The following is a 72089-nucleotide window of genomic DNA, read 5'->3' as shown; positions in this document are numbered from 1 at the left end:
AGATTTTATCTTAAAATACAAGAACTTTTCGTGGTTCTTGTCAATTTTTGTTGGTTTTCATCCAATGAACTTATTTCAGTCAGCGAGATCTTTCTTCTTGAAAGCAAAAAGATTTTATCTTCAAATACAAGAACTTTTCGTGGTTTTGTTGATTTTCAGCAAATGAACATATTTCAGCGAGCTGGAAGTTTTTTCTTTAATAGCGTAAGATTTTATCCAAAAAAAACAAGAACTTTTCGTGGTTCTTGTCAATTTTTGTTGGTTTTGATCTTATGAACTTATTTCATTCAGGTCGATCTTTCTTCTTCAAAGCAACAAGATTTTATCTTCAAATACAAGAACTTTTCGTGATTTTGTTGATTTTCAGCAAATGAACATATTTCAGCGAGCGAGAAGTTTTTTCTTTAATAGCGTCAGATTTTATCTCAAAATACAAAAACTTTTCGTGGTTCTTGTCAATTTTTGTTGATTTTCATCAAATGAACTTATTTCAGTCAGCTGGATCTTTCTTCTTTAAAGCAAAAAGATTTTATCCTCAAATACAAGAAATTTTCGTGGTTTTGTTGATTTTCTGCAAATGAACATATTTCAGCGAGGGAGAAGTTTTTTCTTTAATCACGTCAGATTTTATCTTAAAATACAAGAACTTTTCGTGGTTCTTGTCAATTTTTGTTGGCTTTCATCCAATGAACTTATTTCAGTCAGCCAGATCTTTCTTCTTGAAAGCAAAAAGATTTTATCTTCAAAAAGAAGAACTTTTCGTGGTTTTGTTGATTTTCAGCAAATGAACATGTTTCAGCGAGCGAGAAGTTTTTTCTTTATTAGCGTCAGATTTTATCTTAAAATACAAGAACTTTTCGTGGTTCTTGTCAATTTTTGTTGGTTTTCATCCAATGAACTTATTTCAGTCAGCGAGATCTTTCTTCTTGAAAGCAAAAAGATTTTATCTTCAAATACAAGAACTTTTCGTGGTTTTCTTGATTTTCAGCAAATGAACATATTTCAGCAAGCTGGAAGTTTTTTCTTTAATAGCGTAAGATTTTATCTTAAAATACAAGAACTTTTCGTGGTTCTTGTCAATTTTTGTTGGTTTTCATCTGATGAACTTATTTCATTCAGCTGGATCTTTCTTCTTCAAAGCAACAAGATTTTATCTTCAAATACAAGAACTTTTCGTGATTTTGTTGATTTTCAGCAAATGAACATATTTCAGCGAGCGAGAAGTTTTTTCTTTAATAGCGTCAGATTTTATCTTAAAATACAAAAACGTTTCGTGGTTCTTGTCAATTTTTGTTGATTTTCATCAAATGAACTTATTTCAGTCAGCTAGATCTTTCTTCTTTAAAGCAAAAAGATTTTATCTTCAAATACAAGAACTTTTCGTGGTTTTGTTGATTTTCAGCAAATGAACATATTTCAGCGAGGGAGAAGTTTTTTCTTTAATAGCGTCAGATTTTAGCTTAAAATACAAAAACGTTTCGTGGTTCTTGTCAATTTTTGTTGATTTTCATCAAATGAACTTATTTCAGTCAGCTAGATCTTTCTTCTTTAAAGCAAAAAGATTTTATCTTCAAATACAAGAACTTTTCGTGGTTTTGTTGATTTTCAGCAAATGAACATATTTCAGCGAGGGAGAAGTTTTTTCTTTAATAGCGTCAGATTTTATCTTAAAATACAAGAACTTTTCGTGGTTCTTGTCAATTTTTGTTGGTTTTCATCCAATCAACTTATTTGAGTCAGCTAGATCTTTCTTCTTCAAAGCAAAAAGATTTTATCTTCAAATACAAGAACTTTTCGTGGTTTTGTTGATTTTCAGCAAATGAACATATTTCAGCGAGGGAGAAGTTTTTTCTTCAATAGCGTAAGATTTTATCTTAAAATACAAGAACTTTTCGTGGTTCTTGTCAATTTTTGTTGGTTTTCATTTTATGAACTTATTTCAGTCAGCTAGATCTTTCTTCTTCAAAGCAAAAAGATTTTATCTTCAAATACAAGAACTTTTCGTGGTTTTGTTGATTTTCAGCAAATGAACATATTTCAGCGAGGGAGAAGTTTTTTCTTCAATAGCGTCAGATTTTATCTTAAAATACAAGAACTTTTCGTGGTTCTTGTCAATTTTTGTTGGTTTTCATCCAATGAACTTATTTCAGTCAGCTCGATCTTTCTTCTTCAAAGCAAAAATATTTTATCTTCAAATACAAGAACTTTTCGTGGTTTTGTTGATTTTCAGCAAATGAACATATTTCAGCGAGCGAGAAGTTTTTTCTTTAATAGCGTCAGATTTTATCTTAAAATACAAGAACTTTTCGTGGTTCTTGTCAATTTTTGTTGGTTTTCATCTTATGAACTTATTTCAGTCAGCTAGATCTTTCTTCTTCAAAGCAAAAAGATTTTATCTTCAAATACAAGAACTTTTCGTGGTTTTGTTGATTTTCAGCAAATGAACATATTTCAGCGAGCGAGAAGTTTTTTCTTTAAAAGCGTAAGATTTTAGCTTAAAATACAAGAACTTTTCGTGGTTCTTGTCAATTTTTGTTATTTTTCATCCAATGAACTTATTTCAGTCAGCAAGATCTTTCTTCTTGAAAGCAAAAAGATTTTATCTTCAAATGCAAGAACTTTTCGTGGTTTTGTTGATTTTCAGCAAATGAACATATTTCAGCGAGCGAGAAGTTTTTTCTTTATTAGCGTCAGATTTTATCTTAAAATACAAGAACTTTTCGTGGTTCTTGTCAATTTTTGTTGGTTTTCATCCAATGAACTTATTTCAGTCAGCGAGATCTTTCTTCTTGAAAGCAAAAAGATTTTATCTTCAAATACAAGAACTTTTCGTGGTTTTGTTGATTTTCAGCAAATGAACATATTTCAGCGAGCTGGAAGTTTTTTCTTTAATAGCGTAAGATTTTATCCAAAAAAAACAAGAACTTTTCGTGGTTCTTGTCAATTTTTGTTGGTTTTCATCTGATGAACTTATTTCATTCAGGGAGATCTTTCTTCTTCAAAGCAAAAAGATTTTATCTTCAAATACAAGAACTTTTCGTGATTTTGTTGATTTTCAGCAAATGAACATATTTCAGCGAGCGAGAAGTTTTTTCTTAAAAAGCGTCAGATTTAATCTTAAAATACAAAAACTTTTCGTGGTTCTTGTCAATTTTTGTTGATTTTCATCAAATGAACTTATTTCAGTCAGCTGGATCTTTCTTCTTTAAAGCAAAAAGATTTTATCCTCAAATACAAGAAATTTTCGTGGTTTTGTTGATTTTCAGCAAATGAACATATTTCAGCGAGGGAGAAGTTTTTTCTTTAATCACGTCAGATTTTATCTTAAAATACAAGAACTTTTCGTGGTTCTTGTCAATGATTGTTGGCTTTCATCCAATGAACTTATTTCAGTCAGCCAGATCTTTCTTCTTGAAAGCAAAAAGATTTTATCTTCAAATACAAGAACTTTTCGTGGTTTTGTTGATTTTCAGCAAATGAACATATTTCAGCGAGCGAGAAGTTTTTTCTTTATTAGCGTCAGATTTTATCTTAAAATACAAGAACTTTTCGTGGTTCTTGTCAATTTTTGTTGGTTTTCATCCAATGAACTTATTTCAGTCAGCGAGATCTTTCTTCTTGAAAGCAAAAAGATTTTATCTTCAAATACAAGAACTTTTCGTGGTTTTGTTGATTTTCAGCAAATGAACATATTTCAGCGAGCGAGAAGTTTTTTCTTTAATCGCGTCAGATTTTATCTTAAAATACAAGAACTTTTCGTGGTTCTTGTCAATTTTTGTTGGTTTTCATTTTATGAACTTATTTCAGTCAGCTAGATCTTTCTTCTTCAAAGCAAAAAGATTTTATCTTCAAATACAAGAACTTTTCGTGGTTTTGTTGATTTTCAGCAAATGAACATATTTCAGCGAGGGAGAAGTTTTTTCTTCAATAGCGTCAGATTTTATCTTAAAATACAAGAACTTTTCGTGGTTCTTGTCAATTTTTGTTGGTTTTCATCCAATGAACTTATTTCAGTCAGCTCGATCTTTCTTCTTCAAAGCAAAAATATTTTATCTTCAAATACAAGAACTTTTCGTGGTTTTGTTGATTTTCAGCAAATGAACATATTTCAGCGAGCGAGAAGTTTTTTCTTTAATAGCGTCAGATTTTATCTTAAAATACAAGAACTTTTCGTGGTTCTTGTCAATTTTTGTTGGTTTTCATCTTATGAACTTATTTCAGTCAGCTAGATCTTTCTTCTTCAAAGCAAAAAGATTTTATCTTCAAATACAAGAACTTTTCGTGGTTTTGTTGATTTTCAGCAAATGAACATATTTCAGCGAGCGAGAAGTTTTTTCTTTAAAAGCGTAAGATTTTAGCTTAAAATACAAGAACTTTTCGTGGTTCTTGTCAATTTTTGTTATTTTTCATCCAATGAACTTATTTCAGTCAGCAAGATCTTTCTTCTTGAAAGCAAAAAGATTTTATCTTCAAATGCAAGAACTTTTCGTGGTTTTGTTGATTTTCAGCAAATGAACATATTTCAGCGAGCGAGAAGTTTTTTCTTTATTAGCGTCAGATTTTATCTTAAAATACAAGAACTTTTCGTGGTTCTTGTCAATTTTTGTTGGTTTTCATCCAATGAACTTATTTCAGTCAGCGAGATCTTTCTTCTTGAAAGCAAAAAAATTTCATCTTCAAATACAAGAACTTTTCGTGGTTTTGTTGATTTTCAGCAAATGAACATATTTCAGCGAGCTGGAAGTTTTTTCTTTAATAGCGTAAGATTTTATCCAAAAAAAACAAGAACTTTTCGTGGTTCTTGTCAATTTTTGTTGGTTTTCATCTGATGAACTTATTTCATTCAGGTAGATCTTTCTTCTTCAAAGCAAAAAGATTTTATCTTCAAATACAAGAACTTTTCGTGATTTTGTTGATTTTCAGCAAATGAACATATTTCAGCGAGCGAGAAATTTTTTCTTAAAAAGCGTCAGATTTAATCTTAAAATACAAAAACTTTTCGTGGTTCTTGTCAATTTTTGTTGATTTTCATCAAATGAACTTATTTCAGTCAGCTGGATCTTTCTTCTTTAAAGCAAAAAGATTTTATCCTCAAATACAAGAAATTTTCGTGGTTTTGTTGATTTTCAGCAAATGAACATATTTCAGCGAGGGAGAAGTTTTTTCTTTAATCACGTCAGATTTTATCTTAAAATACAAGAACTTTTCGTGGTTCTTGTCAATGATTGTTGGCTTTCATCCAATGAACTTATTTCAGTCAGCCAGATCTTTCTTCTTGAAAGCAAAAAGATTTTATCTTCAAATACAAGAACTTTTCGTGGTTTTGTTGATTTTCAGCAAATGAACATATTTCAGCGAGCGAGAAGTTTTTTCTTTATTAGCGTCAGATTTTATCTTAAAATACAAGAACTTTTCGTGGTTCTTGTCAATTTTTGTTGGTTTTCATCCAATGGACTTATTTCAGTCAGCGAGATCTTTCTTCTTGAAAGCAAAAAGATTTTATCTTCAAATACAAGAACTTTTCGTGGTTTTGTTGATTTTCAGCAAATGAACATATTTCAGCGAGCGAGAAGTTTTTTCTTTAATCGCGTCAGATTTTATCTTAAAATACAAGAACTTTTCGTGGTTCTTGTCAATTTTTGTTTGTTTTCATCCAATGAACTTATTTCAGTCAGCTTGATCTTTCTTCTTGAAAGCAAAAAGATTTTATCTTCAAATACAAGAACTTTTCGTGGTTTTGTTGATTTTCAGCAAATGAACATATTTCAGCGAGGGAGAAGTTTTTTCTTTAATCGCGTCAGATTTTAGCTTAAAATACAAGAACTTTTCGTGGTTCTTGTCAATTTTTGTTATTTTTCATCCAATGAACTTATTTCAGTCAGCAAGATCTTTCTTCTTGAAAGCAAAAAGATTTTATCTTCAAATGCAAGAACATTTCGTGGTTTTGTTGATTTTCAGCAAATGAACATATTTCAGCGAGCGAGAAGTTTTTTCTTTATTAGCGTCAGATTTTATCTTAAAATACAAGAACTTTTCGTGGTTCTTGTCAATTTTTGTTGGTTTTCATCCAATGAACTTATTTCAGTCAGCGAGATCTTTCTTCTTGAAAGCAAAAAGATTTTATCTTCAAATACAAGAACTTTTCGTGGTTTTGTTGATTTTCAGCAAATGAACATATTTCAGCGAGCTGGAAGTTTTTTCTTGAATAGCGTAAGATTTTATCCAAAAAAAACAAGAACTTTTCGTGGTTCTTGTCAATTTTTGTTGGTTTTGATCTTATGAACTTATTTCATTCAGGTCGATCTTTCTTCTTCAAAGCAAAAAGATTTTATCTTCAAATACAAGAACTTTTCGTGATTTTGTTGATTTTCAGCAAATGAACATATTTCAGCGAGCGAGAAGTTTTTTCTTTAATAGCGTCAGATTTTATCTCAAAATACAAAAACTTTTCGTGGTTCTTGTCAATTTTTGTTGATTTTCATCAAATGAACTTATTTCAGTCAGCTGGATCTTTCTTCTTTAAAGCAAAAAGATTTTATCCTCAAATACAAGAAATTTTCATGGTTTTGTTGATTTTCTGCAAATGAACATATTTCAGCGAGGGAGAAGTTTTTTCTTTAATCACGTCAGATTTTATCTTAAAATACAAGAACTTTTCGTGGTTCTTGTCAATTTTTGTTGGCTTTCATCCAATGAACTTATTTCAGTCAGCCAGATCTTTCTTCTTGAAAGCAAAAAGATTTTATCTTCAAAAAGAAGAACTTTTCGTGGTTTTGTTGATTTTCAGCAAATGAACATGTTTCAGCGAGCGAGAAGTTTTTTCTTTATTAGCGTCAGATTTTATCTTAAAATACAAGAACTTTTCGTGGTTCTTGTCAATTTTTGTTGGTTTTCATCCAATGAACTTATTTCAGTCAGCGAGATCTTTCTTCTTGAAAGCAAAAAGATTTTATCTTCAAATACAAGAACTTTTCGTGGTTTTCTTGATTTTCAGCAAATGAACATATTTCAGCGAGCTGGAAGTTTTTTCTTTAATAGCGTAAGATTTTATCTTAAAATACAAGAACTTTTCGTGGTTCTTGTCAATTTTTGTTGGTTTTCATCTGATGAACTTATTTCATTCAGCTAGATCTTTCTTCTTCAAAGCAACAAGATTTTATCTTCAAATACAAGAACTTTTCGTGATTTTGTTGATTTTCAGCAAATGAACATATTTCAGCGAGCGAGAAGTTTTTTCTTTAATAGCGTCAGATTTTATCTTAAAATACAAAAACGTTTCGTGGTTCTTGTCAATTTTTGTTGATTTTCATCAAATGAACTTATTTCAGTCAGCTAGATCTTTCTTCTTTAAAGCAAAAAGATTTTATCTTCAAATACAAGAACTTTTCGTGGTTTTGTTGATTTTCAGCAAATGAACATATTTCAGCGAGGGAGAAGTTTTTTCTTTAATAGCGTCAGATTTTAGCTTAAAATACAAAAACGTTTCGTGGTTCTTGTCAATTTTTGTTGATTTTCATCAAATGAACTTATTTCAGTCAGCTAGATCTTTCTTCTTTAAAGCAAAAAGATTTTATCTTCAAATACAAGAACTTTTCGTGGTTTTGTTGATTTTCAGCAAATGAACATATTTCAGCGAGGGAGAAGTTTTTTCTTTAATAGCGTCAGATTTTATCTTAAAATACAAGAACTTTTCGTGGTTCTTGTCAATTTTTGTTGGTTTTCATCCAATCAACTTATTTGAGTCAGCTAGATCTTTCTTCTTCAAAGCAAAAAGATTTTATCTTCAAATACAAGAACTTTTCGTGGTTTTGTTGATTTTCAGCAAATGAACATATTTCAGCGAGGGAGAAGTTTTTTCTTCAATAGCGTAAGATTTTATCTTAAAATACAAGAACTTTTCGTGGTTCTTGTCAATTTTTGTTGGTTTTCATTTTATGAACTTATTTCAGTCAGCTAGATCTTTCTTCTTCAAAGCAAAAAGATTTTATCTTCAAATACAAGAACTTTTCGTGGTTTTGTTGATTTTCAGCAAATGAACATATTTCAGCGAGGGAGAAGTTTTTTCTTCAATAGCGTCAGATTTTATCTTAAAATACAAGAACTTTTCGTGGTTCTTGTCAATTTTTGTTGGTTTTCATCCAATGAACTTATTTCAGTCAGCTCGATCTTTCTTCTTCAAAGCAAAAATATTTTATCTTCAAATACAAGAACTTTTCGTGGTTTTGTTGATTTTCAGCAAATGAACATATTTCAGCGAGCGAGAAGTTTTTTCTTTAATAGCGTCAGATTTTATCTTAAAATACAAGAACTTTTCGTGGTTCTTGTCAATTTTTGTTGGTTTTCATCTTATGAGCTTAGTTCAGTCAGCGAGATCCTTCTTCTTCAAAGCAAAAAGATTTTATCTTCAAATACAAGAACTTTTCGTGGTTTTGTTGATTTTCAGCAAATGAACATATTTCAGCGAGCGAGAAGTTTTTTCTTTAAAAGCGTAAGATTTTAGCTTAAAATACAAGAACTTTTCGTGGTTCTTGTCAATTTTTGTTATTTTTCATCCAATGAACTTATTTCAGTCAGCAAGATCTTTCTTCTTGAAAGCAAAAAGATTTTATCTTCAAATGCAAGAACTTTTCGTGGTTTTGTTGATTTTCAGCAAATGAACATATTTCAGCGAGCGAGAAGTTTTTTCTTTATTAGCGTCAGATTTTATCTTAAAATACAAGAACTTTTCGTGGTTCTTGTCAATTTTTGTTGGTTTTCATCCAATGAACTTATTTCAGTCAGCGAGATCTTTCTTCTTGAAAGCAAAAAGATTTTATCTTCAAATACAAGAACTTTTCGTGGTTTTGTTGATTTTCAGCAAATGAACATATTTCAGCGAGCTGGAAGTTTTTTCTTTAATAGCGTAAGATTTTATCCAAAAAAAACAAGAACTTTTCGTGGTTCTTGTCAATTTTTGTTGGTTTTCATCTGATGAACTTATTTCATTCAGGTAGATCTTTCTTCTTCAAAGCAAAAAGATTTTATCTTCAAATACAAGAACTTTTCGTGATTTTGTTGATTTTCAGCAAATGAACATGTTTCAGCGAGCGAGAAGTTTTTTCTTAAAAAGCGTCAGATTTAATCTTAAAATACAAAAACTTTTCGTGGTTCTTGTCAATTTTTGTTGATTTTCATCAAATGAACTTATTTCAGTCAGCTGGATCTTTCTTCTTTAAAGCAAAAAGATTTTATCCTCAAATACAAGAAATTTTCGTGGTTTTGTTGATTTTCAGCAAATGAACATATTTCAGCGAGGGAGAAGTTTTTTCTTTAATCACGTCAGATTTTATCTTAAAATACAAGAACTTTTCGTGGTTCTTGTCAATGATTGTTGGCTTTCATCCAATGAACTTATTTCAGTCAGCCAGATCTTTCTTCTTGAAAGCAAAAAGATTTTATCTTCAAATACAAGAACTTTTCGTGGTTTTGTTGATTTTCAGCAAATGAACATATTTCAGCGAGCGAGAAGTTTTTTCTTTATTAGCGTCAGATTTTATCTTAAAATACAAGAACTTTTCGTGGTTCTTGTCAATTTTTGTTGGTTTTCATCCAATGAACTTATTTCAGTCAGCGAGATCTTTCTTCTTGAAAGCAAAAAGATTTTATCTTCAAATACAAGAACTTTTCGTGGTTTTGTTGATTTTCAGCAAATGAACATATTTCAGCGAGCGAGAAGTTTTTTCTTTAATAGCGTCAGATTTTATCTTAAAATACAAGAACTTTTCGTGGTTCTTGTCAATTTTTTTTGGCTTTCATCCAATGAACTTATTTCACTCAGCCAGATCTTTCTTCTTCAAAGCAAAAAGATTTTATCTTCAAATACAAGAACTTTTCGTGGTTTTGTTGATTTTCAGCAAATGAACATATTTCAGCGAGCGAGAAGTTTTTTCTTTAATAGCGTCAGATTTTATCTTAAAATACAAAAAATTTTCGTGGTTCTTGTCAATTTTTGTTGATTTTCATCAAATGAATTTATTTCAGTCAGCTGGATCTTTCTTCTTTAAAGCAAAAAGATTTTATCCTCAAATACAAGAAATTTTCGTGGTTTTGTTGATTTTCAGCAAATGAACATATTTCAGCGAGGGAGAAGTTTTTTCTTTAATCACGTCAGATTTTATCTTAAAATACAAGAACGTTTCGTGGTTCTTGTCAATTTTTGTTGGCTTTCATCCAATGAACTTATTTCAGTCAGCCAGATCTTTCTGCTTGAAAGCAAAAAGATTTTATCTTCAAATACAAGAACTTTTCGTGGTTTTGTTGATTTTCAGCAAATGAACATATTTCAGCGAGCGAGAAGTTTTTTCTTTTAAAGCGTCAGATTTTACCTTAAAATACAAGAACTTTTCGTGGTTTTGTTGATTTTCAGCAAATGAACATATTTCAGCGAGCGAGAAGTTTTTTCTTTATTAGCGTCAGATTTTATCTTAAAATACAAGAACTTTTCGTGGTTCTTGTCAATTTTTGTTGGTTTTCATCCAATGAACTTATTTCAGTGAGCTGGATCTTTCTTCTTGAAAGCAAAAAGACTTTATCTTCAAATACAAGAACTTTTCGTGGTTTTGTTGATTTTCAGCAAATGAACATATTTCAGCGAGCTGGAAGTTTTTTCTTTGATAGCGTCAGATTTAATCTGAAAATACAAAAACTTTTCGTGGTTCTTGTTAATTTTTGTTGGTTTTCATCCAATGAACTTATTTCAGTCAGCTGGATCTTTCTTCTTCAAAGCAAAAAGATTTTATCTTCAAATACAAGAACTTTTCGTGGTTTTGTTGATTTTCAGCAAATGAACATATTTCAGCGAGCGAGAAGTTTTTTCTTTAATAGCGTAAGATTTTATCTTAAAATACAAGAACTTTTCGTGGTTCTTGTCAATTTTTGTTGGTTTTCATCTTATGAACTTATTTCAGTCAGCTAGATCTTTCTTCTTCAAAGCAAAAAGATTTTATCTTCAAATACAAGAACTTTTCGTGGTTTTGTTGATTTTCAGCAAATGAACATATTTCAGCGAGCGAGAAGTTTTTTCTTTAAAAGCATAAGATTTTATCTTAAAATATAAGAACTTTTCGTGGTTCTTGTCAATTTTTGTTGGTTTTCATCCAATGAACTTACTTCAGTCAGCGAGATCTTTCTTCTTGAAAGCAAAAAGATTTTATCTTCAAATACAAGAACTTTTCGTGGTTTTGTTGATTTTCAGCAAATGAACATATTTCAGCGAGGGAGAAGTTTTTTCTTTTATCGCGTCAGATTTTATCTTAAAATACAAGAACTTTTCGTGGTTCTTGTCAATTTTTGTTGGCTTTCATCCAATGAACTTATTTCAGTCAGCCAGATCTTTCTTCTTGAAAGCAAAAAGATTTTATCTTCAAATACAAGAACTTTTCGTGGTTTTGTTGATTTTCAGCAAATGAACATATTTCAGCGAGCGAGAAGTTTTTTCTTTAAAAGCGTCAGATTTTAGCTTAAAATACAAGAACTTTTCGTGGTTTTGTTGATTTTCAGCAAATGAACATATTTCAGCGAGCGAGAAGTTTTTTCTTTATTAGCGTCAGATTTTATCTTAAAATACAAGAACTTTTCGTGGTTCTTGTCAATTTTTGTTGGTTTTCATCCAATCAACTTATGTCAGTCAGCCAGATCTTTCTTCTTCAAAGCAAAAAGATTTTATCTTCAAATACAAGAACTTTTCGTGGTTTTGTTGATTTTCAGCAAATGAACATATTTCAGCGAGCGAGAAGTTTTTTCTTTAAAAGCGTCAGATTTTATCTTAAAATACAAGAACTTTTCGTGGTTCTTGTCAATTTTTGTTGGTTTTCATCTTATGAACTTATTTCAGTCAGCTAGATCTTTCTTCTTCAAAGCAAAAAGATTTTATCTTCAAATGCAAGAACTTTTCTTGGTTTTGTTGATTTTCAGCAAATGAACATATTTCAGCGAGCGAGAAGTTTTTTCTTTAATAGCGTCAGATTTTATCTTAAAATACAAAAACTTTTCGTGGTTCTTGTCAATTTTTGTTGGTTTTCATCCAATGAACTTACTTCAGTCAGCTAGTTTTTCTTCTTGAAAGCAAAAAGATTTTATCTTCAAATACAAGAACTTTTCGTGGTTTTGTTGATTTTCAGCAAATGAACATATTTCAGCGAGGGAGAAGTTTTTTCTTTTATCGCGTCAGATTTTATCTTAAAATACAAGAACTTTTCGTGGTTCTTGTCAATTTTTGTTGGCTTTCATCCAATGAACTTATTTCAGTCAGCCAGATCTTTCTTCTTGAAAGCAAAAAGATTTTATCTTCAAATACAAGAACTTTTCGTGGTTTTGTTGATTTTCAGCAAATGAACATATTTCAGCGAGCGAGAAGTTTTTTCTTTAAAAGCGTCAGATTTTAGCTTAAAATAGAAGAACTTTTCGTGGTTTTGTTGATTTTCAGCAAATGAACATATTTCAGCGAGCGAGAAGTTTTTTCTTTATTAGCGTCAGATTTTATCTTAAAATACAAGAACTTTTCATGGTTCTTGTCAATTTTTGTTGGTTTTCATCCAATCAACTTATTTCAGTCAGCCAGATCTTTCTTCTTCAAAGCTAAAAGATTTTATCTTCAAATACAAGAACTTTTCGTGGTTTTGTTGATTTTCAGCAAATGAACATATTTCAGAGAGCGAGAAGTTTTTTCTTCAAAAGCGTCAGATTTTATCTTAAAATACAAGAACTTTTCGTGGTTCTTGTCAATTTTTGTTGGTTTTCATCTTATGAACTTATTTCAGTCAGCCAGATCTTTCTTCTTCAAAGCAAAAAGATGTTATCTTCAAATGCAAGAACTTTTCTTGGTTTTGTTGATTTTCAGCAAATGAACATATTTCAGCGAGCGAGAAGTTTTTTCTTTAATAGCGTCAGATTTTATCTTAAAATACAAAAACTTTTTGTGGTTCTTGTCAATTTTTGTTGATTTTCATCCAATAAACTTATTTCAGTCAGGTAGATATTTCTTCTTCAAAGCAAAAAGATTTTATCTTCAAATACAAGAACTTTTCGTGGTTTTGTTGATTTTCAGCAAATGAACATATTTCAGCGAGGGAGAAGTTTTTTCTTTAATAGCGTCAGATTTTATCTTGAAATACAAGAACTTTTCGTGGTTCTTGTCAATTTTCGTTGGTTTTCATCCAATGAACTTATTTCAGTCAGCTAGATCTTTCTTCTTGAAATCAAAAAGATTTTATCTTCAAATACAAGAACTTTTCATGGTTTTGTTGATTTTCACCAAATGAACATATTTCAGTGAGCTGGAAGTTTTTTCTTTAATAGCGTCAGATTTTATCTTAAAATACAAGAACTTATCGTGGTTCTTGTCAATTTTTGTTGGTTTTCATCTTATGAACTTATTTCAGTCAGCTGGATCTTTCTTCTTGAAAGCAAAAAGATTTTATCTTCAAATACAAGAACTTTTCGTGGTTTTGTTGATTTTCAGCAAATGAACATATTTCAGCGAGGGAGAAGTTTTTTCTTTAATAGCGTCAGATTTTATCTTAAAATACAAGAACTTTTCGTGGTTCTTGTCAATTTTTGTTGGTTTTCATCCAATGAACTTATTTCAGTCAGCTCGATCTTTCTTCTTCAAAGCAAAAAGATTTTATCTTCAAATACAAGAACTTTTCGTGGTTTTGTTGATTTTCAGCAAATGAACATATTTCAGCGAGCTCGATGTTTTTTCTTCAATAGCGTAAGATTTTATCTTAAAATACAAGAACATTTCGTGATTCTTGTCAATTTTTGTTAGTTTTCATCTTATGAACTTATTTCAGTCAGCAAGATCTTTCTTCTTCAAAGCAAAAAGATTTTATCTTCAAATACAAGAACTTTTCGTGGTTTTGTTGATTTTCAGCAAATGAACATATTTCAGCGAGGGAGAAGTTTTTTCTTTAATAGCGTCAGATTTTATCTTAAAATACAAGAACTTTTCGTGGTTCTTGTCAATTTTTGTTGGTTTTCATCCAATGAACTTATTTCAGTCAGCTGGATCTTTCTTCTTGAAAGCAAAAAGATTTTATCTTCAAATACAAGAACTTTTCGTGGTTTTGTTGATTTTCAGCAAATGAACATATTTCAGCGAGGGAGAAGTTTTTTCTTTAATCGCGTCAGATTTTATCTTAAAATACAAGAACTTTTCGTGGTTCTTGTCAATTTTTGTTGGCCTTCATCCAATGAACTTATTTCAGTCAGCCAGATCTTTCTTCTTGAAAGCAAAAAGATTTTATCTTCAAATACAAGAACTTTTCGTGATTTTGTTGATTTTCAGCAAATGAACATATTTCAGCGAGCGAGAAGTTTTTTCTTTAATAGCGTCAGATTTAATCTTAAAATACAAAAACTTTTCGTGGTTCTTGTCAATTTTTGTTGATTTTCATCAAATGAACTGATTTCAGTCAGCTAGATCTTTCTTCTTTAAAGCCAAAAGATTTTATCTTCAAATACAAGAACTTTTCGTGGTTTTGTTGATTTTCATCCAATGAACTTATTTCAGTCAGCAAGATCTTTCTTCTTGAAAGCAAAAAGATTTTATCTTCAAATGCAAGAACTTTTCGTGGTTTTGTTGATTTTCAGCAAATGAACATATTTCAGCGAGCGAGAAGTTTTTTCTTTAATAGCGTCAGATTTTATCTTAAAATACAAGAACTTTTCGTGGTTCTTGTCAATTTTTGTTGGTTTTCATCCCATAAACTTATTTCAGTCAGCTAGATCTTTCTTCTTCAAAGGAAAAAGATTTTATCTTCAAATGCAAGAACTTTTCGTGGTTTTGTTGATTTTCAGCAAATGAACATATTTCAGCGAGCGAGAAGTTTTTTCTTTCATCGCGTCAGATTTTATCTTAAAATACAAAAACTTTTCGTGGTTCTTGTCAATTTTTGTTGATTTTCATCCAATAAACTTATTTCAGTCAGGTAGATATTTCTTCTTCAAAGCAAAAAGATTTTATCTTCAAATACAAGAACTTTTCGTGGTTTTGTTGATTTTCAGCAAATGAACATATTTCAGCGAGGGAGAAGTTTTTTCTTTAATAGCGTCAGATTTTATCTTGAAATACAAGAACTTTTCGTGGTTCTTGTCAATTTTCGTTGGTTTTCATCCAATGAACTTATTTCAGTCAGCTAGATCTTTCTTCTTGAAAGCAAAAAGATTTTATCTTCAAATACAAGAACTTTTCATGGTTTTGTTGATTTTCACCAAATGAACATATTTCAGTGAGCTGGAAGTTTTTTCTTTAATAGCGTCAGATTTTATCTTAAAATACAAGAACTTTTCGTGGTTCTTGTCAATTTTCGTTGGTTTTCATCCAATGAACTTATTTCAGTCAGCTAGATCTTTCTTCTTGAAAGCAAAAAGATTTTATCTTCAAATACAAGAACTTTTCATGGTTTTGTTGATTTTCACCAAATGAACATATTTCAGTGAGCTGGAAGTTTTTTCTTTAATAGCGTCAGATTTTATCTTAAAATACAAGAACTTTTCGTGGTTCTTGTCAATTTTTGTTGGTTTTCATCTTATGAACTTATTTCAGTCAGCTAGATCTTTCTTCTTGAAAGCAAAAAGATTTTATCTTCAAATACAAGAACTTTTCGTGGTTTTGTTGATTTTCAGCAAATGAACATATTTCAGCGAGCTCGAAGTTTTTTCTTCAATAGCGTAAGATTTTATCTTAAAATACAAGAACATTTTGTGATTCTTGTCAATTTTTGTTAGTTTTCATCTTATGAACTTATTTCAGTCAGCTAGATCTTTCTTCTTCAAAGCAAAAAGATTTTATCTTCAAATACAAGAACTTTTCGTGGTTTTGTTGATTTTCAGCAAATGAACATATTTCAGCGAGCGAGAAGTTTTTTCTTTAATAGCATCAGAAAATTGACAAAATCAACAAAAATTGACAAGAACCATGAAAAGTTCTTGTATTTTAAGCTAAAATCTGACGCTTTTAAAGAAAAAACTTCTCCCTCGCTGAAATATGTTCATTTGCTGAAAATCAACAAAACCACGAAAAGTTCTTGCATTTGAAGATAAAATCTTTTTGCTTTCAAGAAGAAAGATCTTGCTGAATGAAATAAGTTCATCAGATGAAAACCAACAAAAATTGACAAGAACCACGAAAAGTTCTTGTATTTTAAGATAAAATCTGACGCTAATAAAGAAAAAACTTCTCGCTCGCTGAAATATGTTCATTTGCTGAAAATCAACAAAACCACGAAAAGTTCTTGCATTTGAAGATAAAATCTTTTTGCTTTGAAGAAGAAAGATCTTGCTGACTGAAATAAGTTCATTGGATGAAAACCAACAAAAATTGACAAGAACCACGAAAAGTTCTTGTATTTTAAGCGAAAATCTGACGCTATTAAAGAAAAAACTTCTCCCTCGCTGAAATATGTTCATTTGCTGAAAATCAACAAAACCACGAAAAGTTCTTGTATTTGAAGATAAAATCTTTTTGCTTTAAAGAAGAAAGATCGAGCTGAATGAAATAAGTTCATCAGATGAAAACCAACAAAAATTGACAAGAACCACGAAAAGTTCTTGTATTTTAAGATAAAATCTGACGCTAATAAAGAAAAAACTTCTCGCTCGCTGAAATATGTTCATTTGCTGAAAATCAACAAAATCACGAAAAGTTCTTGTATTTGAAGATAAAATCTTTTTGCTTTAAAGAAGAAAGATCTAGCTGACTGAAATAAGTTCATTGGATGAAAACCAACAAAAATTGACAAGAACCACGAAAAGTTCTTGTACTTTAAGATAAAATCTGACGCTATTAAAGAAAAAACTTCTCCCTCGCTGAAATATGTTCATTTGCTGAAAATCAACAAAACCACGAAAAGTTCTTGTATTTGAAGATAAAATCTTTTTGCTTTCAAGAAGAAAGATCTAGCTGACTGAAATAAGTTCATTTGATGAAAATCAACAAAAATTGACAAGAACCACGAAAAGTTTTTGTATTTTAAGATTCAATCTGACGCTATTAAAGAAAAAACTTCTCCCTCGCTGAAATATGTTCATTTGCTGAAAATCAACAAAACCACGAAAAGTTCTTGTATTTGAAGATAAAATCTTTTAGCTTTGAAGAAGAAAGATCTGGCTGACTGAAATAAGTTGATTGGATGAAAACCAACAAAAATTGACAAGAACCATGAAAAGTTCTTGTATTTTAAGATAAAATCTGACGCTAATAAAGAAAAAACTTCTCGCTCGCTGAAATATGTTCATTTGCTGAAAATCAACAAAACCACGAAAAGTTCTTGTATTTGAAGATAAAATCTTTTTGCTTTGAAGAAGAAAGATCTGGCTGACTGAAATAAGTTCATTGGATGAAAGCCAAAAACAATTGACAAGAACCACGAAAAGTTCTTGTATGTTAAGATAAAATCTGACGCGATTAAAGAAAAAACTTCTCCCTCGCTGAAATATGTTCATTTGCTGAAAATCAACAAAAATTGACAAGAACCATGAAAAGTTCTTGTATTTTAAGCTAAAATCTGACGCTTTTAAAGAAAAAACTTCTCCCTCGCTGAAATATGTTCATTTGCTGAAAATCAACAAAACCACGAAAAGTTCTTGTATTTGAAGATAAAATCTTTTTGCTTTGAAGAAGAAAGATCGAGCTGACTGAAATAATTTCATAAGATGAAAACCAACAAAAATTGACAAGAACCACGAAAAGTTCTTGTATTTTAAGATAAAATCTGACGCGATTAAAGAAAAAACTTCTCGCTCGCTGAAATATGTTCATTTGCTGAAAATCAACAAAACCACGAAAAGTTCTTGTATTTGAAGATAAAATCTTACGCTATTAAAGAAAAAACGTCTCCCTCGCTGAAATATGTTCATTTGCTGAAAATCAACAAAACCACGAAAAGTTCTTGTATTTGAAGATAAAATCATTTGCTTTAAATAAGAAAGATCTAGCTGACTGAAATAAGTTCATTTGATGAAAATCAACAAAAATTGACAAGAGCCACGAAAAGTTTTTGTATTTTAAGATAAAATCTGACGCTATTAAAGAAAAAACTTCTCACTCGCTGAAATATGTTCATTTGCTGAAAATCAACAAAATCACGAAAAGTTCTTGTATTTGATGATAAAATCTATTTGCTTTGAAGAAGAAAGATCTAGCTGAATGAAATAAGTTCATCAGATGAAAACCAACAAAAATTGACAAGAACCACGAAAAGTTCTTGTATTTTAAGATTCAATCTGACGCTATTAAAGAAAAAACTTCTCCCTCGCTGAAATATGTTCATTTGCTGAAAATCAACAAAATCACGAAAAGTTCTTGTATTTGAAGATAAAATCTTTTTGCTTTCAAGAAGAAAGATCTAGCTGACTGAAATAAGTTCATCAGATGAAAACCAACAAAAATTGACAAGAACCACGAAAAGTTTTTGTATTTTAAGATTCAATCTGACGCTATTAAAGAAAAAACTTCTCCCTCGCTGAAATATGTTCATTTGCTGAAAATCAACAAAATCACGAAAAGTTCTTGTATTTGAAGATAAAATCTTTTTGCTTTCAAGAAGAAAGATCTAGCTGACTGAAATAAGTTCATTGGATGAAAACCAACAAAAATTGACAAGAACCACGAAAAGTTCTTGTATTTTAAGATAAAATCTGACGCTATTAAAGAAAAAACTTCTCGCTCGCTGAAATATGTTCATTTGCTGAAAATCAACAAAACCACGAAAAGTTCTTGCATTTGAAGATAAAATCTTTTTGCTTTCAAGAAGAAAGATCTTGCTGACTGAAATAAGTTCATTGGATGAAAACCAACAAAAATTGACAAGAACCACGAAAAGTTCTTGTATTTTAAGCGAAAATCTGACGCTTTTAAAGAAAAAACTTCTCGCTCGCTGAAATATGTTCATTTGCTGAAAATCAACAAAATCACGAAAAGTTCTTGTATTTGAAGATAAAATCTTTTTCTTTGAAGAAGAAAGATCTGGCTGACTGAAATAAGTTCATTGGATGAAAGCCAAAAAAAATTGACAAGAACCACGAAAAGTTTTTGTATTTTAAGATAAAATCTGACGCGATTAAAGAAAAAACTTCTCCCTCGCTGAAATATGTTCATTTGCTGAAAATCAACAAAAATTGACAAGAACCACGAAAAGTTCTTGTATTTTAAGATAAAATCTGACGCGATTAAAGAAAAAACTTCTCCCTCGCTGAAATACGTTCATTTGCTGAAAATCAACAAAACCACGAAAAGTTCATGTATTTGAAGATAAAATCTTTTTGCTTTAAAGAAGAAAGATCCAGCTGACTGAAATAAGTTCATTTGATGAAAATCAACAAAAATTGACAAGAACCACGAAAAGTTTTTGTATTTTAAGATTAAATCTGACGCTATTAAAGAAAAAACTTCTCCCTCGCTGAAATATGTTCATTTGCTGAAAATCAACAAAACCACGAAAAGTTCTTGTATTTGAAGATAAAATATTTTTGCTTTGAAGAAGAAAGATCGAGCTGACTGAAATAAGTTAATTGGATGAAAACCAACAAAAATTGACAAGAACCACGAAAAGTTCTTGTATTTTAAGATAAAATCTTACGCTTTTAAAGAAAAAACTTCTCCCTCGCTGAAATATGTTCATTTGCTGAAAATCAACAAAACCACGAAAAGTTCTTGTATTTGAAGATAAAATCTTTTTGCTTTGTAGAAGAAAGATCTCGCTGACTGAAATAAGTTAATTGGATGAAAACCAACAAAAATTGACAAGAACCACGAAAAGTTCTTGTATTTTAAGATAAAATCTATTAAAGAAAAAACTTCTCGCTCGCTGAAATATGTTCATTTGCTGAAAATCAACAAAATCACGAAAAGTTCTTGTATTTGAAGATAAAATCTTTTTGCTTTCAAGAAGAAAGATATAGCTGACTGAAATAAGTTCATTGGATGAAAACCAACAAAAATTGACAAGAACCACGTAAAGTTCTTGTATTTTAAGATAAAATCTGACGCTATTAAAGAAAAAACTTCTCGCTCGCTGAAACATGTTCATTTGCTGAAAATCAACAAAACCACGAAAAGTTCTTGTATTTGAAGATAAAATCTTTTTGCTTTGAAGAAGAAGGATCTCGCTGACTGAACTAAGCTCATAAGATGAAAACCAACAAAAATTGACAAGAACCACGAAAAGTTCTTGTATTTTAAGATAAAATCTTACGCTATTAAAGAAAAAACTTCTTGCTCGCTGAAATATGTTCATTTGCTGAAAACCAACAAAACCACGAAAAGTTCTTGTATTTGAAGATAAAATCTTTTTGCTTTGAAGAAGAAAGATCTAGCTGACTGAAATAAGTTCATTGGATGAAAACCAACAAAAATTGACAAGAACCACGAAATGTTCTTGTATCTTAAGATAAAATCTGACGCTATTAAAGAAAAAACTTCTCCCTCGCTGAAATATGTTCATTTGCTGAAAATCAACAAAACCACGAAAAGTTCTTGTATTTGAAGATAAAATGTTTTTGCTTTCAAGAAGAAAGATCTGGCTGACTGAAATAAGTTGATTGGATGAAAACCAACAAAAATTGACAAGAACCACGAAAAGTTCTTGTATTTTCGGATAAAATCTGACGCTATTAAAGAAAAAACTTCTCCCTCGCTGAAATATGTTCATTTGCTGAAAATCAACAAAACCACGAAAAGTTCTTGTATTTGAAGGTAAAATATTTTTGCTTTGAAGAAGAAAGATCTTGCTGACTGAAATAAGTTCATTGGATGAAAACCAACAAAAATTGACAAGAACCACGAAAAGTTCTTGTATTTTAAGATAAAATCTTACGCTATTGAAGAAAAAACATCGAGCTCGCTGAAATATGTTCATTTGCTGAAAATCAACAAAACCACGAAAAGTTCTTGTACTTGAAGATAAAATCTTTTTGCTTTGAAGAAGAAAGATCCAGCTGACTGAAATAAGTTCATTAGATGAAAACCAACAAAAATTGACAAGAACCACGAAAAGTTCTTGTATTTTAAGATAAAATCTGACGCTATTAAAGAAAAAACTTCTCGCTCGCTGAAATATGTTCATTTGCTGAAAATCAACAAAACCACGAAAAGTTCTTCTATTTGAAGATTAAATCTTTTTGCTTTGAAGAAGAAAGATCTTGCTGACTGAAATAAGTTCATTGGATGAAAACCAACAAAAATTGACAAGAACCACGAAAAGTTCTTGTATTTTAAGATAAAATCTGACGCTTTCAAAGAAAAAACTTCTCGCTCGCTGAAATATGTTCATTTGCTGAAAATCAACAAAACCACGAAAAGTTCTTGTATTTGAAGATAAAATCTTTTTGCTTTTAAGAAGAAAGATCTTGCTGACTGAAATAAGTTCATTGGATGAAAACCAACAAAAATTGACAAGAACCACGAAAACTTCTTGTATTTTAAGATAAAATCTGACGCTATTAAAGAAAAGACTTCTCCCTCGCTGAAATATGTTCATTTGCTGAGAATCAACAAAACCACGAAAATTTCTTGTATTTGAAGATACAATCTTTTTGCTTTGAAGAAGAAAGATCAAGCTGACTGAAATAAGTTCATAAGATGAAAACCAACAAAAATTGACAAGAACCACGAAAAGTTCTTGTATTTTAAGATAAAATCTTACGCTATTAAAGAAAAAACTTCTTGCTCGCTGAAATATCTTCATTTGCTGAAAACCAACAAAACCACGAAAAGTTCTTCTATTTGAAGATTAAATCTTTTTGCTTTGAAGAAGAAAGATCTAGCTGACTGAAATTAGTTCATTGGATGAAAACCAACAAAAATTGACAAGAACCACGAAAACTTCTTGTATTTTAAGATAAAATCTGACGCTTTCAAAGAAAAAACTTCTCGCTCGCTGAAATATGTTCATTTGCTGAAAATCAACAAAACCACGAAAAGTTCTTGTATTTGAAGATAAAATCTTTTTGCTTTGAAGAAGAAGGATCTCGCTGACTGAACTAAGCTCATAAGATGAAAACCAACAAAAATTGACAAGAACCACGAAAAGTTCTTGTATTTTAAGATAAAATCTTACGCTATTAAAGAAAAAAACTTCTTGCTCGCTGAAATATGTTCATTTGCTGAAAACCAACAAAACCACGAAAAGTTCTTGTATTTGAAGATAAAATCTTTTTGCTTTGAAGAAGAAAGTTCTAGCTGACTGAAATAAGTTCATTGGATGAAAACCAACAAAAATTGACAAGAACCACGAAATGTTCTTGTATTTTAAGATAAAATCTGACGCTATTAAAGAAAAAACTTCTCCCTCGCTGAAATATGTTCATTTGCTGAAAATCAACAAAACCACGAAAAGTTCTTGTATTTGAAGATAAAATGTTTTTGCTTTCAAGTAGAAAGATCTGGCTGACTGAAATAAGTTGATTGGATGAAAACCAACAAAAATTGACAAGAACCACGAAAAGTTCTTGTATTTTAGGATAAAATCTGACGCTATTAAAGAAAAAACTTCTCCCTCGCTGAAATATGTTCATTTGCTGAAAATCAACAAAACCACAAAAAGTTCTTGTATTTGAAGATAAAATCTTTTTGCTTTGAAGAAGAAAGATCAAGCTGACTGAAATAAGTTCATAAGATGAAAACCAACAAAAATTGACAAGAACCACGAAACGTTCTTGTATTTTAAGATAAAATCTGACGCTATTGAAGAAAAAACTTCTCCCTCGCTGAAATATGTTCATTTGCTGAAAATCAACAAAACCACGAAAAGTTCTTGCATTTGAAGATAAAATCTTTTTGCTTTGAAGAAGAAAGATCAAGCTGACTGAAATAAGTTCATAAGATGAAAACCAACAAAAATTGACAAGAACCACGAAAAGTTCTTGTATTTTAAGATAAAATCTGACGCTATTAAAGAAAAAACTTCTCGCTCGCTGAAATATGTTCATTTGCTGAAAATCAACAAAACCACGAAAAGTTCTTCTATTTGAAGATTAAATCTTTTTGCTTTGAAGAAGAAAGATCTTGCTGACTGAAATAAGTTCATTGGATGAAAACCAACAAAAATTGACAAGAACCACGAAAAGTTCTTGTATTTTAAGATAGAATCTGACGCTTTTAAAGAAAAAACTTCTCGCTCGCTGAAATATGTTCATTTGCTGAAAATCAACAAAACCACGAAAAGTTCATGTATTTGAAGATAAAATCTTTTTGCTTTGAAGAAGAAAGATCTTGCTGACTGAAATAAGTTCATTGGATGAAAACCAACAAAAATTGACAAGAACCACGAAAAGTTCTTGTATTTTAAGATAAAATCTGACGCTTTTAAAGAAAAAACTTCTCGCTCGCTGAAATATGTTCATTTGCTGAAAATCAACAAAACCACGAAAAGTTCTTGTATTTGAAGATAAAATCTTTTTGCTTTGAAGAAGAAGGATCTCGCTGACTGAACTAAGCTCATAAGATGAAAACCAACAAAAATTGACAAGAACCACGAAAAGTTCTTGTATTTTAAGATAAAATCTTACGCTATTAAAGAAAAAACTTCTTGCTCGCTGAAATATGTTCATTTGCTGAAAACCAACAAAACCACGAAAAGTTCTTGTATTTGAAGATAAAATCTTTTTGCTTTGAAGAAGAAAGATCTAGCTGACTGAAATAAGTTCATTGGATGAAAACCAACAAAAATTGACAAGAACCACGAAATGTTCTTGTACTTTAAGATAAAATCTGACGCTATTAAAGAAAAAACTTCTCCCTTGCTGAAATATGTTCACTTGCTGAAAATCAACAAAACCACGAAAAGTTCTTGTATTTGAAGATAAAATGTTTTTGCTTTGAAGAAGAAAGATCTGGCTGACTGAAATAAGTTGATTGGATGAAAACCAACAGAAATTGACAAGAACCACGAAAGGTTCTTGTATTTTAGGATAAAATCTGACGCTATTAAAGAAAAAACTTCTCGCTCGCTGAAATATGTTCATTTGCTGAAAATCAACAAAACCACGAAAATTTCTTATATTTGAAGATACAATCTTTTTGCTTTGAAGAAGAAAGATCAAGCTGACTGAAATAAGTTCATCAGATGAAAACCAACAAAAATTGACAAGAACCACGAAAAGTTCTTGTATTTTAAGATAAAATCTGACGCTTTTAAAGAAAAAACTTCTCGCTCGCTGAAATGTGTTCATTTGCTCAAAATCAACAAAACCACGAAAAGTTCATGTATTTGAAGATAAAATCTTTTTGCTTTCAAGAAGAAAGATCTAGCTGACTGAAATAAGTTGATTGAATGAAAACCAACAAAAATTGACAAGAACCACGAAAAGTTCTTGTATTTTAAGATAAAATCTGACGCTATTGAAGAAAAAACTTCTCCCTCGCTGAAATATGTTCATTTGCTGAAAATCAACAAAACCACGAAAAGTTCTTGTATTTGAAGATAAAATCTTTTTGCTTTGAAGAAGAAAGATCAAGCTGACTGAAATAAGTTCATAAGATGAAAACCAACAAAAATTGACAAGAACCACGAAAAGTTCTTGTATTTTAAGATAAAATCTTACGCTATTAAAGAAAAAACTTCTCGCTCGCTGAAATATGTTCATTTGCTGAAAATCAACAAAACCATGAAAAGTTCTTCTATTTGAAGATTAAATCTTTTTGCTTTGAAGAAGAAAGATCTTGCTGACTGAAATAAGTTCATTGGATGAAAACCAACAAAAATTGACAAGAACCACGAAAAGTTCTTGTATTTTAAGATAAAATCTGACGCTTTTAAAGAAAAAACTTCTCGCTCGCTGAAATATGTTCATTTGCTGAAAATCAACAAAACCACGAAAAGTTCATGTATTTGAAGATAAAATCTTTTTGCTTTAAAGAAGGAAGATCTTGCTGACTGAAATAAGTTCATAAGATGAAAACCAACAAAAATTGACAAGAACCACGAAAAGTTCTTGTATTTTAAGATAAAATCTGACGCTTTTAAAGAAAAAACTTCTCGCTCGCTGAAATATGTTCATTTGCTGAAAATCAACAAAACCACGAAAAGTTCTTGTATTTGAAGATAAAATCTTTTTGCTTTGAAGAAGAAGGATCTCGCTGACTGAACTAAGCTCATAAGATGAAAACCAACAAAAATTGACAGGAACCACGAAAAGTTCTTGTATTTTAAGATAAAATCTTACGCTATTAAAGAAAAAACTTCTTGCTCGCTGAAATATGTTCATTTGCTGAAAACCAACAAAACCACGAAAAGTTCTTGTATTTGAAGATAAAATCTTTTTGCTTTGAAGAAGAAAGATCTAGCTGACTGAAATAAGTTCATCGGATGAAAACCAACAAAAATTGACAAGAACCACGAAATGTTCTTGTATTTTAAGATAAAATCTGACGCTATTAAAGAAAAAACTTCTCCCTCGCTGAAATATGTTCACTTGCTGAAAATCAACAAAACCACGAAAAGTTCTTGTATTTGAAGATAAAATGTTTTTGCTTTCAAGAAGAAAGATCTGGCTGACTGAAATAAGTTCATTGGATGAAAACCAACAAAAATTGACAAGAACCACGAAAAGTTCTTGTATTTTAGGATAAAATCTGACGCTATTAAAGAAAAAACTTCTCGCTCGCTGAAATATGTTCATTTGCTGAAAATCAACAAAACCACGAAAAGTTCTTGTATTTGAAGATAAAATCTTTTTGCTTTGAAGAAGAAAGATCTTGCTGACTGAAATAAGTTCATTGGATGAAAACCAACAAAAATTGACAAGAACCACGAAAAGTTCTTGTATTTTAAGATAAAATCTGACGCTATTGAAGAAAAAACTTCTCCCTCGCTGAAATATGTTCACTTGCTGAAAATCAACAAAACCACGAAAAGTTCTTGTATTTGAAGATAAAATGTTTCTGCTTTCAAGAAGAAAGATCTGGCTGACAGAAATAAGTTCATTGGATGAAAACCAACAAAAATTGACAAGAACCACGAAAAGTTCTTGTATTTTAAGATAAAATCTTACGCTATTAAAGAAAAAACTTCTTGCTCGCTGAAATATGTTCATTTGCTGAAAATCAACAAAACCACGAAAAGTTCTTGTATTTGAAGATAAAATCTTTTTGCTTTCAAGAAGAAAGATCTAGCTGACTGAAATAAGTTGATTGAATGAAAACCAACAAAAATTGACAAGAACCACGAAAAGTTCTTGTATTTTAGGATAAAATCTGACGCTATTAAAGAAAAAACTTCTCGCTCGCTGAAATATGTTCATTTGCTGAAAATCAACAAAACCACGAAAATTTCTTGTATTTGAAGATACAATCTTTTTGCTTTGAAGAAGAAAGATCAAGCTGACTGAAATAAGTTCATCAGATGAAAACCAACAAAAATTGACAAGAACCACGAAAAGTTCTTGTATTTTAAGATAAAATCTGACGCTTTTAAAGAAAAAACTTCTCGCTCGCTGAAATATGTTCATTTGCTGAAAATCAACAAAACCACGAAAAGTTCATGTATTTGAAGATAAAATCTTTTTGCTTTGAAGAAGAAAGATCTTGCTGACTGAAATAAGTTCATTGGATGAAAACCAACAAAAATTGACAAGAACCACGAAAAGTTCTTGTATTTTAAGATAAAATCTGACGCTTTTAAAGAAAAAACTTCTCGCTCGCTGAAATATGTTCATTTGCTGAAAATCAACAAAACCACGAAAAGTTCTTGTATTTGAAGATAAAATCTTTTTGCTTTGAAGAAGAAGGATCTCGCTGACTGAACTAAGCTCATAAGATGAAAACCAACAAAAATTGACAAGAACCACGAAAAGTTCTTGTATTTTAAGATAAAATCTTACGCTATTAAAGAAAAAACTTCTTGCTCGCTGAAATATGTTCATTTGCTGAAAACCAACAAAACCACGAAAAGTTCTTGTATTTGAAGATAAAATCTTTTTGCTTTGAAGAAGAAAGATCTAGCTGACTGAAATAAGTTCATTGGATGAAAACCAACAAAAATTGACAAGAACCACGAAATGTTCTTGTACTTTAAGATAAAATCTGACGCTATTAAAGAAAAAACTTCTCCCTTGCTGAAATATGTTCACTTGCTGAAAATCAACAAAACCACGAAAAGTTCTTGTATTTGAAGATAAAATGTTTTTGCTTTGAAGAAGAAAGATCTGGCTGACTGAAATAAGTTGATTGGATGAAAACCAACAGAAATTGACAAGAACCACGAAAGGTTCTTGTATTTTAGGATAAAATCTGACGCTATTAAAGAAAAAACTTCTCGCTCGCTGAAATATGTTCATTTGCTGAAAATCAACAAAACCACGAAAATTTCTTGTATTTGAAGATACAATCTTTTTGCTTTGAAGAAGAAAGATCAAGCTGACTGAAATAAGTTCATCAGATGAAAACCAACAAAAATTGACAAGAACCACGAAAAGTTCTTGTATTTTAAGATAAAATCTGACGCTTTTAAAGAAAAAACTTCTCGCTCGCTGAAATGTGTTCATTTGCTCAAAATCAACAAAACCACGAAAAGTTCATGTATTTGAAGATAAAATCTTTTTGCTTTCAAGAAGAAAGATCTAGCTGACTGAAATAAGTTGATTGAATGAAAACCAACAAAAATTGACAAGAACCACGAAAAGTTCTTGTATTTTAAGATAAAATCTGACGCTATTGAAGAAAAAACTTCTCCCTCGCTGAAATATGTTCATTTGCTGAAAATCAACAAAACCACGAAAAGTTCTTGTATTTGAAGATAAAAGCTTTTTGCTTTGAAGAAGAAAGATCAAGCTGACTGAAATAAGTTCATAAGATGAAAACCAACAAAAATTGACAAGAACCACGAAAAGTTCTTGTATTTTAAGATAAAATCTTACGCTATTAAAGAAAAAACTTCTAGCTCGCTGAAATATGTTCATTTGCTGAAAATCAACAAAACCATGAAAAGTTCTTCTATTTGAAGATTAAATCTTTTTGCTTTGAAGAAGAAAGATCTTGCTGACTGAAATAAGTTCATTGGATGAAAACCAACAAAAATTGACAAGAACCACGAAAAGTTCTTGTATTTTAAGATAAAATCTGACGCTTTTAAAGAAAAAACTTCTCGCTCGCTGAAATATGTTCATTTGCTGAAAATCAACAAAACCACGAAAAGTTCATGTATTTGAAGATAAAATCTTTTTGCTTTAAAGAAGGAAGATCTTGCTGACTGAAATAAGTTCATTGGATGAAAACCAACAAAAATTGACAAGAACCACGAAAAGTTCTTGTATTTTAAGATAAAATCTGACGCTTTTAAAGAAAAAACTTCTCGCTCGCTGAAATATGTTCATTTGCTGAAAATCAACAAAACCACGAAAAGTTCTTGTATTTGAAGATAAAATCTTTTTGCTTTGAAGAAGAAGGATCTCGCTGACTGAACTAAGCTCATAAGATGAAAACCAACAAAAATTGACAGGAACCACGAAAAGTTCTTGTATTTTAAGATAAAATCTTACGCTATTAAAGAAAAAACTTCTTGCTCGCTGAAATATGTTCATTTGCTGAAAACCAACAAAACCAGGAAAAGTTCTTGTATTTGAAGATAAAATCTTTTTGCTTTGAAGAAGAAAGATCTAGCTGACTGAAATAAGTTCATCGGATGAAAACCAACAAAAATTGACAAGAACCACGAAATGTTCTTGTATTTTAAGATAAAATCTGACGCTATTAAAGAAAAAACTTCTCCCTCGCTGAAATATGTTCACTTGCTGAAAATCAACAAAACCACGAAAAGTTCTTGTATTTGAAGATAAAATGTTTTTGCTTTCAAGAAGAAAGATCTGGCTGACTGAAATAAGTTCATTGGATGAAAACCAACAAAAATTGACAAGAACCACGAAAAGTTCTTGTATTTTAGGATAAAATCTGACGCTATTAAAGAAAAAACTTCTCGCTCGCTGAAATATGTTCATTTGCTGAAAATCAACAAAACCACGAAAAGTTCTTGTATTTGAAGATAAAATCTTTTTGCTTTGAAGAAGAAAGATCTTGCTGACTGAAATAAGTTCATTGGATGAAAACCAACAAAAATTGACAAGAACCACGAAAAGTTCTTGTATTTTAAGATAAAATCTGACGCTATTGAAGAAAAAACTTCTCCCTCGCTGAAATATGTTCACTTGCTGAAAATCAACAAAACCACGAAAAGTTCTTGTATTTGAAGATAAAATGTTTCTGCTTTCAAGAAGAAAGATCTGGCTGACAGAAATAAGTTCATTGGATGAAAACCAACAAAAATTGACAAGAACCACGAAAAGTTCTTGTATTTTAAGATAAAATCTTACGCTATTAAAGAAAAAACTTCTTGCTCGCTGAAATATGTTCATTTGCTGAAAATCAACAAAACCACGAAAAGTTCTTGTATTTGAAGATAAAATGTTTTTGCTTTGAAGAAGAAAGATCTGGCTGACTGAAATAAGTTGATTGGATGAAAACCAACAGAAATTGACAAGAACCACGAAAGGTTCTTGTATTTTAGGATAAAATCTGACGCTATTAAAGAAAAAACTTCTCGCTCGCTGAAATATGTTCATTTGCTGAAAATCAACAAAACCACGAAAATTTCTTGTATTTGAAGATACAATCTTTTTGCTTTGAAGAAGAAAGATCAAGCTGACTGAAATAAGTTCATCAGATGAAAACCAACAAAAATTGACAAGAACCACGAAAAGTTCTTGTATTTTAAGATAAAATCTGACGCTTTTAAAGAAAAAACTTCTCGCTCGCTGAAATGTGTTCATTTGCTCAAAATCAACAAAACCACGAAAAGTTCATGTATTTGAAGATAAAATCTTTTTGCTTTCAAGAAGAAAGATCTAGCTGACTGAAATAAGTTGATTGAATGAAAACCAACAAAAATTGACAAGAACCACGAAAAGTTCTTGTATTTTAAGATAAAATCTGACGCTATTGAAGAAAAAACTTCTCCCTCGCTGAAATAGGTTCATTTGCTGAAAATCAACAAAACCACGAAAAGTTCTTGTATTTGAAGATAAAATCTTTTTGCTTTGAAGAAGAAAGATCAAGCTGACTGAAATAAGTTCATAAGATGAAAACCAACAAAAATTGACAAGAACCACGAAAAGTTCTTGTATTTTAAGATAAAATCTTACGCTATTAAAGAAAAAACTTCTCGCTCGCTGAAATATGTTCATTTGCTGAAAATCAACAAAACCACGAAAAGTTCATGTATTTGAAGATAAAATCTTTTTGCTTTAAAGAAGGAAGATCTTGCTGACTGAAATAAGTTCATTGGATGAAAACCAACAAAAATTGACAAGAACCACGAAAAGTTCTTGTATTTTAAGATAAAATCTGACGCTTTTAAAGAAAAAACTTCTCGCTCGCTGAAATATGTTCATTTGCTGAAAATCAACAAAACCACGAAAAGTTCTTGTATTTGAAGATAAAATCTTTTTGCTTTGAAGAAGAAGGATCTCGCTGACTGAACTAAGCTCATAAGATGAAAACCAACAAAAATTGACAGGAACCACGAAAAGTTCTTGTATTTTAAGATAAAATCTTACGCTATTAAAGAAAAAACTTCTTGCTCGCTGAAATATGTTCATTTGCTGAAAACCAACAAAACCAGGAAAAGTTCTTGTATTTGAAGATAAAATCTTTTTGCTTTGAAGAAGAAAGATCTAGCTGACTGAAATAAGTTCATCGGATGAAAACCAACAAAAATTGACAAGAACCACGAAATGTTCTTGTATTTTAAGATAAAATCTGACGCTATTAAAGAAAAAACTTCTCCCTCGCTGAAATATGTTCACTTGCTGAAAATCAACAAAACCACGAAAAGTTCTTGTATTTGAAGATAAAATGTTTTTGCTTTCAAGAAGAAAGATCTGGCTGACTGAAATAAGTTCATTGGATGAAAACCAACAAAAATTGACAAGAACCACGAAAAGTTCTTGTATTTTAAGATAAAATCTGACGCTATTGAAGAAAAAACTTCTCCCTCGCTGAAATATGTTCATTTGCTGAAAATCAACAAAACCACGAAAAGTTCTTGTATTTGAAGATAAAATCTTTTTGCTTTGAAGAAGAAAGATCAAGCTGACTGAAATAAGTTCATAAGATGAAAACCAACAAAAATTGACAAGAACCACGAAAAGTTCTTGTATTTTAAGATAAAATCTTACGCTATTAAAGAAAAAACTTCTAGCTCGCTGAAATATGTTCATTTGCTGAAAATCAACAAAACCATGAAAAGTTCTTCTATTTGAAGATTAAATCTTTTTGCTTTGAAGAAGAAAGATCTTGCTGACTGAAATAAGTTCATTGGATGAAAACCAACAAAAATTGACAAGAACCACGAAAAGTTCTTGTATTTTAAGATAAAATCTGACGCTTTTAAAGAAAAAACTTCTCGCTCGCTGAAATATGTTCATTTGCTGAAAATCAACAAAACCACGAAAAGTTCATGTATTTGAAGATAAAATCTTTTTGCTTTAAAGAAGGAAGATCTTGCTGACTGAAATAAGTTCATTGGATGAAAACCAACAAAAATTGACAAGAACCACGAAAAGTTCTTGTATTTTAAGATAAAATCTGACGCTTTTAAAGAAAAAACTTCTCGCTCGCTGAAATATGTTCATTTGCTGAAAATCAACAAAACCACGAAAAGTTCTTGTATTTGAAGATAAAATCTTTTTGCTTTGAAGAAGAAGGATCTCGCTGACTGAACTAAGCTCATAAGATGAAAACCAACAAAAATTGACAGGAACCACGAAAAGTTCTTGTATTTTAAGATAAAATCTTACGCTATTAAAGAAAAAACTTCTTGCTCGCTGAAATATGTTCATTTGCTGAAAACCAACAAAACCAGGAAAAGTTCTTGTATTTGAAGATAAAATCTTTTTGCTTTGAAGAAGAAAGATCTAGCTGACTGAAATAAGTTCATCGGATGAAAACCAACAAAAATTGACAAGAACCACGAAATGTTCTTGTATTTTAAGATAAAATCTGACGCTATTAAAGAAAAAACTTCTCCCTCGCTGAAATATGTTCACTTGCTGAAAATCAACAAAACCACGAAAAGTTCTTGTATTTGAAGATAAAATGTTTTTGCTTTCAAGAAGAAAGATCTGGCTGACTGAAATAAGTTCATTGGATGAAAACCAACAAAAATTGACAAGAACCACGAAAAGTTCTTGTATTTTAGGATAAAATCTGACGCTATTAAAGAAAAAACTTCTCGCTCGCTGAAATATGTTCATTTGCTGAAAATCAACAAAACCACGAAAAGTTCTTGTATTTGAAGATAAAATCTTTTTGCTTTGAAGAAGAAAGATCTTGCTGACTGAAATAAGTTCATTGGATGAAAACCAACAAAAATTGACAAGAACCACGAAAAGTTCTTGTATTTTAAGATAAAATCTGACGCTATTGAAGAAAAAACTTCTCCCTCGCTGAAATATGTTCACTTGCTGAAAATCAACAAAACCACGAAAAGTTCTTGTATTTGAAGATAAAATGTTTCTGCTTTCAAGAAGAAAGATCTGGCTGACAGAAATAAGTTCATTGGATGAAAACCAACAAAAATTGACAAGAACCACGAAAAGTTCTTGTATTTTAAGATAAAATCTTACGCTATTAAAGAAAAAACTTCTTGCTCGCTGAAATATGTTCATTTGCTGAAAATCAACAAAACCACGAAAAGTTCTTGTGTTTGAAGATAAAATGTTTTTGCTTTGAAGAAGAAAGATCTGGCTGACTGAAATAAGTTGATTGGATGAAAACCAACAGAAATTGACAAGAACCACGAAAGGTTCTTGTATTTTAGGATAAAATCTGACGCTATTAAAGAAAAAACTTCTCGCTCGCTGAAATATGTTCATTTGCTGAAAATCAACAAAACCACGAAAATTTCTTGTATTTGAAGATACAATCTTTTTGCTTTGAAGAAGAAAGATCAAGCTGACTGAAATAAGTTCATCAGATGAAAACCAACAAAAATTGACAAGAACCACGAAAAGTTCTTGTATTTTAAGATAAAATCTGACGCTTTTAAAGAAAAAACTTCTCGCTCGCTGAAATGTGTTCATTTGCTCAAAATCAACAAAACCACGAAAAGTTCATGTATTTGAAGATAAAATCTTTTTGCTTTCAAGAAGAAAGATCTAGCTGACTGAAATAAGTTGATTGAATGAAAACCAACAAAAATTGACAAGAACCACGAAAAGTTCTTGTATTTTAAGATAAAATCTGACGCTATTGAAGAAAAAACTTCTCCCTCGCTGAAATATGTTCATTTGCTGAAAATCAACAAAACCACGAAAAGTTCTTGTATTTGAAGATAAAATCTTTTTGCTTTGAAGAAGAAAGATCAAGCTGACTGAAATAAGTTCATAAGATGAAAACCAACAAAAATTGACAAGAACCACGAAAAGTTCTTGTATTTTAAGATAAAATCTTACGCTATTAAAGAAAAAACTTCTAGCTCGCTGAAATATGTTCATTTGCTGAAAATCAACAAAACCATGAAAAGTTCTTCTATTTGAAGATTAAATCTTTTTGCTTTGAAGAAGAAAGATCTTGCTGACTGAAATAAGTTCATTGGATGAAAACCAACAAAAATTGACAAGAACCACGAAAAGTTCTTGTATTTTAAGATAAAATCTGACGCTTTTAAAGAAAAAACTTCTCGCTCGCTGAAATATGTTCATTTGCTGAAAATCAACAAAACCACGAAAAGTTCATGTATTTGAAGATAAAATCTTTTTGCTTTAAAGAAGGAAGATCTTGCTGACTGAAATAAGTTCATTGGATGAAAACCAACAAAAATTGACAAGAACCACGAAAAGTTCTTGTATTTTAAGATAAAATCTGACGCTTTTAAAGAAAAAACTTCTCGCTCGCTGAAATATGTTCATTTGCTGAAAATCAACAAAACCACGAAAAGTTCTTGTATTTGAAGATAAAATCTTTTTGCTTTGAAGAAGAAGGATCTCGCTGACTGAACTAAGCTCATAAGATGAAAACCAACAAAAATTGACAGGAACCACGAAAAGTTCTTGTATTTTAAGATAAAATCTTACGCTATTAAAGAAAAAACTTCTTGCTCGCTGAAATATGTTCATTTGCTGAAAACCAACAAAACCAGGAAAAGTTCTTGTATTTGAAGATAAAATCTTTTTGCTTTGAAGAAGAAAGATCTAGCTGACTGAAATAAGTTCATCGGATGAAAACCAACAAAAATTGACAAGAACCACGAAATGTTCTTGTATTTTAAGATAAAATCTGACGCTATTAAAGAAAAAACTTCTCCCTCGCTGAAATATGTTCACTTGCTGAAAATCAACAAAACCACGAAAAGTTCTTGTATTTGAAGATAAAATGTTTTTGCTTTCAAGAAGAAAGATCTGGCTGACTGAAATAAGTTCATTGGATGAAAACCAACAAAAATTGACAAGAACCACGAAAAGTTCTTGTATTTTAGGATAAAATCTGACGCTATTAAAGAAAAAACTTCTCGCTCGCTGAAATATGTTCATTTGCTGAAAATCAACAAAACCACGAAAAGTTCTTGTATTTGAAGATAAAATCTTTTTGCTTTGAAGAAGAAAGATCTTGCTGACTGAAATAAGTTCATTGGATGAAAACCAACAAAAATTGACAAGAACCACGAAAAGTTCTTGTATTTTAAGATAAAATCTGACGCTATTGAAGAAAAAACTTCTCCCTCGCTGAAATATGTTCACTTGCTGAAAATCAACAAAACCACGAAAAGTTCTTGTATTTGAAGATAAAATGTTTCTGCTTTCAAGAAGAAAGATCTGGCTGACAGAAATAAGTTCATTGGATGAAAACCAACAAAAATTGACAAGAACCACGAAAAGTTCTTGTATTTTAAGATAAAATCTTACGCTATTAAAGAAAAAACTTCTTGCTCGCTGAAATATGTTCATTTGCTGAAAATCAACAAAACCACGAAAAGTTCTTGTATTTGAAGATAAAATCTTTTTGCTTTCAAGAAGAAAGATCTAGCTGACTGAAATAAGTTCATTGGATGAAAACCAACAAAAATTGACAAGAACCACGAAAAGTTCTTGTATTTTAAGATAAAATCTGACGCTTTTAAAGAAAAAACTTCTCGCTCGCTGAAATATGTTCATTTGCTGAAAATCAACAAAACCACGAAAAGTTCTTGTATTTGAAGATAAAATCTTTTTGCTTTGAAGAAGAAGGATCTCGCTGACTGAACTAAGCTCATAAGATGAAAACCAACAAAAATTGACAGGAACCACGAAAAGTTCTTGTATTTTAAGATAAAATCTTACGCTATTAAAGAAAAAACTTCTTGCTCGCTGAAATATGTTCATTTGCTGAAAACCAACAAAACCAGGAAAAGTTCTTGTATTTGAAGATAAAATCTTTTTGCTTTGAAGAAGAAAGATCTAGCTGACTGAAATAAGTTCATCGGATGAAAACCAACAAAAATTGACAAGAACCACGAAATGTTCTTGTATTTTAAGATAAAATCTGACGCTATTAAAGAAAAAACTTCTCCCTCGCTGAAATATGTTCACTTGCTGAAAATCAACAAAACCACGAAAAGTTCTTGTATTTGAAGATAAAATGTTTTTGCTTTCAAGAAGAAAGATCTGGCTGACTGAAATAAGTTCATTGGATGAAAACCAACAAAAATTGACAAGAACCACGAAAAGTTCTTGTATTTTAGGATAAAATCTGACGCTATTAAAGAAAAAACTTCTCGCTCGCTGAAATATGTTCATTTGCTGAAAATCAACAAAACCACGAAAAGTTCTTGTATTTGAAGATAAAATCTTTTTGCTTTGAAGAAGAAAGATCTTGCTGACTGAAATAAGTTCATTGGATGAAAACCAACAAAAATTGACAAGAACCACGAAAAGTTCTTGTATTTTAAGATAAAATCTGACGCTATTGAAGAAAAAACTTCTCCCTCGCTGAAATATGTTCACTTGCTGAAAATCAACAAAACCACGAAAAGTTCTTGTATTTGAAGATAAAATGTTTCTGCTTTCAAGAAGAAAGATCTGGCTGACAGAAATAAGTTCATTGGATGAAAACCAACAAAAATTGACAAGAACCACGAAAAGTTCTTGTATTTTAAGATAAAATCTTACGCTATTAAAGAAAAAACTTCTTGCTCGCTGAAATATGTTCATTTGCTGAAAATCAACAAAACCACGAAAAGTTCTTGTATTTGAAGATAAAATCTTTTTGCTTTCAAGAAGAAAGATCTAGCTGACTGAAATAAGTTGATTGAATGAAAACCAACAAAAATTGACAAGAACCACGAAAAGTTCTTGTATTTTAGGATAAAATCTGACGCTATTAAAGAAAAAACTTCTCGCTCGCTGAAATATGTTCATTTGCTGAAAATCAACAAAACCACGAAAATTTCTTGTATTTGAAGATACAATCTTTTTGCTTTGAAGAAGAAAGATCAAGCTGACTGAAATAAGTTCATCAGATGAAAACCAACAAAAATTGACAAGAACCACGAAAAGTTCTTGTATTTTAAGATAAAATCTGACGCTTTTAAAGAAAAAACTTCTCGCTCGCTGAAATATGTTCATTTGCTGAAAATCAACAAAACCACGAAAAGTTCATGTATTTGAAGATAAAATCTTTTTGCTTTCAAGAAGAAAGATCCAGCTGACTGAAATAAGTTGATTGAATGAAAACCAACAAAAATTGACAAGAACCACGAAAAGTTCTTGTATTTTAGGATAAAATCTGACGCTATTAAAGAAAAAACTTCTCGCTCGCTGAAATATGTTCATTTGCTGAAAATCAACAAAACCACGAAAAGTTCTTGTATTTGAAGATAAAATCTTTTTGCTTTGAAGAAGAAAGATCTTGCTGACTGAAATAAGTTCATTGGATGAAAACCAACAAAAATTGACAAGAACCACGAAAAGTTCTTGTATTTTAAGATAAAATCTGACGCTATTGAAGAAAAAACTTCTTCCTCGCTGAAATATGTTCATTTGCTGAAAATCAACAAAACCACGAAATGTTCTTGTATTTGAAGATAAAATCTTTTTGCTTTGAAGAAGAAGGATCTCGCTGACTGAACTAAGCTCATAAGATGAAAACCAACAAAAATTGACAAGAACCACGAAAAGTTCTTGTATTTTAAGATAAAATCTTACGCTATTAAAGAAAAAACTTCTTGCTCGCTGAAATATGTTAATTTGCTGAAAACCAACAAAACCACGAAAAGTTCTTGTATTTGAAGATAAAATCTTTTTGCTTTGAAGAAGAAAGATCGAGCTGACTGAAATAAGTTCATCGGATGAAAACCAACAAAAATTGACAAGAACCACGAAATGTTCTTGTATTTTAAGATAAAATCTGACGCTATTAAAGAAAAAACTTCTCCCTCGCTGAAATGTGTTCACTTGCTGAAAATCAACAAAACCACGAAAAGTTCTTGTATTTGAAGATAAAATCTTTTTGCTTTGAAGAAGAAAGATCCAGCTGACTGAAATAAGTTCATTGGATGAAAACCAACAAAAATTGACAAGAACCACGAAAAGTTCTTGTATTTTAAGATAAAATCTTACGCTATTAAAGAAAAAACTTCTAGCTCGCTGAAATATGTACATTTGCTGAAAATCAACAAAACCACGAAAAGTTCTTGTATTTGAAGATAAAATCTTTTTGCTTTGAAGAAGAAAGATCTAGCTGACTGAAATAAGTTCATTGGATGAAAACCAACAAAAATTGACAAGAACCACGAAATGTTCTTGTACTTTAAGATAAAATCTGACCCTATTAATGAAAAAACTTCTCCCTTGCTGAAATATGTTCACTTGCTGAAAATCAACAAAACCACGAAAAGTTCTTGTATTTGAAGATAAAATCTTTTTGCTTTGAAGAAGAAAGATCTGGCTGACTGAAATAAGTTGATTGGATGAAAACCAACAGAAATTGACAAGAACCACGAAAAGTTCTTGTATTTTAAGATAAAATCTGACGCTATTGAAGAAAAAACTTCTTCCTCGCTGAAATATGTTCATTTGCTGAAAATCAACAAAACCACGAAATGTTCTTGTATTTGAAGATAAAATCTTTTTGCTTTGAAGAAGAAGGATCTCGCTGACTGAACTAAGCTCATAAGATGAAAACCAACAAAAATTGACAAGAACCACGAAAAGTTCTTGTATTTTAAGATAAAATCTTACGCTATTAAAGAAAAAACTTCTTGCTCGCTGAAATATGTTAATTTGCTGAAAACCAACAAAACCACGAAAAGTTCTTGTATTTGAAGATAAAATCTTTTTGCTTTGAAGAAGAAAGATCGAGCTGACTGAAATAAGTTCATCGGATGAAAACCAACAAAAATTGACAAGAACCACGAAATGTTCTTGTATTTTAAGATAAAATCTGACGCTATTAAAGAAAAAACTTCTCCCTCGCTGAAATATGTTCACTTGCTGAAAATCAACAAAACCACGAAAAGTTCTTGTATTTGAAGATAAAATCTTTTTGCTTTGAAGAAGAAAGATCCAGCTGACTGAAATAAGTTCATTGGATGAAAACCAACAAAAATTGACAAGAACCACGAAAAGTTCTTGTATTTTAAGATAAAATCTTACGCTATTAAAGAAAAAACTTCTAGCTCGCTGAAATATGTACATTTGCTGAAAATCAACAAAACCACGAAAAGTTCTTGTATTTGAAGATAAAATCTTTTTGCTTTGAAGAAGAAAGATCTAGCTGACTGAAATAAGTTCATTGGATGAAAACCAACAAAAATTGACAAGAACCACGAAATGTTCTTGTACTTTAAGATAAAATCTGACCCTATTAAAGAAAAAACTTCTCCCTTGCTGAAATATGTTCACTTGCTGAAAATCAACAAAACCACGAAAAGTTCTTGTATTTGAAGATAAAATCTTTTTGCTTTGAAGAAGAAAGATCTAGCTGACTGAAATAAGTTCATTGGATGAAAACCAACAAAAATTGACAAGAACCACGAAATGTTCTTGTACTTTAAGATAAAATCTGACGCTATTAAAGAAAAAACTTCTCCCTTGCTGAAATATGTTCACTTGCTGAAAATCAACAAAACCACGAAAAGTTCTTGTATTTGAAGATAAAATGTTTTTGCTTTGAAGAAGAAAGATCTGGCTGACTGAAATAAGTTGATTGGATGAAAACCAACAGAAATTGACAAGAACCACGAAAGGTTCTTGTATTTTAGGATAAAATCTGACGCTATTAAAGAAAAAACTTCTCGCTCGCTGAAATATGTTCATTTGCTGAAAATCAACAAAACCACGAAAATTTCTTGTATTTGAAGATACAATCTTTTTGCTTTGAAGAAGAAAGATCAAGCTGACTGAAATAAGTTCATCAGATGAAAACCAACAAAAATTGACAAGAACCACGAAAAGTTCTTGTATTTTAAGATAAAATCTGACGCTTTTAAAGAAAAAACTTCTCGCTCGCTGAAATGTGTTCATTTGCTCAAAATCAACAAAACCACGAAAAGTTCATGTATTTGAAGATAAAATCTTTTTGCTTTCAAGAAGAAAGATCTAGCTGACTGAAATAAGTTGATTGAATGAAAACCAACAAAAATTGACAAGAACCACGAAAAGTTCTTGTATTTTAAGATAAAATCTGACGCTATTGAAGAAAAAACTTCTCCCTCGCTGAAATATGTTCATTTGCTGAAAATCAACAAAACCACGAAAAGTTCTTGTATTTGAAGATAAAATCTTTTTGCTTTGAAGAAGAAAGATCAAGCTGACTGAAATAAGTTCATAAGATGAAAACCAACAAAAATTGACAAGAACCACGAAAAGTTCTTGTATTTTAAGATAAAATCTTACGCTATTAAAGAAAAAACTTCTAGCTCGCTGAAATATGTTCATTTGCTGAAAATCAACAAAACCATGAAAAGTTCTTCTATTTGAAGATTAAATCTTTTTGCTTTGAAGAAGAAAGATCTTGCTGACTGAAATAAGTTCATTGGATGAAAACCAACAAAAAGTGACAAGAACCACGAAAAGTTCTTGTATTTTAAGATAAAATCTGACGCTTTTAAAGAAAAAACTTCTCGCTCGCTGAAATATGTTCATTTGCTGAAAATCAACAAAACCACGAAAAGTTCATGTATTTGAAGATAAAATCTTTTTGCTTTAAAGAAGGAAGATCTTGCTGACTGAAATAAGTTCATTGGATGAAAACCAACAAAAATTGACAAGAACCACGAAAAGTTCTTGTATTTTAAGATAAAATCTGACGCTTTTAAAGAAAAAACTTCTCGCTCGCTGAAATATGTTCATTTGCTGAAAATCAACAAAACCACGAAAAGTTCTTGTATTTGAAGATAAAATCTTTTTGCTTTGAAGAAGAAGGATCTCGCTGACTGAACTAAGCTCATAAGATGAAAACCAACAAAAATTGACAGGAACCACGAAAAGTTCTTGTATTTTAAGATAAAATCTTACGCTATTAAAGAAAAAACTTCTTGCTCGCTGAAATATGTTCATTTGCTGAAAACCAACAAAACCAGGAAAAGTTCTTGTATTTGAAGATAAAATCTTTTTGCTTTGAAGAAGAAAGATCTAGCTGACTGAAATAAGTTCATCGGATGAAAACCAACAAAAATTGACAAGAACCACGAAATGTTCTTGTATTTTAAGATAAAATCTGACGCTATTAAAGAAAAAACTTCTCCCTTGCTGAAATATGTTCACTTGCTGAAAATCAACAAAACCACGAAAAGTTCTTGTATTTGAAGATAAAATGTTTTTGCTTTGAAGAAGAAAGATCTGGCTGACTGAAATAAGTTGATTGGATGAAAACCAACAGAAATTGACAAGAACCACGAAAAGTTCTTGTATTTTAAGATAAAATCTGACGCTATTGAAGAAAAAACTTCTTCCTCGCTGAAATATGTTCATTTGCTGAAAATCAACAAAACCACGAAATGTTCTTGTATTTGAAGATAAAATCTTTTTGCTTTGAAGAAGAAGGATCTCGCTGACTGAACTAAGCTCATAAGATGAAAACCAACAAAAATTGACAAGAACCACGAAAAGTTCTTGTATTTTAAGATAAAATCTTACGCTATTAAAGAAAAAACTTCTTGCTCGCTGAAATATGTTAATTTGCTGAAAACCAACAAAACCACGAAAAGTTCTTGTATTTGAAGATAAAATCTTTTTGCTTTGAAGAAGAAAGATCGAGCTGACTGAAATAAGTTCATCGGATGAAAACCAACAAAAATTGACAAGAACCACGAAATGTTCTTGTATTTTAAGATAAAATCTGACGCTATTAAAGAAAAAACTTCTCCCTCGCTGAAATATGTTCACTTGCTGAAAATCAACAAAACCACGAAAAGTTCTTGTATTTGAAGATAAAATCTTTTTGCTTTGAAGAAGAAAGATCCAGCTGACTGAAATAAGTTCATTGGATGAAAACCAACAAAAATTGACAAGAACCACGAAAAGTTCTTGTATTTTAAGATAAAATCTTACGCTATTAAAGAAAAAACTTCTAGCTCGCTGAAATATGTACATTTGCTGAAAATCAACAAAACCACGAAAAGTTCTTGTATTTGAAGATAAAATCTTTTTGCTTTGAAGAAGAAAGATCTAGCTGACTGAAATAAGTTCATTGGATGAAAACCAACAAAAATTGACAAGAACCACGAAATGTTCTTGTACTTTAAGATAAAATCTGACCCTATTAAAGAAAAAACTTCTCCCTTGCTGAAATATGTTCACTTGCTGAAAATCAACAAAACCACGAAAAGTTCTTGTATTTGAAGATAAAATCTTTTTGCTTTGAAGAAGAAAGATCTAGCTGACTGAAATAAGTTCATTGGATGAAAACCAACAAAAATTGACAAGAACCACGAAATGTTCTTGTACTTTAAGATAAAATCTTACGCTATTAAAGAAAAAACTTCTCCCTTGCTGAAATATGTTCACTTGCTGAAAATCAACAAAACCACGAAAAGTTCTTGTATTTGAAGATAAAATGTTTTTGCTTTGAAGAAGAAAGATCTGGCTGACTGAAATAAGTTGATTGGATGAAAACCAACAGAAATTGACAAGAACCACGAAAGGTTCTTGTATTTTAGGATAAAATCTGACGCTATTAAAGAAAAAACTTCTCGCTCGCTGAAATATGTTCATTTGCTGAAAATCAACAAAACCACGAAAATTTCTTGTATTTGAAGATACAATCTTTTTGCTTTGAAGAAGAAAGATCAAGCTGACTGAAATAAGTTCATCAGATGAAAACCAACAAAAATTGACAAGAACCACGAAAAGTTCTTGTATTTTAAGATAAAATCTGACGCTTTTAAAGAAAAAACTTCTCGCTCGCTGAAATGTGTTCATTTGCTCAAAATCAACAAAACCACGAAAAGTTCATGTATTTGAAGATAAAATCTTTTTGCTTTCAAGAAGAAAGATCTAGCTGACTGAAATAAGTTGATTGAATGAAAACCAACAAAAATTGACAAGAACCACGAAAAGTTCTTGTATTTTAAGATAAAATCTGACGCTATTGAAGAAAAAACTTCTCCCTCGCTGAAATATGTTCATTTGCTGAAAATCAACAAAACCACGAAAAGTTCTTGTATTTGAAGATAAAATCTTTTTGCTTTGAAGAAGAAAGATCAAGCTGACTGAAATAAGTTCATAAGATGAAAACCAACAAAAATTGACAAGAACCACGAAAAGTTCTTGTATTTTAAGATAAAATCTTACGCTATTAAAGAAAAAACTTCTAGCTCGCTGAAATATGTTCATTTGCTGAAAATCAACAAAACCATGAAAAGTTCTTCTATTTGAAGATTAAATCTTTTTGCTTTGAAGAAGAAAGATCTTGCTGACTGAAATAAGTTCATTGGATGAAAACCAACAAAAATTGACAAGAACCACGAAAAGTTCTTGTATTTTAAGATAAAATCTGACGCTTTTAAAGAAAAAACTTCTCGCTCGCTGAAATATGTTCATTTGCTGAAAATCAACAAAACCACGAAAAGTTCATGTATTTGAAGATAAAATCTTTTTGCTTTAAAGAAGGAAGATCTTGCTGACTGAAATAAGTTCATTGGATGAAAACCAACAAAAATTGACAAGAACCACGAAAAGTTCTTGTATTTTAAGATAAAATCTGACGCTTTTAAAGAAAAAACTTCTCGCTCGCTGAAATATGTTCATTTGCTGAAAATCAACAAAACCACGAAAAGTTCTTGTATTTGAAGATAAAATCTTTGTGCTTTGAAGAAGAAGGATCTTGCTGACTGAACTAAGCTCATAAGATGAAAACCAACAAAAATTGACAGGAACCACGAAAAGTTCTTGTATTTTAAGATAAAATCTTACGCTATTAAAGAAAAAACTTCTTGCTCGCTGAAATATGTTCATTTGCTGAAAACCAACAAAACCACGAAAAGTTCTTGTATTTGAAGATAAAATCTTTTTGCTTTGAAGAAGAAAGATCTAGCTGACTGAAATAAGTTCATCGGATGAAAACCAACAAAAATTGACAAGAACCACGAAATGTTCTTGTATTTTAAGATAAAATCTGACGCTATTAAAGAAAAAACTTCTCCCTCGCTGAAATATGTTCACTTGCTGAAAATCAACAAAACCACGAAAAGTTCTTGTATTTGAAGATAAAATGTTTTTGCTTTCAAGAAGAAAGATCTGGCTGACTGAAATAAGTTCATTGGATGAAAACCAACAAAAATTGACAAGAACCACGAAAAGTTCTTGTATTTTAGGATAAAATCTGACGCTATTAAAGAAAAAACTTCTCGCTCGCTGAAATATGTTCATTTGCTGAAAATCAACAAAACCACGAAAAGTTCTTGTATTTGAAGATAAAATCTTTTTGCTTTGAAGAAGAAAGATCTTGCTGACTGAAATAAGTTCATTGGATGAAAACCAACAAAAATTGACAAGAACCACGAAAAGTTCTTGTATTTTAAGATAAAATCTGACGCTATTGAAGAAAAAACTTCTCCCTCGCTGAAATATGTTCACTTGCTGAAAATCAACAAAACCACGAAAAGTTCTTGTATTTGAAGATAAAATGTTTCTGCTTTCAAGAAGAAAGATCTGGCTGACAGAAATAAGTTCATTGGATGAAAACCAACAAAAATTGACAAGAACCATGAAAAGTTCTTGTATTTTAAGATAAAATCTGACGCTATTAAAGAAAAAACTTCTCGCTCGCTGAAATATGTTCATTTGCTGAAAATCAACAAAACCACGAAAATTTCTTGTATTTGAAGATACAATCTTTTTGCTTTGAAGAAGAAAGATCAAGCTGACTGAAATAAGTTCATCAGATGAAAACCAACAAAAATTGACAAGAACCACGAAAAGTTCTTGTATTTTAAGATAAAATCTGACGCTTTTAAAGAAAAAACTTCTAGCTCGCTGAAATATGTTCATTTGCTGAAAATCAACAAAACCACGAAAAGTTCATGTATTTGAAGATAAAATCTTTTTGCTTTCAAGAAGAAAGATCCAGCTGACTGAAATAAGTTGATTGAATGAAAACCAACAAAAATTGACAAGAACCACGAAAAGTTCTTGTATTTTAGGATAAAATCTGACGCTATTAAAGAAAAAACTTCTCGCTCGCTGAAATATGTTCATTTGCTGAAAATCAACAAAACCACGAAAAGTTCTTGTATTTGAAGATAAAATCTTTTTGCTTTGAAGAAGAAAGATCTTGCTGACTGAAATAAGTTCATTGGATGAAAACCAACAAAAATTGACAAGAACCACGAAAAGTTCTTGTATTTTAGGATAAAATCTGACGCTATTGAAGAAAAAACTTCTTCCTCGCTGAAATATGTTCATTTGCTGAAAATCAACAAAACCACGAAAAGTTCTTCTATTTGAAGATTAAATCTTTTTGCTTTGAAGAAGAAAGATCTTGCTGACTGAAATAAGTTCATTCGATGAAAACCAACAAAAATTGACAAGAACCACGAAAATTTCTTGTATTTTAAGATAAAATCTGACGCTTTTAAAGAAAAAACTTCTCGCTCGCTGAAATATGTTCATTTGCTGAAAATCAACAAAACCACGAAAAGTTCATGTATTTGAAGATAAAATCTTTTTGCTTTGAAGAAGGAAGATCTTGCTGACTGAAATAAGTTCATTGGATGAAAACCAACAAAAATTGACAAGAACCACGAAAACTTCTTGTATTTTGAGATAAAATCTGACGCTTTTAAAGAAAAAACTTCTCGCTCGCTGAAATATGTTCATTTGCTGAAAATCAACAAAACCACGAAATGTTCTTGTATTTGAAGATAAAATCTTTTTCCTTTGAAGAAGAAGGATCTCGCTGACTGAACTAAGCTCATAAGATGAAAACCAACAAAAATTGACAAGAACCACGAAAAGTTCTTGTATTTTAAGATAAAATCTTACGCTATTAAAGAAAAAACTTCTTGCTCGCTGAAATATGTTAATTTGCTGAAAACCAACAAAACCACGAAAAGTTCTTGTATTTGAAGATAAAATCTTTTTGCTTTGAAGAAGAAAGATCGAGCTGACTGAAATAAGTTCATCGGATGAAAACCAACAAAAATTGACAAGAACCACGAAATGTTCTTGTATTTTAAGATAAAATCTGACGCTATTAAAGAAAAAACTTCTCCCTCGCTGAAATATGTTCACTTGCTGAAAATCAACAAAACCACGAAAAGTTCTTGTATTTGAAGATAAAATCTTTTTGCTTTGAAGAAGAAAGATCCAGCTGACTGAAATAAGTTCATTGGATGAAAACCAACAAAAATTGACAAGAACCACGAAAAGTTCTTGTATTTTAAGATAAAATCTTACGCTATTAAAGAAAAAACTTCTAGCTCGCTGAAATATGTACATTTGCTGAAAATCAACAAAACCACGAAAAGTTCTTGTATTTGAAGATAAAATCTTTTTGCTTTCAAGAAGAAAGATCTAGCTGACTGAAATAAGTTGATTGAATGAAAACCAACAAAAATTGACAAGAACCACGAAAAGTTCTTGTATTTTAGGATAAAATCTGACGCTATTAAAGAAAAAACTTCTCGCTCGCTGAAATATGTTCATTTGCTGAAAATCAACAAAACCACGAAAATTTCTTGTATTTGAAGATACAATCTTTTTGCTTTGAAGAAGAAAGATCAAGCTGACTGAAATAAGTTTATAAGATGAAAACCAACAAAAATTGACAAGAACCACGAAAAGTTCTTGTATTTTAAGATAAAATCTGACGCTTTTAAAGAAAAAACTTCTCGCTCGCTGAAATATGTTCATTTGCTGAAAATCAACAAAACCACGAAAAGTTCTTGTATTTGAAGATAAAATCTTTTTGCTTTCAAGAAGAAAGATCTAGCTGACTGAAATAAGTTGATTGAATGAAAACCAACAAAAATTGACAAGAACCACGAAAAGTTCTTGTATTTTAGGATAAAATCTGACGCTATTAAAGAAAAAACTTCTCGCTCGCTGAAATATGTTCATTTGCTGAAAATCGACAAAACCACGAAAAGTTCTTGTATTTGAAGATAAAATCTTTTTGCTTTGAAGAAGAAAGATCTTGCTGACTGAAATAAGTTCATTGGATGAAAACCAACAAAAATTGACAAGAACCACGAAAAGTTCTTGTATTTTAAGATAAAATCTGACGCGATTGAAGATAAAACTTCTCCCTCGCTGAAATATGTTCATTTGCTGAAAATCAACAAAACCACGAAAAGTTCTTGTATTTGAAGATAAAATGTTTTTGCTTTGAAGAAGAAAGATCAAGCTGACTGAAATAAGTTCATAAGATGAAAACCAACAAAAATTGACAAGAACCACGAAAAGTTCTTGTATTTTAAGATAAAATCTTACGCTATTAAAGAAAAAACTTCTCGCTCGCTGAAATATGTTCATTTGCTGAAAATCAACAAAACCACGAAAAGTTCTTGTATTTGAAGATAAAATCTTTTTGCTTTGAAGAAGAAGGATCTCGCTGACTGAACTAAGCTCATGAGATGAAAACCAACAAAAATTGACAAGAACCACGAAAAGTTCTTGTATTTTAAGATAAAATCTTACGCTTTTAAAGAAAAAACTTCTTGCTCGCTGAAATATGTTCATTTGCTGAAAATCAACAAAACCACGAAAAGTTCTTGTATTTGAAGATAAAATCTTTTTGCTTTGAAGAAGAAAGATCCAGCTGACTGAAATAAGTTGATTGGATGAAAACCAACAAAAATTGACAAGGACCACGAAATGTTCTTGTATTTTAAGATAAAATCTGACGCTATTAAAGAAAAAACTTCTCCCTCGCTGAAATATGTTCACTTGCTGAAAATCAACAAAACCACGAAAAGTTCTTGTATTTGAAGATAAAATGTTTTTGCTTTCAAGAAGAAAGATCTGGCTGACTGAAATAAGTTGATTGGATGAAAACCAACAAAAATTGACAAGAACCACGAAAAGTTCTTGTATTTTAGGATAAAATCTTACGCTATTAAAGAAAAAACTTCTCGCTCGCTGAAATATGTTCATTTGCTGAAAATCAACAAAACCACGAAAAGTTCTTCTATTTGAAGATTAAATCTTTTTGCTTTGAAGAAGAAAGATCTTGCTGACTGAAATAAGTTCATTCGATGAAAACCAACAAAAATTGACAAGAACCACGAAAATTTCTTGTATTTTAAGATAAAATCTGACGCTTTTAAAGAAAAAACTTCTCGCTCGCTGAAATATGTTCATTTGCTGAAAATCAACAAAACCACGAAAAGTTCATGTATTTGAAGATAAAATCTTTTTGCTTTGAAGAAGGAAGATCTTGCTGACTGAAATAAGTTCATTGGATGAAAACCAACAAAAATTGACAAGAACCACGAAAAGTTCTTGTATTTTGAGATAAAATCTGACGCTTTTAAAGAAAAAACTTCTCGCTCGCTGAAATATGTTCATTTGCTGAAAATCAACAAAACCACGAATTGTTCTTGTATTTGAAGATAAAATCTTTTTGCTTTGAAGAAGAAGGATCTCGCTGACTGAACTAAGCTCATAAGATGAAAACCAACAAAAATTGACAAGAACCACGAAAAGTTCTTGTATTTTAAGATAAAATCTTACGCTATTAAAGAAAAAACTTCTTGCTCGCTGAAATATGTTCATTTGCTGAAAACCAACAAAACCACGAAAAGTTCTTGTATTTGAAGATAAAATCTTTTTGCTTTGAAGAAGAAAGATCGAGCTGACTGAAATAAGTTCATCGGATGAAAACCAACAAAAATTGACAAGAACCACGAAAAGTTCTTGTATTTTATGATAAAATCTTACGCTATTAAAGAAAAAACTTCTAGCTCGCTGAAATATGTTCATTTGCTGAAAATCAACAAAACCACGAAAATTTCTTGTATTTGAAGATACAATCTTTTTGCTTTGAAGAAGAAAGATCAAGCTGACTGAAATAAGTTTATAAGATGAAAACCAACAAAAATTGACAAGAACCACGAAAAGTTCTTGTATTTTAAGATAAAATCTGACGCTTTTAAAGAAAAAACTTCTCGCTCGCTGAAATATGTTCATTTGCTGAAAATCAACAAAACCACGAAAAGTTCTTGTATTTGAAGATAAAATCTTTTTGCTTTCAAGACAAAAGATCTAGCTGACTGAAATAAGTTGATTGAATGAAAACCAACAAAAATTGACAAGAACCACGAAAAGTTCTTGTATTTTAGGATAAAATCTGACGCTATTAAAGAAAAAACTTCTCGCTCGCTGAAATATGTTCATTTGCTGAAAATCAACAAAACCACGAAAAGTTCTTGTATTTGAAGATAAAATCTTTTTGCTTTGAAGAAGAAAGATCTTGCTGACTGAAATAAGTTCATTGGATGAAAACCAACAAAAATTGACAAAAACCACGAAAAGTTCTTGTATTTTAAGATAAAATCTGACGCGATTGAAGATAAAACTTCTCCCTCGCTGAAATATGTTCATTTGCTGAAAATCAACAAAACCACGAAAAGTTCTTGTATTTGAAGATAAAATGTTTTTGCTTTGAAGAAGAAAGATCAAGCTGACTGAAATAAGTTCATCAGATGAAAACCAACAAAAATTGACAAGAACCACGAAAAGTTCTTGTATTTTAAGATAAAATCTTACGCTGTTAAAGAAAAAACTTCTCGCTCGCTGAAATATGTTCATTTGCTGAAAATCAACAAAACCACGAAAAGTTCTTCTATTTGAAGATTAATCTTTTTGCTTTGAAGAAGAAAGATCTTGCTGACTGAAATAAGTTCATTGGATGAAAACCAACAAAAATTGACAAGAACCACGAAAAGTTCTTGTATTTTAGGATAAAATCTTACGCTATTAAAGAAAAAACTTCTCGCTCGCTGAAATATGTTCATTTGCTGAAAATCAACAAAACCACGAAAAGTTCTTCTATTTGAAGATTAAATCTTTTTGCTTTGAAGAAGAAAGATCTTGCTGACTGAAATAAGTTCATTCGATGAAAACCAACAAAAATTGACAAGAACCACGAAAAGTTCTTGTATTTTAAGATAAAATCTGACGCTTTTAAAGAAAAAACTTCTCGCTCGCTGAAATATGTTCATTTGCTGAAAATCAACAAAACCACGAAAAGTTCATGTATTTGAAGATAAAATCTTTTTGCTTTGAAGAAGGAAGATCTTGCTGACTGAAATAAGTTCATTGGATGAAAACCAACAAAAATTGACAAGAACCACGAAAAGTTCTTGTATTTTGAGATAAAATCTGACGCTTTTAAAGAAAAAACTTCTCGCTCGCTGAAATATGTTCATTTGCTGAAAATCAACAAAACCACGAATTGTTCTTGTATTTGAAGATAAAATCTTTTTGCTTTGAAGAAGAAGGATCTCGCTGACTGAACTAAGCTCATAAGATGAAAACCAACAAAAATTGACAAGAACCACGAAAAGTTCTTGTATTTTAAGATAAAATCTTACGCTATTAAAGAAAAAACTTCTTGCTCGCTGAAATATGTTCATTTGCTGAAAACCAACAAAACCACGAAAAGTTCTTGTATTTGAAGATAAAATCTTTTTGCTTTGAAGAAGAAAGATCGAGCTGACTGAAATAAGTTCATCGGATGAAAACCAACAAAAATTGACAAGAACCACGAAAAGTTCTTGTATTTTAAGATAAAATCTTACGCTATTAAAGAAAAAACTTCTAGCTCGCTGAAATATGTTCATTTGCTGAAAATCAACAAAACCACGAAAATTTCTTGTATTTGAAGATACAATCTTTTTGCTTTGAAGAAGAAAGATCAAGCTGACTGAAATAAGTTTATAAGATGAAAACCAACAAAAATTGACAAGAACCACGAAAAGTTCTTGTATTTTAAGATAAAATCTGACGCTTTTAAAGAAAAAACTTCTCGCTCGCTGAAATATGTTCATTTGCTGAAAATCAACAAAACCACGAAAAGTTCTTCTATTTGAAGATTAAATCTTTTTGCTTTGAAGAAGAAAGATCTTGCTGACTGAAATAAGTTCATTCGATGAAAACCAACAAAAATTGACAAGAACCACGAAAATTTCTTGTATTTTAAGATAAAATCTGACGCTTTTAAAGAAAAAACTTCTCGCTCGCTGAAATATGTTCATTTGCTGAAAATCAACAAAACCACGAAAAGTTCATGTATTTGAAGATAAAATCTTTTTGCTTTGAAGAAGGAAGATCTTGCTGACTGAAATAAGTTCATTGGATGAAAACCAACAAAAATTGACAAGAACCACGAAAAGTTCTTGTATTTTGAGATAAAATCTGACGCTTTTAAAGAAAAAACTTCTCGCTCGCTGAAATATGTTCATTTGCTGAAAATCAACAAAACCACGAATTGTTCTTGTATTTGAAGATAAAATCTTTTTGCTTTGAAGAAGAAGGATCTCGCTGACTGAACTAAGCTCATAAGATGAAAACCAACAAAAATTGACAAGAACCACGAAAAGTTCTTGTATTTTAAGATAAAATCTTACGCTATTAAAGAAAAAACTTCTTGCTCGCTGAAATATGTTCATTTGCTGAAAACCAACAAAACCACGAAAAGTTCTTGTATTTGAAGATAAAATCTTTTTGCTTTGAAGAAGAAAGATCGAGCTGACTGAAATAAGTTCATCGGATGAAAACCAACAAAAATTGACAAGAACCACGAAAAGTTCTTGTATTTTAAGATAAAATCTTACGCTATTAAAGAAAAAACTTCTAGCTCGCTGAAATATGTTCATTTGCTGAAAATCAACAAAACCACGAAAATTTCTTGTATTTGAAGATACAATCTTTTTGCTTTGAAGAAGAAAGATCAAGCTGACTGAAATAAGTTTATAAGATGAAAACCAACAAAAATTGACAAGAACCACGAAAAGTTCTTGTATTTTAAGATAAAATCTGACGCTTTTAAAGAAAAAACTTCTCGCTCGCTGAAATATGTTCATTTGCTGAAAATCAACAAAACCACGAAAAGTTCTTGTATTTGAAGATAAAATCTTTTTGCTTTCAAGAAGAAAGATCTAGCTGACTGAAATAAGTTGATTGAATGAAAACCAACAAAAATTGACAAGAACCACGAAAAGTTCTTGTATTTTAGGATAAAATCTGACGCTATTAAAGAAAAAACTTCTCGCTCGCTGAAATATGTTCACTTGCTGAAAATCAACAAAACCACGAATTGTTCTTGTATTTGAAGATAAAATCTTTTTGCTTTGAAGAAGAAGGATCTCGCTGACTGAACTAAGCTCATAAGATGAAAACCAACAAAAATTGACAAGAACCACGAAAAGTTCTTGTATTTTAAGATAAAATCTTACGCTATTAAAGAAAAAACTTCTTGCTCGCTGAAATATGTTCATTTGCTGAAAACCAACAAAACCACGAAAAGTTCTTGTATTTGAAGATAAAATCTTTTTGCTTTGAAGAAGAAAGATCGAGCTGACTGAAATAAGTTCATCGGATGAAAACCAACAAAAATTGACAAGAACCACGAAAAGTTCTTGTATTTTAAGATAAAATCTTACGCTATTAAAGAAAAAACTTCTAGCTCGCTGAAATATGTTCATTTGCTGAAAATCAACAAAACCACGAAAATTTCTTGTATTTGAAGATACAATCTTTTTGCTTTGAAGAAGAAAGATCAAGCTGACTGAAATAAGTTTATAAGATGAAAACCAACAAAAATTGACAAGAACCACGAAAAGTTCTTCTATTTTAAGATATAATCTGACGCTTTTAAAGAAAAAACTTCTCGCTCGCTGAAATATGTTCATTTGCTGAAAATCAACAAAACCACGAAAAGTTCTTGTATTTGAAGATAAAATCTTTTTGCTTTCAAGAAGAAAGATCTAGCTGACTGAAATAAGTTGATTGAATGAAAACCAACAAAAATTGACAAGAACCACGAAAAGTTCTTGTATTTTAGGATAAAATCTGACGCTATTAAAGAAAAAACTTCTCGCTCGCTGAAATATGTTCATTTGCTGAAAATCAACAAAACCACGAAAAGTTCTTGTATTTGAAGATAAAATCTTTTTGCTTTGAAGAAGAAAGATCTTGCTGACTGAAATAAGTTCATTGGATGAAAACCAACAAAAATTGACAAAAACCACGAAAAGTTCTTGTATTTTAAGATAAAATCTGACGCGATTGAAGATAAAACTTCTCCCTCGCTGAAATATGTTCATTTGCTGAAAATCAACAAAACCACGAAAAGTTCTTGTATTTGAAGATAAAATGTTTTTGCTTTGAAGAAGAAAGATCAAGCTGACTGAAATAAGTTCATCAGATGAAAACCAACAAAAATTGACAAGAACCACGAAAAGTTCTTGTATTTTAAGATAAAATCTTACGCTATTAAAGAAAAAACTTCTCGCTCGCTGAAATATGTTCATTTGCTGAAAATCAACAAAACCACGAAAAGTTCTTCTATTTGAAGATTAATCTTTTTGCTTTGAAGAAGAAAGATCTTGCTGACTGAAATAAGTTCATTGGATGAAAACCAACAAAAATTGACAAGAACCACGAAAAGTTCTTGTATTTTAAGATAAAATCTGACGCTTTTAAAGAAAAAACTTCTCGCTCGCTGAAATATGTTCATTTGCTGAAAATCAACAAAACCACGAAAAGTTCTTGTATTTGAAGATAAAATCTTTTTGCTTTGAAGAAGAAGGATCTCGCTGACTGAACTAAGCTCATAAGATGAAAACCAACAAAAATTGACAAGAACCACGAAAAGTTCTTGTATTTTAAGATAAAATCTTACGCTTTTAAAGAAAAAACTTCTTGCTCGCTGAAATATGTTCATTTGCTGAAAATCAACAAAACCACGAAAAGTTCTTGTATTTGATGATAAAATCTTTTTGCTTTGAAGAAGAAAGATCCAGCTGACTGAAATAAGTTGATTGGATGAAAACCAACAAAAATTGACAAGAACCACGAAATGTTCTTGTATTTTAAGATAAAATCTGACGCTATTAAAGAAAAAACTTCTCCCTCGCTGAAATATGTTCACTTGCTGAAAATCAACAAAACCACGAAAAGTTCTTGTATTTGAAGATAAAATGTTTTTGCTTTCAAGAAGAAAGATCTGGCTGACTGAAATAAGTTGATTGGATGAAAACCAACAAAATTTGACAAGAACCACGAAAAGTTCTTGTATTTTAGGATAAAATCTGACGCTATTAAAGAAAAAACTTCTCGCTCGCTGAAATATGTTCATTTGCTGAAAATCAACAAAACCACGAAAAGTTCTTGTATTTGAAGATAAAATCTTTTTGCTTTGAAGAAGAAAGATCTTGCTGACTGAAATAAGTTCATAAGATGAAAACCAACAAAAATTGACAAGAACCACGAAAACTTCTTGTATTTTAAGATAAAATCTGACGCTATTAAAGAAAAAACTTCTCCCTCGCTGAAATATGTTCATTTGCTGAAAATCAACAAAACCACGAAAATTTCTTGTATTTGAAGATACAATCTTTTTGCTTTGAAGAAGAAAGATCAAGCTGACTGAAATAAGTTCATAAGATGAAAACCAACAAAAATTGACAAGAACCACGAAAAGTTCTTGTATTTTAAGATAAAATCTTACGCTATTAAAGAAAAAACTTCTTGCTCGCTGAAATATGTTCATTTGCTGAAAATCAACAAAACCACGAAAAGTTCTTGTATTTGAAGATAAAATCTTTTTGCTTTGAAGAAGAAAGATCCAGCTGACTGAAATAAGTTCATTGGATGAAAACCAACAAAAATTGACAAGAACCACGAAATGTTCTTGTATTTTCAGATAAAATCTGACGCTATTAAAGAAAAAACTTCTCCCTCGCTGAAATATGTTCACTTGCTGAAAATCAACGAAACCACGAAAAGTTCTTGTATTTGAAGATAAAATCTTTTTGCTTTGAAGAAGAAAGATCTTGCTGACTGAAATAAGTTCATTGGATGAAAACCAACAAAAATTGACAAGAACCACGAAAAGTTCTTGTATTTTAAGATAAAATCTTACGCTATTAAAGAAAAAACTTCTAGCTCGCTGAAATATGTTCATTTGCTGAAAATCAACAAAACCACGAAAAGTTCTTGTATTTGAAGATAAAATCTTTTTGCTTTCAAGAAGAAAGATCGAGCTGACTGAAATAAGTTGATTGAATGAAAACCAACAAAAATTGACAAGAACCACGAAAAGTTCTTGTATTTTAAGATAAAATCTGACGCTTTTAAAGAAAAAACTTCTCGCTCGCTGAAATATGTTCATTTGCTGAAAATCAACAAAACCACGAAAAGTTCTTGTATTTGAAGATAAAATCTTTTTGCTTTGAAGAAGAAGGATCTCGCTGACTGAAATAAGCTCATAAGATGAAAAGCAACAAAAATTGAAAAGAACCACGAAATGTTCTTGTATTTTAAGATAAAATCTGACGCTATTGAAGAAAAAACTTCTCCCTCGCTGAAATATGTTCATTTGCTGAAAATCAACAAAACCACGAAAAGTTCTTGTATTTGAAGATAAAATCTTTTTGCTTTGAAGAAGAAAGATCAAGCTGACTGAAATAAGTTCATAAGATGAAAACCAACAAAAATTGACAAGAACCACGAAAAGTTCTTGTATTTTAAGATAAAATCTTACGCTATTAAAGAAAAAACTTCTCGCTCGCTGAAATATGTTCATTTGCTGAAAATCAACAAAACCACGAAAAGTTCTTCTGTTTGAAGATTAAATCTTTTTGCTTTGAAGAAGAAGGATCTTGCTGACTGAAAGAAGTTCATTGGATGAAAACCAACAAAAATTGACAAGAACCACGAAAAGTTCTTGTATTTTAAGATAAAATCTGACGCTTTTAAAGAAAAAACTTCTCGCTCGCTGAAATATGTTCATTTGCTGAAAATCAACAAAACCACGAAAAGTTAATGTATTTGAAGATAAAATCTTTTGCTTTGAAGAAGAAAGATCTTGCTGACTGAAATAAGTTCATTGGATGAAAACCAACAAAAATTGACAAGAACCACGAAAAGTTCTTGTATTTTAAGATAAAATCTGACGCTAATAAAGAAAAAACTTCTCGCTCGCAAAAATATGTTCATTTGCTGAAAATCAACAAAACCACGAAAAGTTCTTGTATTTGAAGATACAATCTTTTTGCTTTGAAGAAGAAAGATCAAGCTGACTGAAATAAGTTCATAAGATGAAAACCAACAAAAATTGACAAGAACCACGAAAAGTTGTTGTATTTTAGGATAAAATCTGACGCTATTAAAGAAAAAACTTCTCGCTCGCTGAAATATGTTCATTTGCTGAAAATCAACAAAACCACGAAAAGTTCTTGTATTTGAAGATAAAATCTTTTTGCTTTGAAGAAGAAAGATCTTGCTGACTGAAATAAGTTCATTGGATGAAAACCAACAAAAATTGACAAGAACCACGAAAAGTTCTTGTATTTTAAGATAAAATCTGACGCTATTGAAGAAAAAACTTCTCCCTCGCTGAAATATGTTCATTTGCTGAAAATCAACAAAACCACGAAAAGTTCTTGTATTTGAAGATGAAATCTATTTGCTTTGAAGAAGAAAGATCTTGCTGACTGAAATAAGTTGATTGGATGAAAACCAACAAAAATTGACAAGAACCACGAAAAGTTCTTGTATTTTAAGATAAAATCTGACGCTTTTAAAGAAAAAACTTCTCGCTCGCTGAAATATGTTCATTTGCTGAAAATCAACAAAACCACGAAAAGTTCATGTATTTGAACATAAAATCTTTTTGCTTTGAAGGAGGAAGATCTTGCTGACTGAAATAAGTTCATTGGATGAAAACCAACAAAAATTGACAAGAACCACGAAAAGTTCTTGTATTTTAAGATAAAATCTGACGCTTTTAACGAAAAAACTTCTCGCTCGCTGAAATATGTTCATTTGCTGAAAATCAACAAAACCACGAAAAGTTCTTGTATTTGAAGATAAAATCTTTTTGCTTTGACGAAGAAGGATCTCGCTGACTGAACTGAGCTCATAAGATGAAAACCAACAAAAATTGACAAGAACCACGAAAAGTTCTTGTATTTTAAGATAAAATCTTACGCTATTAAAGAAAAAGCTTCTCGCTCGCTGAAATATGTTCATTTGCTGAAAATCAACAAAACCACGAAAAGTTCTTGTATTTGAAGATAAAATCTTTTTGCTTTCAAGAAGAAAGATCTAGCTGACTGAAATAAGTTGATTGAATGAAAACCAACAAAAATTGACAAGAACCACGAAAAGTTCTTGTATTTTAGGATAAAATCAACGCTATTAAAGAAAAAACTTCTCGCTCGCTGAAATATGTTCATTTGCTGAAAATCAACAAAACCACGAAAAGTTCTTGTATTTGAAGATAAAATCTTTTTGCTTTGAAGAAGAAAGATCTTGCTGACTGAAATAAGTTCATTGGATGAAAACCAACAAAAATTGACAAGAACCACGAAAACTTCTTGTATTTTAAGATAAAATCTGACGCTATTAAAGAAAAAACTTCTCCCTCGCTGAAATATGTTCATTTGCTGAAAATCAACAAAACCACAAAAATTTCTTGTATTTGAAGATACAATCTTTTTGCTTTGAAGAAGAAAGATCAAGCTGACTGAAATAAGTTCATAAGATGAAAACCAACAAAAATCGACAAGAACCACGAAAAGTTCTTGTATTTTAAGATAAAATCTGACGCTTTCAAAGAAAAAACTTCTCGCTCGCTGAAATATGTTCATTTGCTGAAAATCAACAAAACCACGAAAAGTTCTTGTATTTGAAGATAAAATCTTTTTGCTTTGAAGAAGAAGGATCTCGCTGACTGAACTAAGCTCATAAGATGAAAACCAACAAAAATTGACAAGAACCACGAAAAGTTCTTGTATTTTAAGATAAAATCTTACGCTATTAAAGAAAAAACTTCTTGCTCGCTGAAATATGTTCATTTGCTGAAAATCAACAAAACCACGAAAAGTTCTTGTATTTGAAGATAAAATCTTTTTGCTTTGAAGAAGAAAGATCAAGCTGACTGAAATAAGTTCATATGATGAAAACCAACAAAAATCGACAAGAACCACGAAAAGTTCTTGTATTTTAAGATAAAATCTGACGCTTTTAAAGAAAAAACTTCTCGCTCGCTGAAATATGTTCATTTGCTGAAAATCAACAAAACCACGAAAAGTTCTTGTATTTGAAGATAAAATCTTTTTGCTTTGAAGAAGAAGGATCTCGCTGACTGAAATAAGCTCATAAGATGAAAAGCAACAAAAATTGAAAAGAACCACGAAAAGTTCTTGTATTTTAAGATAAAATCTGACGCTATTGAAGAAAAAACTTCTCCCTCGCTGAAATATGTTCATTTGCTGAAAATCAACAAAACCACGAAAAGTTCTTGTATTTGAAGATAAAATCTTTTTGCTTTGAAGAAGAAAGATCAAGCTGACTGAAATAAGTTCATAAGATGAAAACCAACAAAAATTGACAAGAACCACGAAAAGTTCTTGTATTTTAAGATAAAATCTTACGCTATTAAAGAAAAAACTTCTCGCTCGCTGAAATATGTTCATTTGCTGAAAATCAACAAAACCACGAAAAGTTCTTGTATTTGAAGATAAAATCTTTTTGCTTTCAAGAAGAAAGATCTAGCTGACTGAAATAAGTTGATTGAATGAAAACCAACAAAAATTGACAAGAACCACGAAAAGTTATTGTATTTTAGGATAAAATCTGACGCTATTAAAGAAAAAACTTCTCGCTCGCTGAAATATGTTCATTTGCTGAAAATCAACAAAACCACGAAAAGTTCTTGTATTTGAAGATAAAATCTTTTTGCTTTGAAGAAGAAAGATCTTGCTGACTGAAATAAGTTCATTGGATGAAAACCAACAAAAATTGACAAGAACCACGAAAAGTTCTTGTATTTTAAGATAAAATCTGACGCGATTGAAGATAAAACTTCTCCCTCGCTGAAATATGTTCATTTGCTGAAAATCAACAAAACCACGAAAAGTTCTTGTATTTGAAGATAAAATGTTTTTGCTTTGAAGAAGAAAGATCAAGCTGACTGAAATAAGTTCATAAGATGAAAACCAACAAAAATTGACAAGAACCACGAAAAGTTCTTGTATTTTAAGATAAAATCTTACGCTATTAAAGAAAAAACTTCTCGCTCGCTGAAATATGTTCATTTGCTGAAAATCAACAAAACCACGAAAAGTTCTTCTATTTGAAGATTAATCTTTTTGCTTTGAAGAAGAAAGATCTTGCTGACTGAAATAAGTTCATTGGATGAAAACCAACAAAAATTGACAAGAACCACGAAAAGTTCTTGTATTTTAAGATAAAATCTGACGCTTTTAAAGAAAAAACTTCTCGCTCGCTGAAATATGTTCATTTGCTGAAAATCAACAAAACCACGAAAAGTTAATGTATTTGAAGATAAAATCTTTTGCTTTGAAGAAGAAAGATCTTGCTGACTGAAATAAGTTCATTGGATGAAAACCAACAAAAATTGACAAGAACCACGAAAAGTTCTTGTATTTTAAGATAAAATCTGACGCTTTTAAAGAAAAAACTTCTCGCTCGCTGAAATATGTTCATTTGCTGAAAATCAACAAAACCACGAAAAGTTCTTGTATTTGAAGATAAAATCTTTTTGCTTTCAAGAAGAAAGATCTAGCTGACTGAAATAAGTTGATTGAATGAAAACCAACAAAAATTGACAAGAACCACGAAAAGTTCTTGTATTTTAGGATAAAATCTGACGCTATTAAAGAAAAAACTTCTCGCTCGCTAAAATATGTTCATTTGCTGAAAATCAACAAAACCACGAAAAGTTCTTGTATTTGAAGATACAATCTTTTTGCTTTGAAGAAGAAAGGTCAAGCTGACTGAAATAAGTTCATAAGATGAAAACCAACAAAAATTGACAAGAACCACGAAAAGTTCTTGTATTTTAGGATAAAATCTGACGCTATTAAAGAAAAAACTTCTCGCTCGCTGAAATATGTTCATTTGCTGAAAATCAACAAAACCACGAAAAGTTCTTGTATTTGAAGATAAAATCTTTTTGCTCTGAAGAAGAAAGATCTTGCTGACTGAAATAAGTTCATTGGATGAAAACCAACAAAAAATGACAAGAACCACGAAAAGTTCTTGTATTTTAAGATAAAATCTGACGCTATTGAAGAAAAAACTTCTCCCTCGCTGAAATATGTTCATTTGCTGAAAATCAACAAAACCACGAAAAGTTCTTGTATTTGAAGATTAAATCTTTTTGCTTTGAAGAAGAAAGATCTTGCTGACTGAAATAAGTTCATTGGATGAAAACCAACAAAAATTGACAAGAACCACGAAAAGTTCTTGTATTTTAAGATAAAATCTGACGCTTTTAAAGAAAAAACTTCTCGCTCGCTGAAATATGTTCATTTGCTGAAAATCAACAAAACCACGAAAAGTTCATGTATTTGAACATAAAATCTTTTTGCTTTGACGAAGAAGGATCTCGCTGACTGAACTGAGCTCATAAGATGAAAACCAACAAAAATTGACAAGAACCACGAAAAGTTCTTGTATTTCAAGATAAAATCTTACGCTATTAAAGAAAAAACTTCTAGCTCGCTGAAATATGTTCATTTGCTGAAAATCAACAAAACCACGAAAAGTTCTTGTATTTGAAGATACAATCTTTTTGCTTTGAAGAAGAAAGATCTGGCTGACTGAAATAAGTTGATTGGATGAAAACCAACAAAAATTGACAAGAACCACGAAAAGTTCTTGTATTTTATGATAAAATCTGACGCTATTAAAGAAAAAACTTCTCGCTCGCTGAAATATGTTCATTTGCTGAAAATCAACAAAACAACGAAAAGTTCTTGTATTTGAAGATAAAATCTTTTTGCTTTCAAGAAGAAAGATCTAGCTGACTGAAATAAGTTGATTGAATGAAAACCAACAAAAATTGAGAAGAACCACGAAAAGTTCTTGTATTTTAGGATAAAATCTGACGCTATTAAAGAAAAAACTTCTTACGCTATTAAAGAAAAAACTTCTAGCTCGCTGAAATATGTTCATTTGCTGAAAATCAACAAAACCACGAAAAGTTCTTGTATTTGAAGATAAAATCTTTTTGCTTTCAAGAAGAAAGATCCAGCTGACTGAAATAAGTTGATAGAATGAAAACCAATAAAAATTGACAAGAACCACGAAAAGTTCTTGTATTTTAGGATAAAATCTGACGCTATTAAAGAAAAAACTTCTCGCTCGCTAAAATATGTTCATTTGCTGAAAATCAACAAAACCACGAAAAGTTCTTGTATTTGAAGATACAATCTTTTTGCTTTGAAGAAGAAAGATCAAGCTGACTGAAATAAGTTCATAAGATGAAAACCAACAAAAATCGACAAGAACCACGAAAAGTTCTTGTATTTTAAGATAAAATCTGACGCTTTCAAAGAAAAAACTTCTCGCTCGCTGAAATATGTTCATTTGCTGAAAATCAACAAAACCACGAAAAGTTCTTGTATTTGAAGATAAAATCTTTTTGCTTTGAAGAAGAAGGATCTCGCTGACTGAACTAAGCTCATAAGATGAAAACCAACAAAAATTGACAAGAACCACGAAAAGTTCTTGTATTTTAAGATAAAATCTGACGCTATTAAAGAAAAAACTTCTCCCTCGCTGAAATATGTTCACTTGCTGAAAATCAACGAAACCACGAAAAGTTCTTGTATTTGAAGATAAAATCTTTTTGCTTTGAAGAAGAAAGATCTAGCTGACTGAAATAAGTTCATTGGATGAAAACCAACAAAAATTGACAAGAACCACGAAAAGTTCTTGTATTTTAAGATAAATCTGACGCTATTAAAGAAAAAACTTCTAGCTCGCTGAAATATGTTCATTTGCTTAAAATCAACAAAACCACGAAAAGTTCTTGTATTTGAAGATAAAATCTTTTTGCTTTCAAGAAGAAAGATCGAGCTGACTGAAATAAGTTGATTGAATGAAAACCAACAAAAATTGACAAGAACCACGAAAAGTTCTTGTATTTTAGGATAAAATCAACGCTATTAAAGAAAAAACTTCTTGCTCGCTGAAATATGTTCATTTGCTGAAAATCAACAAAACCACGAAAATTTCTTGTATTTGAAGATACAATCTTTTTGCTTTGAAGAAGAAAGATCAAGCTGACTGAAATAAGTTCATATGATGAAAACCAACAAAAATTGACAAGAACCACGAAAAGTTCTTGTATTTTAAGATAAAATCTTCCGCTATTAAAGAAAAAACTTCTCGCTCGCTGAAATATGTTCATTTGCTGAAAATCAACAAAACCACGAAAAGTTCTTCTGTTTGAAGATTAAATCTTTTTGCTTTGAAGAAGAAAGATCTTGCTGACTGAAATAAGTTCATTGGATGAAAACCAACAAAAATTGACAAGAACCACGAAAAGTTCTTGTATTTTAAGATAAAATCTGACGCTTTTAAAGAAAAAACTTCTCGCTCGCTGAAATATGTTCATTTGCTGAAAATCAACAAAACCACGAAAAGTTCATGTATTTGAAGATAAAATCTTTTGCTTTGAAGAAGAAAGATCTTGCTGACTGAAATAAGTTCATTGGATGAAAACCAACAAAAATTGACAAGAACCACGAAAAGTTCTTGTATTTTAAGATAAAATCTGACGCTTTTAAAGAAAAAACTTCTCGCTCGCTGAAATATGTTCATTTGCTGAAAATCAACAAAACCACGAAAAGTTCTTGTATTTGAAGATAAAATCTTTTTGCTTTCAAGAAGAAAGATCTAGCTGACTGAAATAAGTTGATTGAATGAAAACCAACAAAAATTGACAAGAACCACGAAAAGTTCTTGTATTTTAGGATAAAATCTGACGCTATTAAAGAAAAAACTTCTCGCTCGCTAAAATATGTTCATTTGCTGAAAATCAACAAAACCACGAAAAGTTCTTGTATTTGAAGATACAATCTTTTTGCTTTGAAGAAGAAAGATCAAGCTGACTGAAATAAGTTCATAAGATGAAAACCAACAAAAATTGACAAGAACCACGAAAAGTTCTTGTATTTTAGGATAAAATCTGACGCTATTAAAGAAAAAACTTCTCGCTCGCTGAAATATGTTCATTTGCTGAAAATCAACAAAACCACGAAAAGTTCTTGTATTTGAAGATAAAATCTTTTTGCTTTCAAGAAGAAAGATCTAGCTGACTGAAATAAGTTGATTGAATGAAAACCAACAAAAATTGACAAGAACCACGAAAAGTTCTTGTATTTTAGGATAAAATCTGACGCTATTAAAGAAAAAACTTCTCGCTCGCTAAAATATGTTCATTTGCTGAAAATCAACAAAACCACGAAAAGTTCTTGTATTTGAAGATACAATCTTTTTGCTTTGAAGAAGAAAGATCAAGCTGACTGAAATAAGTTCATAAGATGAAAACCAACAAAAATTGACAAGAACCACGAAAAGTTCTTGTATTTTAGGATAAAATCTGACGCTATTAAAGAAAAAACTTCTCGCTCGCTGAAATATGTTCATTTGCTGAAAATCAACAAAACCACGAAAAGTTCTTGTATTTGAAGATACAATCTTTTTGCTTTGAAGAAGAAAGATCAAGCTGACTGAAATAAGTTCATAAGATGAAAACCAACAAAAATTGACAAGAACCACGAAAAGTTCTTGTATTTTAGGATAAAATCTGACGCTATTAAAGAAAAAACTTCTCGCTCGCTGAAATATGTTCATTTGCTGAAAATCAACAAAACCACGAAAAGTTCTTGTATTTGAAGATAAAATCTTTTTGCTTTGAAGAAGAAAGATCTTGCTGACTGAAATAAGTTCATTGGATGAAAACCAACAAAAATTGACAAGAACCACGAAAAGTTCTTGTATTTTAACATAAAATCTGACGCTATTGAAGAAAAAACTTCTCCCTCGCTGAAATATGTTCATTTGCTGAAAATCAACAAAACCACGAAAAGTTCTTGTATTTGAAGATACAATCTTTTTGCTTTGAAGAAGAAAGATCTGGCTGACTGAAATAAGTTGATTGGATGAAAACCAACAAAAATTGACAAGAACCACGAAAAGTTCTTGTATTTTAGGATAAAATCTGACGCTATTAAAGAAAAAACTTCTCGCTCGCTGAAATATGTTCATTTGCTGAAAATCAACAAAACCACGAAAAGTTCTTGTATTTGAAGATACAATCTTTTTGCTTTGAAGAAGAAAGATCAAGCTGACTGAAATAAGTTCATAAGATGAAAACCAACAAAAATTGACAAGAACCACGAAAAGTTCTTGTATTTTAAGATAAAATCTGAAGCTTTTAAAGAAAAAACTTCTCGCTCGCTGAAATATGTTCATTTGCTGAAAATCAACAAAACCACGAAAAGTTCTTGTATTTGAAGATACAATCTTTTTGCTTTGAAGAAGAAAGATCAAGCTGACTGAAATAAGTTCATAAGATGAAAACCAACAAAAATTGACAAGAACCACGAAAAGTTCTTGTATTTTAGGATAAAATCTGACGCTATTAAAGAAAAAACTTCGAGCTCGCTGAAATATGTTCATTTGCTGAAAATCAACAAAACCACGAAAAGTTCTTGTATTTGAAGATAAAATCTTTTTGCTTTGAAGAAGAAAGATCTTGCTGACTGAAATAAGTTCATTGGATGAAAACCAACAAAAATTGACAACAACCACGAAAAGTTCTTGTATTTTAAGATAAAATCTGACGCTATTGAAGAAAAAACTTCTCCCTCGCTGAAATATGTTCATTTGCTGAAAATCAACAAAACCACGAAAAGTTCTTCTATTTGAAGATTAAATCTTTTTGCTTTGAAGAAGAAAGATCTTGCTGACTGAAATAAGTTCATTGGATGAAAACCAACAAAAATTGACAAGAACCACGAAAAGTTCTTGTATTTTAAGATAAAATCTGACGCTTTTAAAGAAAAAACTTCTCGCTCGCTGAAATATGTTCATTTGCTGAAAATCAACAAAACCACGAAAAGTTCATGTATTTGAAGATAAAATCTTTTTGCTTTGAAGAAGAAAGATCTTGCTGACTGAAATAAGTTCATTGGATGAAAACCAACAAAAATTGACAAGAACCACGAAAAGTTCTTGTATTTTAAGATAAAATCTGAAGCTTTTAAAGAAAAAACTTCTCGCTCGCTGAAATATGTTCATTTGCTGAAAATCAACAAAACCACAAAAAGTTCTTGTATTTGAAGATAAAATCTTTTTGCTTTGAAGAAGAAGGATCTCGCTGACTGAACGAAGCTCATAAGATGAAAACCAACAAAAATTGACAAGAACCACGAAAAGTTCTTGTATTTTAAGATAAAATCTGACGCTATTAAAGAAAAAACTTCTCCCTCGCTGAAATATGTTCACTTGCTGAAAATCAACAAAACCACGAAAAGTTCTTGTATTTGAAGATAAAATGTTTTTGCTTTCAAGAAGAAAGATCTGGCAGACTGAAATAAGTTGATTGGATGAAAACCAACAAAAATTGACAAGAACCACGAAAAGTTCTTGTATTTTAGGATAAAATCTGACGCTATTAAAGAAAAAACTTCTCGCTCGCTGAAATATGTTCATTTGCTGAAAATCAACAAAACCACGAAAAGTTCTTGTATTTGAAGATAAAATCTTTTTGCTTTGAAGAAGAAAGATCTAGCTGACTGAAATAAGTTCATTGGATGAAAACCAACAAAAATTGACAAGAACCACGAAAAGTTCTTGTATTTCAAGATAAAATCTTACGCTATTAAAGAAAAAACTTCTAGCTCGCTGAAATATGTTCATTTGCTGAAAATCAACAAAACCACGAAAAGTTCTTGTATTTGAAGATAAAATCTTTTTGCTTTCAAGAAGAAAGATCTAGCTGACTGAAATAAGTTGATTCAATGAAAACCAACAAAAATTGACAAGAACCACGAAAAGTTCTTGTATTTTAGGATAAAATCTGACGCTATTAAAGAAAAAACTTCTCGCTCGCTGAAATATGTTCATTTGCTGAAAATCAACAAAACCACGAAAAGTTCTTGTATTTGAAGATAAAATCTTTTTGCTTTGAAGAAGAAAGATCTTGCTGACTGAAATAAGTTCATTGGATGAAAACCAACAAAAATTGACAAGAACCACGAAAAGTTCTTGTATTTTAAGATAAAATCTGACGCTTTTAAAGAAAAAAATTCTCGCTCGCTGAAATATGTTCATTTGCTGAAAATCAACAAAACCACGAAAAGTTCATGTATTTGAAGATAAAATCTTTTTGCTTTGAAGAAGGAAGATCTTGCTGACTGAAATAAGTTCATTGGATGAAAACCAACAAAAATTGACAAGAACCACGAAAAGTTCTTGTATTTTAAGATAAAATCTGAAGCTTTTAAAGAAAAAACTTCTCGCTCGCTGAAATATGTTCATTTGCTGAAAATCAACAAAACCACGAAAAGTTCTTGTATTTGAAGATAAAATCTTTTTGCTTTGAAGAAGAAGGATCTCGCTGACTGAATAAGCTCATAAGATGAAAACCAACAAAAATTGACAAGAACCACGAAAAGTTCTTGTATTTTAAGATAAAATCTTACGCTATTAAAGAAAAAACTTCTTGCTCGCTGAAATATGTTCATTTGCTGAAAACCAACAAAACCACGAAAAGTTCTTGTATTTGAAGATAAAATCTTTTTGCTTTGAAGAAGAAAGATCTTGCTGACTGAAATAAGTTCATCGGATGAAAACCAACAAAAATTGACAAGAATCACGAAATGTTCTTGTATTTTAAGATAAAATCTGACGCAATGAAAGAACAAACTTCTCCCTCGCTGAAATATGTTCACTTGCTGAAAATCAACAAAACCACGAAAAGTTCTTGTATTTGAAGATAAAATGTTTTTGCTTTCAAGAAGAATGATCTAGCTGACTGAAATAAGTTGATTGGATGAAAACCAACAAAAATTGACAAGAACCACGAAAAGTTCTTGTATTTTAGGATAAAATCTGACGCTATTAAAGAAAAAACTTCTCGCTCGCTGAAATATGTTCACTTGCTGAAAATCAACAAAACCACGAAAAGTTCTTATATTTGAAGATAAAATGTTTTTGCTTTCAAGAAGAAAGATCTAGCTGACTGAAATAAGTTGATTGGATGAAAACCAACAAAAATTGACAAGAACCACGAAAAGTTCTTGTATTTTAGGATAAAATCTGACGCTATTAAAGAAAAAACTTCTCGCTCGCTGAAATATGTTCATTTGCTGAAAATCAACAAAACCACGAAAAGTTCTTGTATTTGAAGATAAAATCTTTTTGCTTTGAAGAAGAAAGATCTAGCTGACTGAAATAAGTTCATCGGATGAAAACCAACAAAAATTGACAAGAACCACGAAAAGTTCTTGTATTTTAAGATAAAATCTGACGCTATTGAAGAAAAAACTTCTCCCTCGCTGAAATATGTTCACTTGCTGAAAATCAACAAAACCACGAAAAGTTCTTGTATTTGAAGATAAAATCTTTTTGCTTTGACGAAGAAGGATCTCGCTGACTGAACTAAGCTCATAAGATGAAAACCAACAAAAATTGACAAGAACCACGAAAAGTTCTTGTATTTTAGGATAAAATCTGACGCTATTAAAGAAAAAACTTCTCGCTCGCTAAAATATGTTCATTTGCTGAAAATCAACAAAACCACGAAAAGTTCTTGTATTTGAAGATACAATCTTTTTGCTTTGAAGAAGAAAGATCAAGCTGACTGAAATAAGTTCAATAGATGAAAACCAACAAAAATTGACAAGAACCACGAAAAGTTCTTGTATTTTAGGATAAAATCTGACGCTATTAAAGAAAAAACTTCTCGCTCGCTGAAATATGTTCATTTGCTGAAAATCAACAAAACCACGAAAAGTTCTTCTATTTGAAGATTAAATCTTTTTGCTTTGAAGAAGAAAGATCTTGCTGACTGAAATAAGTTCATTGGATGAAAACCAACAAAAATTGACAAGAACCACGAAAAGTTCTTGTATTTTAAGATAAAATCTGACGCTTTTAAAGAAAAAACTTCTCGCTCGCTGAAATATGTTCATTTGCTGAAAATCAACAAAACCACGAAAAGTTCATGTATTTGAAGATAAAATCTTTTTGCTTTGAAGAAGGAAGATCTTGCTGACTGAAATAAGTTCATTGGATGAAAACCAACAAAAATTGACAAGAACCACGAAAAGTTCTTGTATTTTAAGATAAAATCTGAAGCTTTTAAAGAAAAAACTTCTCGCTCGCTGAAATATGTTCATTTGCTGAAAATCAACAAAACCACGAAAAGTTCTTGTATTTGAAGATAAAATCTTTTTGCTTTGAAGAAGAAAGATCTAGCTGACTGAAATAAGTTCATCGGATGAAAACCAACAAAAATTGACAAGAACCACGAAATGTTCTTGTATTTTAAGATAAAATCTGACGCTATTAAAGAAAAAACTTCTCCCTCGCTGAAATATGTTCACTTGCTGAAAATCAACAAAACCACGAAAAGTTCTTGTATTTGAAGATAAAATGTTTTTGCTTTCAAGAAGAAAGATCTGGCAGACTGAAATAAGTTCATTGGATGAAAACCAACAAAAATTGACAAGAACCACGAAAAGTTCTTGTATTTTAGGATAAAATCTGACGCTATTAAAGAAAAAACTTCTCGCTCGCTGAAATATGTTCATTTGCTGAAAATCAACAAAACCACGAAAAGTTCTTGTATTTGAAGATAAAATCTTTTTGCTTTGAAGAAGAAAGATCTTGCTGACTGAAATAAGTTCATTGGATGAAAACCAACAAAAATTGACAAGAACCACGAAAAGTTCTTGTATTTTAAGATAAAATCTGACGCTATTGAAGAAAAAACTTCTCCCTCGCTGAAATATGTTCATTTGCTGAAAATCAACAAAACCACGAAAAGTTCATGTATTTGAAGATAAAATCTTTTTGCTTTGAAGAAGGAAGATCTTGCTGACTGCAATAAGTTCATTGGATGAAAACCAACAAAAATTGACAAGAACCACGAAAAGTTCTTGTATTTTAAGATAAAATCTGAAGCTTTTAAAGAAAAAACTTCTCGCTCGCTGAAATATGTTCATTTGCTGAAAATCAACAAAACCACGAAAAGTTCTTGTATTTGAAGATAAAATCTTTTTGCTTTGAAGAAGAAAGATCTAGCTGACTGAAATAAGTTCATCGGATGAAAACCAACAAAAATTGACAAGAACCACGAAATGTTCTTGTATTTTAAGATAAAATCTGACGCTATTAAAGAAAAAACTTCTCCCTCGCTGAAATATGTTCACTTGCTGAAAATCAACAAAACCACGAAAAGTTCTTGTATTTGAAGATAAAATGTTTTTGCTTTCAAGAAGAAAGATCTGGCAGACTGAAATAAGTTGATTGGATGAAAACCAACAAAAATTGACAAGAACCACGAAAAGTTCTTGTATTTTAGGATAAAATCTGACGCTATTAAAGAAAAAACTTCTCGCTCGCTGAAATATGTTCATTTGCTGAAAATCAACAAAACCACGAAAAGTTCTTGTATTTGAAGATAAAATCTTTTTGCTTTGAAGAAGAAAGATCTAGCTGACTGAAATAAGTTCATTGGATGAAAACCAACAAAAATTGACAAGAACCACGAAAGGTTCTTGTATTTCAAGATAAAATCTTACGCTATTAAAGAAAAAACTTCTAGCTCGCTGAAATATGTTCATTTGCTGAAAATCAACAAAACCACGAAAAGTTCTTGTATTTGAAGATAAAATCTTTTTCCTTTCAAGAAGAAAGATCTAGCTGACTGAAATAAGTTGATTGAATGAAAACCAACAAAAATTGACAAGAACCACGAAAACTTCTTGTATTTTAGGATAAAATCTGACGCTATTAAAGAAAAAACTTCTCGCTCGCTGAAATATGTTCATTTGCTGAAAATCAACAAAACCACGAAAATTTCTTGTATTTGAAGATACAATCTTTTTGCTTTGAAGAAGAAAGATCAAGCTGACTGAAATAAGTTCATAAGATGAAAACCAACAAAAATTGACAAGAACCAGGAAAAGTTCTTGTATTTTAAGATAAAATCTGACGCTTTTAAAGAAAAAACTTCTCGCTCGCTGAAATATGTTCATTTGCTGAAAATCAACAAAACCACGAAAAGTTCTTGTATTTGAAGATAAAATCTTTTTGCTTTGAAGAAGAAAGATCTTGCTGACTGAAATAAGTTCATTGGATGAAAACCAAAAAAATTGACAAGAACCACGAAAAGTTCTTGTATTTTAAGATAAAATCTTAAGCTATTAAAGAAAAAACTTCTAGCTCGCTGAAATATGTTCATTTGCTGAAAATCAACAAAACCACGAAAAGTTCTTGTATTTGAAGATAACATCTTTTTGCTTTCAAGAAGAAAGATCGAGCTGACTGAAATAAGTTGATTGAATGAAAACCAACAAAAATTGACAAGAACCACGAAAAGTTCTTGCATTTTCGGATAAAATCTGACGCTATTAAAGAAAAAACTTCTCGCTCGCTGAAATATGTTCATTTGCTGAAAATCAACAAAACCACGAAAATTTCTTGTATTTGAAGATACAATCTTTTTGCTTTGAAGAAGAAAGATCAAGCTGACTGAAATAAGTTCATCAGATGAAAACCAACAAAAATTGACAAGAACCACGAAAAGTTCTTGTATTTTAAGATAAAATCTGACGCTTTTAAAGAAAAAACTTCTCGCTCGCTGAAATATGTTCATTTGCTGAAAATCAACAAAACCACGAAAAGTTCTTGTATTTGAAGATAAAATCTTTTTGCTTTGAAGAAGAAGGATCTCGCTGACTGAACGAAGCTCATAAGATGAAAACCAACAAAAATTGACAAGAACCACGAAAAGTTCTTGTATTTTAAGATAAAATTTTACGCTATTAAAGAAAAAACTTCTTGCTCGCTGAAATATTTTCATTTGCTGAAAACCAACAAAACCACGAAAAGTTCTTGTATTTGAAGATAAAATCTTTTTGCTTTGAAGAAGAAAGATCTAGCTGACTGAAATAAGTTCATCGGATGAAAACCAACAAAAATTGACAAGAACCACGAAATGTTCTTGTATTTTAAGATAAAATCTGACGCTATTAAAGAAAAAACTTCTCCCTCGCTGAAATATGTTCACTTGCTGAAAATCAACAAAACCACGAAAAGTTCTTGTATTTGAAGATAAAATGTTTTTGCTTTCAAGAAGAAAGATCTGGCTGACTGAAATAAGTTGATTGGATGAAAACCAACAAAAATTGACAAGAACCACGAAAAGTTCTTGTATTTTAGGATAAAATCTGACGCTATTAAAGAAAAAACTTCTCGCTCGCTGAAATATGTTCATTTGCTGAAAATCAACAAAACCACGAAAAGTTCTTGTATTTGAAGATAAAATCTTTTTGCTTTGAAGAAGAAAGATCTAGCTGACTGAAATAAGTTCATTGGATGAAAACCAACAAAAATTGACAAGAACCACGAAAAGTTCTTGTATTTCAAGATAAAATCTTACGCTATTAAAGAAAAAACTTCTAGCTCGCTGAAATATGTTCATTTGCTGAAAATCAACAAAACCACGAAAAGTTCTTGTATTTGAAGATAAAATCTTTTTGCTTTCAAGAAGAAAGATCTAACTGACTGAAATAAGTTGATTGAATGAAAACCAACAAAAATTGACAAGAACCACGAAAAGTTCTTGTATTTTAGGATAAAATCTGACGCTATTAAAGAAAAAACTGCTCGCTCGCTGAAATATGTTCATTTGCTGAAAATCAACAAAACCACGAAAAGTTCTTGTATTTGAAGATAAAATCTTTTTGCTTTCAAGAAGAAAGATCTAGCTGACTGAAATAAGTTGATTGAATGAAAACCAACAAAAATTGACAAGAACCACGAAAAGTTCTTGTATTTGAGGATAAAATCTGACGCTATTAAAGAAAAAACTTCTCGCTCGCTGAAATATGTTCATTTGCTGAAAATCAACAAAACCACGAAAAGTTCTTGTATTTGAAGATAAAATCTTTTTGCTTTGAAGAAGAAAGATCTTGCTGACTGAAATAAGTTCATTGGATGAAAACCAACAAAAATTGACAAGAACCACGAAAAGTTCTTGTATTTTAAGATAAAATCTGACGCTTTTAAAGAAAAAACTTCTCGCTCGCTGAAATATGTTCATTTGCTGAAAATCAACAAAACCACGAAAAGTTCATGTATTTGAAGATAAAATCTTTTTGCTTTGAAGAAGGAAGATCTTGCTGACTGAAATAAGTTCATTGGATGAAAACCAACAAAAATTGACAAGAACCACGAAAAGTTCTTGTATTTTAAGATAAAATCTGAAGCTTTTAAAGAAAAAACTTCTCGCTCGCTGAAATATGTTCATTTGCTGAAAATCACCAAACCACGAAAAGTTCTTGTATTTGAAGATAAAA

The sequence above is a fragment of the Heptranchias perlo genome, chromosome 23, assembly GCF_035084215.1.
Source record: "Heptranchias perlo isolate sHepPer1 chromosome 23, sHepPer1.hap1, whole genome shotgun sequence".
NCBI lineage: Eukaryota > Metazoa > Chordata > Chondrichthyes > Hexanchiformes > Hexanchidae > Heptranchias > Heptranchias perlo.
The sequence above is the reverse complement of the archived record's forward strand: the minus strand, read 5'-3'. Positions refer to the sequence as shown.